General features: G+C 41.5%; 5 protein-coding genes across 21 annotated transcripts in view; 1 reads left to right on the top strand and 4 right to left on the bottom strand.

Moving 5' to 3' along the window:
* Positions 1 to 17,315: 17,315 nt before the first annotated feature.
* On the bottom strand, positions 17,316 to 30,661 carry LOC121856393 (eukaryotic initiation factor 4A-I-like). 12 transcript variants are annotated; one of them, XM_042351947.1, is made up of 13 exons: positions 30,576 to 30,628; positions 26,407 to 26,421; positions 22,785 to 22,799; positions 22,514 to 22,528; positions 22,251 to 22,265; positions 21,723 to 21,843; positions 21,127 to 21,384; positions 20,510 to 20,675; positions 19,884 to 20,102; positions 19,255 to 19,427; positions 18,785 to 18,954; positions 18,287 to 18,436; positions 17,316 to 17,376 (listed from the first exon to the last, which is right to left on the bottom strand). In XM_042351947.1, exons 1-12 carry the CDS (start codon positions 30,599 to 30,601, stop codon positions 18,292 to 18,294), a joined length of 1,338 nt encoding a protein of 445 aa, XP_042207881.1. In that variant the 5' UTR covers positions 30,602 to 30,628; the 3' UTR covers positions 17,316 to 17,376; positions 18,287 to 18,291. The 12 variants fall into 12 exon arrangements, with proteins under 12 accessions (XP_042207881.1, XP_042207880.1, XP_042207884.1 ...); XM_042351946.1 differs by having other exon boundaries at positions 17,316 to 18,436; XM_042351950.1 differs by lacking the exon at positions 26,407 to 26,421 and having other exon boundaries at positions 17,316 to 18,436; positions 30,576 to 30,661.
* A 7,537-nt stretch (positions 30,662 to 38,198) lies between these two features.
* Positions 38,199 to 49,841, bottom strand: LOC121856371. 2 transcript variants are annotated; one of them, XM_042351903.1, is made up of 4 exons: positions 49,498 to 49,841; positions 44,384 to 44,757; positions 42,580 to 42,807; positions 38,199 to 41,683 (listed from the first exon to the last, which is right to left on the bottom strand). In XM_042351903.1, the coding sequence occupies exons 2-4, from the start codon at positions 44,499 to 44,501 to the stop codon at positions 40,704 to 40,706; spliced, it is 1,326 nt and encodes a 441-aa protein (XP_042207837.1). In that variant the 5' UTR covers positions 44,502 to 44,757; positions 49,498 to 49,841; the 3' UTR covers positions 38,199 to 40,703. The 2 variants fall into 2 exon arrangements, with proteins under 2 accessions (XP_042207837.1, XP_042207838.1); XM_042351904.1 differs by lacking the exon at positions 49,498 to 49,841 and adding an exon at positions 45,935 to 45,969.
* A 6,397-nt stretch (positions 49,842 to 56,238) lies between these two features.
* On the bottom strand, positions 56,239 to 66,159 carry LOC121856333 (apoptosis-inducing factor 3-like). Of its 4 annotated transcripts, none has more exons than XM_042351815.1 (11): positions 66,141 to 66,159; positions 62,914 to 62,998; positions 61,719 to 61,891; positions 61,352 to 61,525; positions 60,940 to 61,106; positions 60,517 to 60,641; positions 59,940 to 60,070; positions 59,492 to 59,694; positions 59,108 to 59,239; positions 58,389 to 58,605; positions 56,239 to 58,025 (listed from the first exon to the last, which is right to left on the bottom strand). In XM_042351815.1, the coding sequence occupies exons 2-11, from the start codon at positions 62,988 to 62,990 to the stop codon at positions 57,811 to 57,813; spliced, it is 1,614 nt and encodes a 537-aa protein (XP_042207749.1). In that variant the 5' UTR covers positions 62,991 to 62,998; positions 66,141 to 66,159; the 3' UTR covers positions 56,239 to 57,810. The 4 variants fall into 4 exon arrangements, with proteins under 4 accessions (XP_042207749.1, XP_042207745.1, XP_042207746.1 ...); XM_042351811.1 differs by lacking the exon at positions 66,141 to 66,159 and adding an exon at positions 65,870 to 66,134; XM_042351812.1 differs by lacking the exon at positions 66,141 to 66,159 and adding an exon at positions 65,894 to 66,134.
* A 2,476-nt stretch (positions 66,160 to 68,635) lies between these two features.
* The window catches only part of LOC121856404, a 61,049-nt gene continuing 57,595 nt past the window's right edge, over positions 68,636 to 72,089 (top strand). For both annotated transcript variants that reach the window (XM_042351986.1, XM_042351984.1), the window contains exons 1-2: positions 68,636 to 68,774; positions 71,861 to 71,901. In XM_042351986.1, coding sequence (XP_042207920.1) covers positions 71,897 to 71,901 — 5 coding nt within the window. In that variant the 5' untranslated portion in view covers positions 68,636 to 68,774; positions 71,861 to 71,896. The remainder of the gene's footprint in view (positions 68,775 to 71,860; positions 71,902 to 72,089) is intronic.
* LOC121856407 lies at positions 69,159 to 70,585 on the bottom strand. The gene is made up of 2 exons (XM_042351988.1): positions 70,559 to 70,585; positions 69,159 to 70,070 (listed from the first exon to the last, which is right to left on the bottom strand). The coding sequence occupies exons 1-2, from the start codon at positions 70,568 to 70,570 to the stop codon at positions 69,600 to 69,602; spliced, it is 483 nt and encodes a 160-aa protein (XP_042207922.1). The 5' UTR covers positions 70,571 to 70,585; the 3' UTR covers positions 69,159 to 69,599.

The following is a 72,089-nucleotide window of genomic DNA, read 5'->3' as shown; positions in this document are numbered from 1 at the left end:
AGTGTGAGGCCAGACATACTGCCTCACCCGCCTGTACTCACGCAGTTGTGAATAAGTTACCCTTTATGTATTGTACTAAACAAATAATGTAATTGAAATACTGTGTAACATTCAGTGCCATAATATCCTGACAACGGGGGTTAATTATTATGACCCGTTTAAACTCTACTCTGTAATCCTTTTGCGTTACCGCTCACAGGATGAGTGTGGGGTGCACAATAAAGTAGCCGCTGTAAGCGGCAAAATCAAAATCAACCTTCCCACACACCCTCCCACACACCCCAACACACCCTCCCACACACCCTCCCACACCCCCCAACACACCCTCCCACACACCCCAACACACCCCCCAACACCCCTCCCCAACACAGGTATATGACCTCTCAGCTACAGGGCCAGGCATCTTAAAACACGAGGAAGAAACCATCCCTTGATACCCTTCTGGTGATAAACTTTACCAAGAGATTCACTACAGGAGACAGACCAAAGCAGCTCCAGTGTAAGGTAGTGAACACACACACACACACACACACATACACCTACTCCTCACACACACACACACACACACACACATACACACATACACACTACCTCCTCCCACACACACACACACACACACACATACACACATACACACTACCTCCTCCCACACACACACACACATACACACTACCTCCTCCCCACACACATACGAAGTGAAAGAGAGGGGTTTTATACACGAGGTAATATGACAGGAACAATGAACCTTCCTGCAGCTGTGGACGACCGAGGCTGAGAGTGGTCGAGGAGCAGGAAGAGGGGGAGGAAGGGGGAGGAGGGGGGGATAGGAGGAGGAGGGGGGAGGATAGGAGGAGGAGGGGGAGAAGAGGAGGCGGAGGGAGAAGAGGAGGTGGTGGTGGAGGAGGAGTAGGAGGAGAAAGAAATGGTCGAAGGAGGAGTAATCGGAGGAAGAAGGGGGAGGAAGAACAAAGAAGAAGAAGAAGAAGAAGAAGAAGAAGAAGGAGGAGGAAGAGGAAGCCATTGTCGACTACCTGTCCATCCCAGAGTGTACGAGCTGAGCGTATAATTATAAACCTTACACCCACCTCACCTCACCTAGCCTAACCTAACCTAACCTAACCTAACCTAACCTCACCTAGCCTAACCTAACCCTCAATTATGAGTAGTGAGATGGTCTTTAGTCGTCCATTAACCTAACCTTACCTTTAATTAGAACCCCCCTCCCCTCCTCTGCATTGGAGGGCAGTGAATGGAGGGTTGTGGAGGGAAGGATGGAGGGTAATATTCAGTGGCCCCTCACAAGACAGTGTAGGCAGACACCGGCCTCTGTCACCCACAAATATTTACTGGTTCCAAAGACCTCGCTTATGTATACATGGCGAGAGAGAGAGAGAGAGAGAGAGAGAGAGAGAGAGACTATCCCCTTGGTCCACCACAGCTCCCCCCCTTGGTCCACCACAGCTCCCCTTGGTCCACCACAGCTCCCCCTCCACAACCCTCTGGTCCACCATGTACCAGACTCATCCCGGGTTTAGTGGTAAATCCTCCCACACTGCTGCATCACACACACACACACCAGTATTAGATCTCCGTGTTTTTCTTCCCTTCTCTCATACATACATACATACATACATACATACATACATACATACATACATACAGAAAGCGTGGGTGGTTGGTAAGATGCTGATATATACACACACACACACAGTACATTGATTTACATATATTTCCTATTGTCCTGATATATAAAAAAAAATCATAAAAACAGTCATATAAATATAATCCCTATAACTAACACGTATATTATAGATCAGCTTTATATTGCTGTTATAGTAAGATACCTATAATATATATATACTCCGGGCGTCACAGAAAACGGGACTCTTTCTTTTATAGACGAAGGAGTAACTCAAGTATTTTGTGCTCTAACAGTAATTGATTCAGGTGATGTCTGAGGTTATTGTGGATTAGGTTAGGTTAGGTTGGGGAGGTGGGGTAATTGGGGAGGAAGAGGAAAGGGAAGAAGGAGGGGAGAAGGAGGTGGGGAGAAGGGGAAGAAAGGGGGGAGGAGGAGGAGGAAGAAAGGGGAAGATATGAAGGAAAATTAGGTGGGGAGGAGGAAGAAAGGGAAGAGAGGAGGGGAGAAGGAGGAGAGGTGGGGAGGAGGAGGAAGGAGAAGAGGAAGGCTAATTAATTGGACAAACTTTGGAGAAGCTTCGGCCATAAGTGTTAGACCCTGCTGACTCGAGCTGGATTAATCTGATAGAATAGAGAGGAAACCTTTATCCTAAGTGTGTGTGTGTGTGCGTGTGTGTGTGTGCGTGTGTGCGTGTGTGTGTGTGTGTGTGTGTGTGTGTGTGTGTGTGTGTGTGTGTGTGTGTTCGTCCAAATACGTTTACAAGTCCCCACAACCGCCCCAAGAACGTTTACAAGCCCTGACAAGCAGCCAAGAACGTTTACAAGTCCCCTTCAAGTCCCCCACAAGTCCCCAAGAACGTTTATAAGTCCCCTTCAAGTCCCCACAAGCCCCCAAGAACGTTTATAAGTCCCCTTCAGTCCTACAAGTCCCCACAAGAAGAACGTTTATAAGTCCCTTCAAGTCCCCCACAAGTCCCCAAGAACGTTTACAAGTCCCTTCAAGTACCGACAAGCAAGCAAGGAAGTTTCAATGCCGTTGTTCATAATAACTCATCTGAGACCGATTTACCTTTTGTTCCTCCCTCTCTCATTAAGGTGACGAGTTAAGGGGAGGAAGAAGTGAGGAGAGGGGTGAGGAGGTGGGGAGGTGAGGGGGGTGGGGAGGTGGGGAGGTGAGGGGTGGGGAGGTGAGGGGTGGGGAGAGGGGGTGGGAGGTGGAGGGGGGAGGTGGGGGGTGGGGGAGGTGAGGTGGGGAGGTGAGGGGGGAGGTGAGGGTGGGGGGTGGGGTGGGGGTGGGGGGGTGGGGGGAGGGAGGTGGGAGGGGTGAGGACAGTAACAATAAGTCTATCCCAATAAAGAGCTGTGGTGGGGTGGGAGGAGACAGAGGCGTGGGGGAGGTTAGAGACGTGGTATAAAGGCGTGGAAGGGGTATAGAGGTGCCCTCTCACCTCAGTACACCATTAAGAGCACCATGGGGTTGAAGTATTGTGGTACAGCGCCATTAACAAAGAGTTTTAATATAGTGCTTCCATGTTTTGCTCTCTCTCTCCTCTCTCTCTCTCTCTCCTCTCTCTCTCTCCTCTCAGTCCTTCCCTCTCTTCCTTCCTTCCCTCACTTCCTCCTTCCTCTCTTCTCTCTCTCTCACTTATTTCCCTCTCCCCTCCATCCTTCCCTCTCCCTACCTTCCTCCCCCTCTCTCCCCTCCTCCCCCTCTCTCCCCTCCTTCCTTCCTTATCCTTCCCTCATCCGCACTTCCTTACACCGCCCGATTACCTTCATCACATCAGGGTAAGTGGGATACAGTTGTAAATTCCGCCAACTTGTGTGTTCTTGTAGTGTAACCGACGTAAACAGGAATAGACCTCAGCCTCCCTCTCCACACACACACACACACACACACACACACACACACACACACACTTGTATACATCATTACTTATAAAGAATAACACCAAGTACAGACATTATGATAAGTGATTCTAAGTAATTCATCAATATTCTGGATAAATTATAAATATTTTAAGTAATCTACAAACATTCTGAGTAACTATCAACATTACTATCAGGTCCACTCGTCTCATTCCCAGTGGTAATCGCCTTAATTACATTTGCATTCGTAGTTCAACAGGAAAGTAAAAATTCCCATCTCAACTCTTGTTTCATTATCAAGAACTTTATCCTCTTTGTCTATCCTTATTTGTCTGTTTGTTTGTCTTGTTAACTTGTATGTGTGTTGGTGAGGGGGTGTGGCATAGTGAGGGTTTGTGTGTGTGTGTGTAAATGACGGTACCATTAGCACAATTAATAAAATGACATTCATAATTGACACTCATCATCACCACCATTACCATAATGACCACACACACACACACACACACACACACACACACACACACACACACACACACTCAGAAGTTAATAATAATAAAAAATAAAAACGAAAAATTCACATCAAAGACAAGAACTTCACAAAAATTTTCTTCATTACACATAAAAGAAACTTAGAGAATCTCCTTATACCATCCTACACGCTGCCTAGGAACCTAACCTAACCTAACCAAGCCTAACCAAGCCTAACCTAACCTAACCTAACCTAACCTAACCAAGCCTAACCAAGCCTAACCAAGCCTAACCTAACCTAACCAAGCCTAACCAAACATAACCAAACCTAACCTAACCTAACCTAACCTAACCTAACCAAACCCAACCAAAAGCTTAACCTAACCCAACCAAGCCTAAACCACAAGCCTAACCTAACCTAACCAAGCCTAACCAAACCCAACCAAACCCAACCAAAGCCACCCAAACCCAATCAACCCAACCAACCAAGCCCAACAAAACCCAACCAAGCCCAACCAAGCTCAACCAAAACCTAACCAAAAGCCACCAAACCTAACTAAAACCTTAACCAAGCCTAACCAAAATCCAACCAAGCTTCAACCAAGTTTAACCAAACCTAACCAAAACTCCAACTAAAGCTACCCAAACCCAACTCAATCCAACCAAGCCTAACAAAACCTAACCAAGCCTAACCAAGCCTAACCAAACCTAACCAAACCTAACCAAAGCTACCCAAACCTAACCAAGCCTAACCAAACCTAACCAAGCCTAACCAAGCCTAACCAAACCTAACCAAACCTAAAAAAATAAACGCCGACTCTACATAAAGATTACTTATGCCTCTCTGATCATCTTAATTGACCTTCATTAGCGGGTTCAAAGGACTTCTGAGAGGAATTGAGTCGGTAGTTCACACAATAATAGTTCTCCTACTACGACTTGATCTGGGAGAGGGGAGGAGGTGATGAAGGAGGGGAGAGGGAGAGAGAAGGAAGAAGATAAGGAGGAAGGAGGAAAGGATGGGGGGAGAGAGGGAGGAAGGAAGGAAGGAAAGGGTGGGGTAGGGAGAGAGGAGGGAGGAGGGAGGGAGGGAGGGGAGGAGGAGGGAGGGAGGAGGGAGGGAGGGAGGGAGGGAAGGGAAGGAAGGAAAGAGTGGAGTGGGGAGTGAGAGAGAGGGAGGAAGGAAGGAAGGAAGGAAGGAAAGGGAAGTATTTACATGAGGTATTGGGGAAGCTTGACTATAATCCAGGTGTCTTATTAGTGACTCAATTAACGTCAGGTATTCAATCATTTCTCTTAAGGAATATTTCCCTGCCTGTCTAAATGACGATAATTGTACACAAAAAATAAAGGAGTGTCTCATTAACCCGAGGGCCCATTAGGTTAGGTTAGACGTGCACAAGGGCCTGACTTTAACCTCACCTAACCCACAGTATTAAATGAGGTAAACACTGTACTCAACCACCTTCATTTCCTCAAGTGTAAAGGCAGGTGCTGTGCCCATTTAAACCCGGGGTGCCCAAGAAACGAACCAGTGAGCTTTAGAACATGAAGCGAATGTTATATCCACGCAGCCAAGAAGAAATAAACGTATGTGATGGAAATTCCAGAAAAAACGAAGGAATTGATGTGTAGGACCAAAAAAGTTATATACCTGTACTAATGAATGTATCCGCAGGTGTACAATACCTGGTGCTAATTAACCATCTAGTCATTAAGGTAAGGGTTCAGGTGTACGAGGGGGGGAGGAGACAAAAAATAGATAGATAGATAGATAGATAGATAGATAGATAGATAGATAGATAGATAGATAGCTAGATAGATAGATAGATAGATAGATAGATTACCTGCCAATTCTGTTAATGGTCATGAGTTTCCTGCGGTTACTCGACCTTGCCTCCTCCTCCTCCTCCTCCTCCTCCTCACCTCTTCTCCTCCTCCTCCTCCTCCTCCTCCTCCTCCTCACCTCTTCTTTTCCTCCTCTTCATCACCTCGTTTTTCTCCCCTCCTTCTTACGTCTCCTATTCCTCCTGACCTCTCCTTCACCCTCCTCCTGACCTCTCCTTCCTCCTTCTCCTGACCTCCTTCTTCCTCCCTGGACCTCTCCTTCCTCCTTCTCCTGACCTCTCCTTCACCCCCCTCCTCCTGACCTCTCCTCTTCCTCCTTCTCCTGACCCTCTCCTTCTTCCTCCTCCTGACCTCTCTCCTTCTTCCCTCCTGACCTCTCCTTCTTCCTCCTCCTGACCTCTCCTTCTTCCTCCTCCTGACCTCTCCTCCTCCTCCTGACCTCTCCTTTCTCCTCCTAACCTCCTCCTCCTCCCCACCACCTCCCCTTTCTACCCTCACCTCCTCCTCCCCCTTTCTAATTCTCACCCTCCCTCCCCCTTTCTTCTACTCACTCACCCCCTCCCCACACAGTAATCAACCCTCAAGTCACCACCCCCCGTTTTCTTTGCCTCTTAACACGGGGCGGGGGCGGGGGGGGGGACTCAACACTGCCAATAAAACAGTTAGGTGATAAATGACCCAACAAGCAGCACGGATTTGCAACATTGCACACGACACCCTGGCCGATGAAAGTCGTTTATATTGTGCAGTGTGATGAGTGAGCTCTTTAAGGTCTGGTATGTAGTTAACAGTTGTTTGGTTACATAGGTAAACTAATACCTACCTACCCTACCTACCCACCCTACCTACCCACCCTTGGCCTACTATCCTCCTCATTTCCACCCTCCCAACCTACTCATTTACATCCACTCCACTATCCTCCTCACTCCACTCCACTATCCTCCTCATTCACCCACTATCCCTCCCTACCCACCCACTATCCCTCCCTATCCACCCACTATCCCTCCCTACCCACCCACTATCCCTCCATACCTATCCATAACAGGCAGACTTGAAGGATATGTTCAACCCCTCAGGACAACTAACTGCTCTACCTTGAGTTGGGTTCAGTCCAGCTAACGTGTGTGTGTGTGTGTGTGTGTGTGTGCAGCTTATACAACTAACACGACCTTGAGTATTATAGTAAGGTAGTCTTTCCACCCCTCACCCCTCTCACTTCCTCACCCTCACACATTCTCACCATGGTTACGAACAACAGCACAAGAGAAACACAACACCGAGAACAGTACTATTGTATAAAACCTTGACCAATGTATACTGTAGCGAGTATACTGTAGTGGGTATACTGTAGTGGGTATACTGTAGTGGGTACAAAAAGGTGTCTAATTAGGTTTACCATAAAGGTGTTAAATCATCGTCAGGTCACTGCTGGCAACTGACCATTTTACACCCCAGATAAACTCAATTTTCTCCACCATCTCTCACTTGATAAACAATTAATTGGTTTGACAGCGTAATTGTTCATCTTTTACTGGTGATTAGTGAGTGGTAACTGTGTTAAGTGGTGGTTGGTGGTGATTAGTGAGTGGTGACTGTGTTAAGTGGTGGTTGGTGGTGATTAGTGAGTGGTGACTGTGTTAAGTGGTGGTTGGTGGTGATTAGTGAGTGGTGACTGTGTTAAGTGGTGGTTGGTGGTGATTAGTAGAAAGTGGTGACTGTGTTAAGTGGTGGTTGGTGGTGATTAGTGAGTGGTGACTGTGTTAAGTGGTGGCTGGTGGTGATTATTGAGTGGTGACTGTGTTAAGTGATGGTTGGTGGTGATTAGTGAGTGGTGACTGTGTTAAGTGGTGGTTGGTGGTGATTAGTGAGTGGTGACTGTGTTAAGTGGTGGTTGGTGGTGATTAGTGAGTGGTGACTGTGTTAAGTGATGGTTGGTGGTGATTAGTGAGTGGTGACTGTGTTAAGTGGTGACTGTGTTAAGTGGTGGCTGGTGGTGATTAGCGTGAGTGGTGACTGTGTTAAGTGGTGACTGTGTGGAGTGTAGTGGTTGAGATTCTACATAGAACATAAAGTATTGTATATCGAGAGAAAAGAGACGTGAGGTGGTGAGGGGGGGGGGGTGGAGGGGGTGAGGGAGGGGTGAGTGAGGGGTGAGGAGGGGGTGAGGGGGTGAGTGGGAGGGGGAGGGGTGGAGTGGAGGGGTGAGTGGAGGGGGTGGAGAGGGGTGGGGGAGGGGTGAGTGGGAGGGGTGAGTGGGAGGGGTGGGGAGGGGTGGGTGGGAGGGGTGGGAGGGAGGGGAGGGGTGAGGAGGGGGAGGGAGGGGTGAGTGAGGGGGGTGGGAGAGGGGTGAGTGAGGGGTGAGGGAGGGGTGAGTGGGGAGGGGTGAGGAGGGGGTGAGGGGTGAGTGAGGGGGTGAGTGGGAGGGGTGAGGGGGTGAGGAGGGGGGTGGTGGGGGTGAGTGAGGGTGTGAGGGGCTGGGGGAGAGATAAAGGTGGTGGGGAAGCTTACGACCATACAGGGGCTTTTATTAAGGTCTTGTGTATAGGTGTGGGGGAAGGAGGGGGGGAGGGGGGGGGAGAGAGGGAGTGAAAGATGTTGGGTAACCATAGCAACAAGTCTCGCTACCTTAGATGTGTGTGTGTGTGTGTGTCTGTGTGTGTCTGTGTGTGTGTGTGTGTCTGTGTCTGTATCATCACCACTACTAACACACTTTCCTACACTCACCATTACCGTCAATTTTACCGACAAAATGTAATTTTCTCATCAGGTAAAATTATGCGTATAATGTGTTTATGATAGTTTACCGCCTGTTGCTAATTAAGGGCGGCTGAGTGGATACACTACTCGCTTCCTGTACTGAGGGTGACAGGGTTCGATCCCAGGGGCTCTGTCGGTTCACCTTTGCAGCTGAGGATCCTAAATGGTGATATATTAACATGGATAGTTTTTTATGGACGACCCTACAGTTGATGATCAGTGTCTGGGTAATTAAAAACTTGCGAGATATTTTTATAACATAAATGAAAGAATTTTGGTTTAGGACGATGATGTGGACGGTAGGAGGGTCTGTTTGGTTTAACCCCTTGAGTATGATAATTTAACCCCTTGAGTATGATAATTTAACCCCTTGAGTATGATAATTTAACCCCTTGAGTATGATAATTTAACCCCTTGAGTATGATAATTTAACCCCTTGAGTATGATAATTTATCCCCTTGAGTATGATAATTTAACCTCTGTTGATTGAAGTCATTAAGTACCTGTTAATTAGGGTATTTATCAAGATACCGTTTAATTAAGGTAAGGTCTTCTCGCATACCTGGTAATTAGCGGGAGGACTTGGGTACCTGTCGATTCAGATAATGACTCAAATACCTGTTAATAATGATAATTACTGAGGCAGCTCTCCCGTTAATTACTGTCATGATAGGTGAGGGCATTCTCTCTCTTTCTCCTTCGTCTCTCTCTCTCTTTCTATCTCTCTCTCTTCCTTCGTCCTGTCTTTATCTCTTTCCTTCACCTCTCTCTCTCTCTCTCCCTCTCTCCCCTTGGTCATGGGTAAGTGGCGTCGCAATCCTATAGTAGACCCCAGTCCTAGCCCAGTCATAGACCCCAGCCAGGTCCTAAGACCCCAGTCCCACTAGCCCAGTCCCAGTAGACCCCAGTCCCAGTAGACCCCAGTCCTACAGACCCCAGTCCCACAGCCCCAGTCCACTAGACCCCAGTCCTATAGACCCCAGCCATAGACCCCAGTCCTAGTAGACCCCAGTCCTACTAGACCCCAGTCCTTAGACCCCAGTCCACTAGCCCCGTCCAATAGCCTCCAGTCCTACTAGCCCGTCCACTAGACCCCAGTCCCACACCCCCCCAGTCCGCCCAGTCCCACCCACCCCAGTCCACCCCAGTCCCAATAGCCCAGTCCCACAGACCCCAGTCCACCAGACCCCAGTCCTACTAGACCCCAGTCCTACTAGACCCCAGTCCTACTAGACCCCAGTCCCTAGACCCCAGTCCTAATAGACCCCAGTCCTACAGGCCCCCAGTCCCAATAGCCTCCAGTCCTAGTAGACCCCAGTCTACTAGACCCCAGTCCTAGTAGACCCCAGTCTAATAGACCGTCCTAGTAGACCCAGTCCTACTAGACCCCAGTCCTAGTAGACCCCAGTCCTACTAGACCCCAGTGTTATTGGGGTCAAACCAAAGCACATCATTATAGTTGTGGTTAAGAAGGGTTTGGGTATCCTCTTATAGCGGCCATGAGGAGTAAAGCTACCTGAGTAACAACACAAGACTGTACAACCAGGTAGACTGTAGGAGGGGTGGGAAGTGGGAGGAGTGTTAGGGTATGGGGTGTTGGGGGTGGGGGTGTTGGGGGTGTTGGGGGTGGGGGTGTTGGGGTGTTGGGGGTGTGGGGTGTTAGTGTGGGGGTGTTGGTGGGTGTTGGGTGGGTGTTGGTGGGTGTTGTGGTGGGGGTGTGGTGTTGGGGTGTGGGGGTGTTGGGTGTTGGTGGTGGGTGTGTTGGGGGTGGTGTTGGGGGTGGGGTGTTGGGGGTGTTGGGGGGGTGAGTGGGGGTGGGGTGTTGGGGGTGTTGGGGGGTGGGGGTGTTGGGGGTGTTGGGGGGATGGGGGTAGAGAAGGTAGGTACAGGACCGGGAGACACACACTGGGAATATTGATCACTGGACCGGACAGGTTACTCACCTTCCCTAAACCATCAAAAACGTTTTATTTAGCATTTATTTTTTAAGTCTCTTTCGGATATTAAATTACAATGGTGACGCCTTATATTCACCTATATTGTAGTGAAGATGACAGAACCCATCCACAAAACCTCTCTTATACGGTGAAAATAATAAAACCCATCAAAACTTTACTCCCGCGGTGAAAATAACATTAACGTGAAAGTGACATTCGTAAACAGATTATTTTACGGTGAATATGACAATGCTGAAACACCTTATTTTTATATCCAGTGAAGATGACATAAGAGGGTTCATTCCATGTACTCTACCGTTTGTGTAAATACATTCTAGCGTCTGTTGAATGATGGTGGAACAACTCTTGGGTGTACCAGTATCCTGTCAAGGTGGTGGAGTAATCTACTAGCTGCCTGTATGTCCGTGAGAAACATGTTGTCATCGGCTAAACAAATCACAAACTCACAAGCAACTCACAAGCAATTCACAAACTCGCAAAAAACTCACAAGCAATTCACAAACAACACACAAGCAATTCACAAACTCGCAAAAAACTCACAAGCAATTCACACTCACAAAAAAACTCACAAACAGCTTTTTTTTAATGCTTGGAAAAAATGCGGTAAAAAAAATCACAAAAATTCAATTACGCGGGAAAAAGGGTGAAATAAAACTTGATCATCTGGCAAACTGAACCAAAACTTCCATATAAAATGCAAATTAACTTACCCATTGTGTTCTAAAATTTGGGTTAAAAAATGCCCCCGCCCTCCCCCCCAAATTTTTTAATGCATATGAAAGAGACAGCGAGTGACCGACCACACATGACTATACCAGTGACTTCTCAAGGAAAATTAGGAATAACATTTTTGGAAGAATAAAATTATTTATGTTGATTTATCTTGATTAATTTTATTGTGATTATAGATTCGACGGACGTGAACGATTATAAATTCGACGGACATAAACGTTCAGATTCGACGGACGCAAACGATTGACATAAGTATTCGACTAATAAACCTCCTTGACGTGCCCGGCAGACCACCAATCCCAGCCATCAGGAAAACAACAGCCTCATCGCTCGGTATAAGGACAACTTCTCACGCCCTGGAGGACAAAATCAACACTAATTCCATCCCCAAAAGCCATAACAAAGGACAAAGCTTCCACCATTAAGAAGAGACCTATGCCAGTGACCGTGAAGCATTAGATAACCTTTTAGAATAATACCCATACTATGAATACCATCTTGACATAGACATACATACCCATGAATATGTATACCGTTGAGGGGTCAGTATTTATTATGAAACTCTCTTACCAGTCAGCCTATAAGCCCATATAGTGTAGAGGGCTTGGGGTGGGTGTGAGAGCGAGGTGTATTGGGGGGGCGCGCTAGTGACGGGTCTAGGGCCGCGGTATAACGTGGTCGCCACAGGGTTGAGACACACACTGGCGCCATCCTATAACCTGACGAGGCATTGGGTCGCGGCGCCAGTGGCTGCCAGAGGTCGCTCTCTCTCTCTCTATCTCTCTCTCTCCCTTCCTAGCCTGGTGCGCGCGCGGTCAAGCATACACCAAGGTCTATAGTTCTACACAATATCACATCTCATCCCAGGAATACATAACTACAGGTCCTGATTTACGTATAAAGCACAGATGCGGCAGGTGTATTATAGAGCATGGTGTTATGATGATGCCTTAACGTCAGAAAATACAGTAATACAAATTACAGGTACAGTTACATGTACTAAAACACAATTAGTGTTTAGCATCACATAAGACTATACAGTATAACAGTGACGCCTTAACCTACAAACTTTATCCAGAAATAAATACAGGTACAGATAAGCCTCACAGATTACAGGTAGCCTACTAACATAAATACAAAATACAAATACAGTAATCCCATGCAGTAGTAATATCATAAGCGGGATATGTAAATATATGCAAATTACTTTACATGGTCACGTATACCTGGTAATTACAGTCCTTAACCTGGACACAATTAGCAAAGTATTAAACTAATTAACCTTGTGGATTACCTGTTCCTCTTGTTAATATTAACACGTTTTTTGTGTAAACTAAAATTTACACACTTGTGAATAAAACTATAATTCACACACACCTGTTGCTCCTGTTAAGACTACGTCCACACACCTGTTGCTCCTGTTAAGACTACGTCCACACACCTGTTGCTCCTGTTAAGACTATATCCACACACCTGTTGCTCCTGTTAAGACTACGTCCACACACCTGTTGCTCCTATTAAGACTATATCCACACACCTGTTACTCTTGTTAAGACTACGTCCACACACCTGTTGCTCCTATTAAGACTATATCCACACACCTGTTACTCTTGTTAAGACTACGTCCACACACCTGTTGCTCCTATTAAGACTATATCCACACACCTGTTGCTCCTGTTAAGACTACGTCCACACACCTGTTGCTCCTATTAAGACTATATCCACACACCTGTTACTCTTGTTAAGACTACGTCCACACACCTGTTGCTCCTGTTAAGACTGTATCCACACACCTGTTGCTCCTATTAAGACTATATTCAGCCGTCCTCGCAGCCAATCAAGAAGGATAATTGGTGAGATAATCTAACCAACTGGTGTTCGGTCGTTAGGCTAAACATTCATGTACTCTTTTACTTACTTTCGTAAACCGTTGATTCAAATATAAACCAAAGTCTTGATAATATATAAGTACCTTATTATATCGTCTAAATATACTTACAAATTTATTACAAACTCGTATTATTTTAGCCCTACAATTAACTTACCTTACCATTACTAAATACATCCCGTGAACATAACCTACACCAACAATAAACTAAAAACAGTTAATATGGGATGAATATAACCAAAATATTATACATTTTATGGAAACAATTTTTTTTATTATTTATTGGGCTCTCCCCTACACCCTCGTGTAAGGTGAAGCTCAGAAGCTTTACAGCGCCCAACAGGGAAGCATGATAAGGTCATGCTTGCCTTATGTCTCATGAGTCAAGGGCCTGAAGCCTGAAGAGTCAGTGGTTTATGTCATCAAGTTATTGGAAGCTTCAACAACTCCCTGAATACGAATTCGCAACTTTCACCAGGTACCTACTGTACTGCTAGGTGAACAGGGACTAATGGGGGCTAGGAAGTATGTCCTAACACTTCCACCGGCCCGGGAATCGAACCCGTGACATTTCGCTTGCGATTGCAAGAGCGGTACCACTACCACCAGCACCTTCTATATTCTCAATGAAAAAAGTCAAGTAAATTTTCACTTACTTGAGAACGTGATGGCCGCCTCTTCAGCGGAGGCACTAAACTTATTATTTTTATCTTATGTTCTCTTATCTGTCGTTATTTCTGAGTTCATATCGTTGTAAGAGTTTGCATAGTTCGTATTTTGGAGTCGTTTAAGTAGCAAGAACACTTTGGCACTGTTTAAACACGATACATTGGAGATACGTCCTCCCCCTCTGATGGTCCGCTGGCAAAAAGTTGACAACACTTTAACTCATTTATACCAAGAGACTCCACTCAGAATAACAGCGCCATCTATTGGCTGCATCCAGGCGCCATCTATTGGCTGCATCCAGGCGCCATCTATTGGCTGCATCCAGGCGCCATCTATTGGCTGCATCCAGGCGCCATCTATTGGCTGCATCCAAAAGCTATTTGTGACGTCATGAGTGATGTTTTTTACGTATTCCATTTATTTTAGACATAAGTCTTCATTTATGTCTGCATACAGCATACTCCATTACCTCAAGATCTTAGAGGAGTTCAGAAATTAAGACAAAATCTTTTCTCTTGCACAATTACTGCAAGTGATGAATCACCTGTCATGCCGTTACATAAATGACCTTGTTTTCAGTAGAGTTCTTGGCTATTAAAAGACATTCTTATTGTTTATCTTTGAAATAAACAAACATTCAAGTTGTGTCTTGGTTACAATATTTCATCTAACTTGATACATGTAAATATTACCATTACCATCAACTGAGTCGGAGTGATGAAGCTGCTGCCTCACAACAGATTAAATACTTAAGTTGCCTATCTCTGTCCTTTGGAAATAGATGAAAATTAAAATATGGACGAGTATCCTTCCTCCTCTTAGTAATAACGCAGGGATGTTGAACTGTGCATCCATAATCTTCTAAATAGTATCCACCTTCTTCTTTAATAACATGACGAATTTCTTAGTATCTATGAAAGCAAAGTTAAACTGAAATATAATGGTGTCATCAATAATGTTACCGATTATAAAATGGCTATTGAAAACATGCAGACGACAACGTGACGTCACTTAGGTACAACTGCTGCGTCATCCTAATTCCGGACTACATATGATGACGTCACTGTGCACTTGAGGTTCCAGCTAGTATTATTACCGACTATCCTGTGTCTGCTTTATACTATGGTTGATTATTAACGACTATCCTGTCTTTGATTTATACTATGGTTGATTATTACCGACTATCCTGTCTCTGATTTATACTATGGTTGATTATTACCGACTATCCTGTCTCTGATTTATACTATGGTTGATTATTACCGACTATCCTGTCTCTGCTTTATACTATGGTTGATTATTACCGACTATCCTGTCTTTGATTTATACTATGGTTGATTATTACCGACTATCCTGTCTCTGAATTATACTATGGTTGTTTTGAATTTGGGCGACATAATTATCATGTTTAAAACTGACCACGAACAAAATTATTTTATTTTCATGTGATAACTAATTTTTTCTTATTAAAATTAACAATCGTTCTATTGGTTTAGTTTTGTTAAATTTAATTGTTGATTAAAAAAAAAAATTACCCTTTTATTTTTAGGTCTAAGGTTGGTGGTCTAATTTATCATTGCTTAGGGAAGCTCATAAGACGAAATATTTAAAACTGTACTTATTAGTTCAATTTATTTAAATAAGAATATATCTGAAACGCGTAATTGAATGTTAATAACGACTCATATTAGACTTATATTTTCGTAAATTTTAAATAAGAAAAGACCAACCGGACAAGTTACCTAAACCATCTATATATTGCATCTGGCTCTAAGTTTATTTATTACTTTTTTGCTATCGTTTTATTTGTTACATCACTTATTTAGGGGTTTCAAGTGACCCCATTTCTCCTTTTTCTTACTTTTGGCTCTATTTATTTTTAACCAGAGATCATATTTCATTGTTAGTTGCTCCGATTTTTTTTTCAAGTTAATTGAATCTTGCTACAGCTTACAACAGTATATGCCATCATGATTCCAATAGTCAACTTCTTCACCACTGATTTCAACATTTCCTGAGCTTCCAGTTACCTTTCTAGTCTTCATTCTCCATATATTTAATTCATGACCAAAGATGGACGTTTTCAAATTAATGTAACTACCTCAAGTCAATCGGCTACTTCACTTACGAGTTATCAAGGACAAATCACCATTTCCTTCACTAAATCAACATTGTAAAATTAAGTCTCCTTGTGTTATAATTAACCTCTATTGTCTCACTATTAAGTCCTGGCTGAAGGTGGGAGTCATTAATTAACCTGCATTTCTCAGCATACCTGTATTATCTATAGGCTGAATCAACGTAAACTTTTAAAGGTGACGTCTCATTAAGTGGTCACGTCTCATATGCTGTACCACTTGGGCCACTTAAATAGTGTGCCATCTTGTTTAAACTTTACCTAAACATATACAGCCATCAAACTGCCCAACTCTTGCCTATTGTCATGTATAAAGTGTAAAAACTAAAGCTTAATATTGTCCAAGCGTAAAAATAACAAAAGCTTAATATTGTCCAAGCGTAAAAATAACAAAAGCTTAACATTGTCCAAGCGTAAATTCTGCAAGAGCTTATAATCTGTAACAATACTTCATAAATCATTCACACAAACACACCAAATATTTCACCCAAACTAGAACTATTAATAGATTAACAAATGATAAAACTACTGGACGTAAAGACTTTATATAACTTGACTAAACACACAACAGCTGCTATTAATAAACCCCAATACAATACACTATCCAATTCCTCATCTTGCTCGGCCAACCCGTTAAGTGTACTCCCATTCCCTATAGTTGGTAGCTGATGAACAAGTTTATCATACGTAGTTAAAGATTGTACAAGTGTTATTAAAAATGTGGCGATTTGGTCAACATGTTGATTGGTATTCACATTGGTGTGATGGGTGTTGACGTGTTTGCACCATTATAGTTGTATTTTGCCGTTTTTATATTTCCTGTGCTTCTTTCCCAGCCATTTCCTGTCTTGAGGTAACATAGTTCATCTGTATGTTAACAGTAGAGATAAAATTTATTAGTTATTTTTCCAAATCATTTCAAATTACTGTAAAAACACTTAATTTTCATCTTAATTAAGTGTCAGGTGAACACTAAATTCCTCTTCAATGGTCAGGATGTTTAGCTTGTAACAAAGATGTCAAGTACAATACTTTTCATTCTTCAGATATTACAAATTAATCTTGGCAATATAATGTTAAAAATATTTGAAATCAGTGGAAATCCTCTAATTATTGCAGGTAGAGTCATGCCCAGTATCACAGCCGAGTCATGGAGGACAATCGGCGCCAGATATATTCATTTTTCTCACTATGACAGTTTTAAGTGGAGGGTAATATACCAGTCACCTACTTGAGCAGTCTTCTTCTCCCAGCACCTAAATAATTCCTCCATCTTTTCATGACTGCTACACATAAACATATCACTGCTCCAGACTGTGTTCAGTAGAGGGATAACTAAAAGGTAATAGATAATTACACAAGTATGGTGACTTGGTGTTTTATTGACCGTGCATCACAGCTCTCATGACCTGCAAATACAAAAAGCGAGTTAAGTCTACATCGTCACCAACCGTTCTCTTCCCAAACCAAGAATAACTATCCCCTGTGATGAACCAATGAAAGGATTTAGTTGTGGTGTTTACAAGTTTTATTAATAAATACACCAAGAGGTCTCGTACATTTTAACAGAGATTTCCGACGACGTCTCTTTTGGATATAATATCCGTGCCATACACCTAATACTATTTTCCTTAAACAAATGAAGGTTATTGGCGATACAGTCATAGTGTAATTGAAATACTCTACTTCAGCATCTCCTGTGCTAGTGCAACTAAAATTCTCTCTAGTCCTCATAACTGTCATTGGAACAAGCTGTAGGAATAAATAAAAGGTATAGATTATAATGAGTGACATCAACAAGTTATATGGGAGAGTGTAATGAAGGCAGGAGGCAAAGAATAGGGGAGAGAGAGGAGAGGGAAAGGCCGGCAGAGGGGTGGACAGGCTGCCGCCGCTTTCTACGGGCGGTTCTGTCTAAACCCTCGAGACTTCTTCTTTTCTTCACAATTATGTATACTAATATATCTTCCAAAAATTAAAAGAGAGGGCTAAAGCCCACTTATTTCTTACAACTAAAACTAACTACTGCTGGAAACCATGGAAAATACCTGGATATTCACAATATACAGGCAATAAAATGGTGTCCACCTGGAACCACAAGCTCAATGGCAGGTTGATTTCAGAACTCCAGGAGACACACACGGCTCAGACACTTCACGGCTCAGATCAGACGCGTCCGAGCTCTCAAGAGTAGACCACGATGCCGGCTCTCAGACGGGGCGGGCAGCGTGTACGGTACGTTCAATTGGCGAATAAGACAGCGAGCGCGGGTTGGTCAGAGCAACAACAACCGAGGCCTTATTGTCGCTATAGTCTCACCTAAATTAAATCAAATCAGCTACGTTCATGGGCATCTCTTCAATGGAGGTACGGTAGTGCTCTTCAATGTCCTGGAGGATTCTGGTGTCGTCAGCAGTCACAAAGTTAATGGCTACACCCTTTCGGCCGAAACGTCCACCTCGACCAATCCTGAGTAAAAAATAATAGTGTTAGTATGTACCAAGAAGAAGAAGTAGTAGAGGAAGAAGAGAAAGAAGGGGAAGAGGAATAGCTCATTCAGTTCTTTCCATCTTTTAACTTGCAATATACTACTGTACAAGTTTCACTATCTCCGTTACATATTTAAGTAATAATAATATTTCAAGCAAACATATTTGCAGTAATTGGAGGAAAACTCAATACAATATTTTTTTTAAACCAAGTTTTGTTACCCCCCAACCAAAACTAGAACACAAGGATCACTAATATTCCACTAATGATGGCTGCCATTTAAAGGTCAATCACCTCAAGAAACTACCTGTACTGTAGCCAACTCACCTATGGATGTAGTTCTCCCTGTTGGTGGGAAGATCATAATTGATAACTAGAGACACCTGCTGGACGTCAATACCTCGGGCCAACAAGTCAGTAGTGATAAGGACACGAGATGAACCTGAACGGAACTCACGCATGATCACGTCACGCTCCTTCTGGTCCATGTCACCATGCTGTGGGTGGGGACAGAGCAGTTAGTTATGTCACACCTTATACTATGACCTTATCCCTATCTTTCAAACTAGGGTTAATCACATCATGCTTTATAGCCTTATCAAACTAAGATAAACAGAGAAGGATTAAGAGCACCATCCCTTATCCCTATCAAATTATAATCAATTACTGTACATCACCCTTCCTAACTATCAAACGAAGTCATTCCCACCACCCCCGAAGAGATGGACAAACAAACAGAAAACCTCCACGTCCCCCCCAACAGTGTACGGAGGGCATAAAACTGCACCACAACTCACCATGGCAGACACTGTGAAATCCCTCTGGTGCATCTTGTCTGTGAGCCAGTCCACCTTCCTGCGGGTGTTGCAGAAGATGACAGCCTGAGTAATGGTTAGGGTCTCGTACAGATCACAGAGCGTCTCCAACTTCCAGTCTTCCTTCTCTACATTAACATAGAACTGTTTGATACCTGTGGGGAGGACACACCAGTTAACTTTACCCATTTAAAATAGCGACTCGGCTATTATATTTAAGACAGACGGACTTGCACATACAGAGATCGAGTTACTTGAAGGAATAGACCAGTTGGTTAACTTGAGTACTCACCAATAGATTGAGTTGCACTAACACACACACACATCAAGTTTGATCAATGGGCAAAAAGCCGGCTTTACACACATGAATTAAATTTAAACACTGTGAACCTAGAATGACTTTCAATAATCATTCACAGCCATAGTCTGTGTGCTCGCTCAAATAGTGAATCTTTATGGAGAGGTTCCAGTCAATTTCAAAATGAACACCGACTCCTGTTGTCTCGGTAGTGCAGTCAAAATCGTTCTGTTGTATATTGCTTAACAAAATCGTAGATACTTTTTTGGAGTGAGCGTACATTACCACAGAGCACCCAGCAGCTACAACTTACCTTCTAAAGTAAGTTCCTCCTTCTTGACCAAGATGGTAATTGGTTCACGCATGAACTTTGTTGTGACGTCCATGACATCAGCGGGCATGGTAGCCGAGAGGAGCACCACCTGGACATCGTTGGGGAGGAAGCGGAACACGTCATAGATCTGATCCTTGAAACCACGAGACAACATTTCATCAGCCTCATCTAAGACGAACATCTTAATGTTTTTGGGATCTGAAAAGTACAAAAAAAAAATTAAAACCCTGTCACTAACAACACTTGGGGAAAATTTATCATACAATCCTACACAAACTGTAATTTGAAATAATACATTTAAGTGTCTGCCTCAAGAAATGAATTAATAAGCATAGGATATGTTAAAAGTCCCCCCACACACCATATTCTTCACCCACATGAATACAACTGTACATATTTCAATATCATGCAGACTAATTATCAAACACCCCAAGCTACTCACAGTACCTTTTATCATGAAATTACCAAATCTATAACATAACCTTCTACTCTCCCCCCAACAAGACCTTGACATACACGAGAACACAGGTAAAAGGGACTAATCAGCCTGTCTATCTAATCTCCGTAAAAAATAAAAATAAACAGTACTTGTATCACACACTCACTTAGCACTCTACGGTTAATCATATCAAATACGCGGCCGGGGGTGCCCACAATGATCTGAACGCCCATCTCCAGGCGGCGCATATCTTCACGGAGATTGGTGCCTCCGATGCAAGCGTGACAAGTTACATTCATGTAGTCACCCAGGGCGAGAACCACCTTTTGGATCTGAAATGCAGGTACAAATCACCTCATTATACTGTACATATATATTTTAAAGTTATTTGAATATTTTATAAAAGTTAACCCTGTAAGTGGGACACAGACATACGGTACATGATTCAATTACTGGTGGTACAATACTGGAACAGTTAATGGTATGAAGAACAAAACCAACAAGTACAAACAGTTATAATGTCAGAAATAATGACTAAACCATTTATTTTATAGAAGACAGGAACCAAACAAATCTTTCTTATCAGAAATTACCACGTGACCAGTGGGTTAGATCTCTGTGTCTGATAAAAATTTTCATGGTAGTTCTCCAAAACTACTCAAAGCTGATGTACTGCCGCCAGTTAGGACCCACCTGTTACACCAACTGGTGTAAGGAAGGGCATGGTATGGTATGGAAGGGTTAGGTTCAGGTAATCATCACGCTGCCAACATTAAACCTCACCTGCTGCGCCAACTCTCGGGTGGGTGCCAAAATTAGGGCCTGTGTCTCATTGCTCTTGACATCAATCCTCTGGAGGATGGAGATGGAGAATGTGGCAGTCTTGCCAGTACCAGACTGAGCCTGGGCAATAGCGTCATGGCCCTTGATGCAAGGCAAGATGGCGCGCTGCTGGATAGCAGATGGCTTCTCAAAACCATAGGCATAGATTCCTCTCAACAGAGATTCTCCTAGATTCATATCATCAAAACTTGTGGCAACCTGTAAATATACACAACATTAATAACTGCTGTCTACCTACTACACCTTCAAACTAAACATTGACTCCAGGCAGTAAAACAAAACACCACCATTGCCTTGTTCCTTCTGGCAATGTATGACTTAACTCCGTAAGTATATCAATGGCCGAGAGGGAATTAATCTTGCATCTCTTGCTCTGCTCAGGTTAAACTAAAACTGAACAGTATTAGTAGATGCCCGAGACACGGGGGTCTACCGGGACCCCACTTTTAATATTCTATTTCACTAAGTCAGACAATTTTATTAAGGCCATCACTCCTTGGGTAAGACAGCCTTATAACATGGCCAGTAATACACACCTCAGTCCAGCTAGACTCGATGACGCCATCGACGTCCATGCCCGCTGGGCCGTCATAATCCTTGGGTTCACTGTTGCCTCCGCCACTGTTGCCACCTGAGCCCCAGTCCTCATCCCTATCCCTAGTGGAGAAAAAACTGCCGTTAGCTCGACGTTCCCACTCGGGGAGGACCTCCGCGACCAATTTTGGTAAGTTAAAACTGTGGCGACGTGACACACAAGATGCTAGGCCTTTAATGTCACCACCAACTCTTGTGAGTTAACAAGTTCCCCCATTAACCCCTGATAATAACTCCAGCCACTAAACATATACAATATTCTTCATGAGTCAAAAGCACCACAACTCTTAATAAAAACTCCCATAGCTTCTCACTCCAGGTAATATATGCATGTATATACATATATGTATGGATGTTTATACAGGTATATATATATATATAATTTCAACACAAGGTAAGCATTAGACATTTTCTCAAACACATAGTATTAGTAAAAGACAATTTATATATATATATATATCAATAGTTACCTTGTTTCCCCTTCTCTGCAAGAAAGATAAATAACTCTTTAGAAACAATTACATTACATTATACAGTATAGAGCAGCAGCAGCAGCAGCAACCTACTAACCTCGTTATACACTGTACAATATCAAGTTATTAACCACAAGAACTTGCACAGTTATCATCAGTCATAGCCTAACCTATGAGTACAGTGATGGACTCATTCATAATTGGTTAAGAATTAACTAAGAAACTTAAATCTGGGTTACTGGTATGGCTACGATGGTTACCTCGTGTCCCCTTCCCTGTGGGGCAAGAGAAAGTATTTTAAAATGATGTAGAGCACTTTACAGGTGAGGTCTACCAATTAACTACCATCTGCTCTCCAGTACAACACAGACTAAATATTTCACTATGATCATCAGTAAGTCAGATATTTGTCCCAGCAGGAAACCACTAATAAGAGCCTTATAATTAAGATCCTTTACTCCAGGGCCTTAACCACCATGGTGGTCCCCTCCTTAAGAAGGTTCCTCTCAGTTTATCCTACGCCAACATTACCTTGGTTCCCCATCCCTGTTGGGAAGAAAAAGTTCAGTTTAGAAAACGACAAGTCTTAATAGAATTACGTCCGCAATCTAACCAATACAGTACACAAGTTAACTATTTTAACATGCTTTAGCTGCCCCAAGGCCATCCTCTCAGCTCAAGCTTTGTTTTTAATACAACCTGAGTTCAACATCCAATTACAATGAGCTTAAAAAAATTAAATAATAAACGGTGTTCCATTATTGGTAATATTGTAATTATGTCAAAGCCACTATACAAGGCCATTCACATCACAGAAAGCATATTAGCATTTCTTTATGAAGCTTACGAGTGGTATATGCAAGACAAGATTCTGACCAATCTTAACAATACCACAAACAAGTCAAAATTGATCCAGGATTAACTTATACTAACTCTAAGTCTGGCAGCCAAACTAGGCGAGTAAGCCAAGTAGTCGGTGTAACATAATACACAACAAATTAGATCAAAACGTTGAGACGGCAAAGTAAGGTTAAGACAATTACTTATGAGGGTGATGGCACGATCTCCTCAAGACTAGAAACTCTCGCTTATTTCACCCGACGATTAAACGCTAAATGGAGGATTAGGTTAGGTTAAGCGCGTGTAATCGTCGGGTGATATAAGCGAGGACTCCTAACCTACGAGAGCCCCAATGGCATGAACACATCAAGGTTTCTCCCTGAATTGTATTGGTCAGGGAGATTAAACACTAAATATTAATGTTAACTCGACACAAAAAAGTAAAAACACACCACACAGGCTAATTAAACCCGGTGTTTAGTAACCGCTTAGTTACACTTATATTAAAATACAAAAAAAAAAAAAACAAGTAAAATATTTAGTTGAAAAAAACTTTGTATGAAATGAGGTCAAGTTTAATAATTATCGTAGCAACAGCAGCTCTGAAGGGGCAAAACGAGACTAGTATGGATGGGCTAAATATATAAATAACAAAAACAATAATAATAATAGTACTAACAATAATAGTAACAAGAGAAACAATAGTATTACAAACACAAGTTACAACAATCTAAGGTCAAATCAAGTGAAAATCTAGTTTAAAATGCCAAGTATATAAACTTAATTGATGGGCGGGGTCAAGAGTGCGCTACACAACACCAATGTACTACACACATTAATGGAGATTCATTGTTGACTAAAATTCTAATTAGGATTCACAATACAAACTTAAGATTAGTTTCTCCCTCAGTTCTCTTGCTACGTCCCTCACCAAGTTTCTTTATTAATCAGGCTAATGAATTCTCGGGTTACCTGAAGAAGATCCACCCCTGCTTATTTCACCTGAAGATTGACCACCCTAATGCAAACCTAACCTAAATTATCCTATCTTAACCTTACTATCCTATCCTTACCTAATTATCCTAAGCTTACCTAACTATCCTATCCTTACCTTACTATCCTATCCTTACCTTACTATCCTAACCCCATCCCCACAAACAGCATTAGGGTGGTTAATCTTTAGGTGAAATGAGCTGGGGTGCAGAGTCTTCATGTGATCCAAACACTCTCGAAAAACTGATCAGCGACGGACCTAATACTCGACCATAATTGACTGGTATCGTACGCCTGCCGTCGAGTTGTACCTCAAACCATAAAATAAAAGCTAAAACAAATCAACCTCCATAAACTTAACAATATGATCCACTTAATATGAAAGTTACTTGAAGGTAAATGTCACCTCACTGAAGCTCCAATGTCCGTTAAGTGTACATCCATAAATGGTTTCTGAAGATAAAAACTACAGTAATTCAGTGTTACAATATCAAGCTCTGCATTAACTTGATACTAATTTAATTGTATTTATCCTTGCAACTGTCGCAACTTGTAGCGTCCGACTGTTGTTGCTATGCAGAGGTCGACTGGTTGCTAAAGTTAACTGGTAACAGGACACACTTGGCAACCAGTTTCTAATACTGTACTACTGCTACATAATCTAGCATTGGCTAGTTGCCAAGTCACCTCAACACTACAGTATACTAGCTACATAAACTACAGTCGAGAAAAGTACAGTACACAGCAGTGCTGTCAGTGGACCAATTCAGACCCGCCCTCCGCCCCAACTTATTTCACCTGACGTTTGAACACTTGAATAAATAAGACAATGATGTTATATAATGTACATAATGCCTATAATTCTCTACTTCAATAAATAAATATGACAATTGATACCATACCTATAGTCAAAATAATCTTGTACTTTCATATTTACTATTATTATAATGAATGTCTATAATTCTGTACTTCAATATCATAAAAAAAGAGATAGTAATATGTCTAATACTGAGCCACAGTTCAAGTCAATAAATTTATAATAATACTCAACTAAGCTAATACTTATACGCGTATAATTGTGTTTCCTCTGTGGCTATGTTGTGAAGCTTGAGGTCCTGTTGTTGGGGCATCATGCAGCCTCAATCACTACCCAGTACAGTACACAGTGAAAACTCCACATAACGGACGTCTCCCTCCTTATTATCCAATAGTCTGTCTCGCCTCTAACGGACCCTCGATATAATGGACTTTCTTCTCCATAGTCCATTAAATAGAGGTTTCACTGCACAATACTCTATAAAACACATCATTCTGCTGCTACTATAGAGTGCGGTCGACGGGGATATCTTTTAATCTAACCTAACAATTAACCTAAAATACTAAATCATGAAAATTTTTATATTTTCTAAAATTATATATTGAAAAAATTGTAGACTGAAGCCTATATATATATATATATATATATATATATATATATATATATATATATATATATATATATATATATATATATATATATATATATATATATATATATATATATATATATATATATATATATATAATACGTTGTACACCGCACACTATGGTATATATATCTCTGTAGACCGCACACTATAGTAGCGCCTACGTTATGAAAAACCAGAATATGGAACAATATTTGTAAGGTAACAGCAGAACTAGCGTGAGTATCAGTGGCATGCCATATAGCAAGCCTCAGATCTAGGAAAAATTCTCAAACCAACACGAAATCTAAATTAATCAATAGAATAAAATTAAAATCTTGTATAAAATTCAAAAATTGATGAAATATTATAGAAAATGTAGCAGAATTAGTTAAATGTCATTAATAGCCATAAAAGAAGATTAAATCATGCAAGCAACACCTCTATATAAAACTTTGGTGTCTCGGTGAATGCAGCCGATCCGTCGACCAAGATCCGGCCCACACCTCATCCACCTTGGTAATCGTCACAACTTAGGATGCAGCAATTGATGGTTGGAAAGCATCACCTCACACTCAATTAATTCATCTCTGATCCATTTTATTTTAATGTTCAAGAAATATTTTCATCTAGAAATATTAAACATTGAATAGAAAGAAAAAAAGATCAGTAATGAATCCACTGAAAATTGCTGTGGGATACACAATCCATCAACTTGTATCAATCCTGACAATCGCCACCGGACAAGAGTGGGCGGAAACCAGTCGGCGGATCTATTAACAAAAATACTCAACGCACTAATATAAAAAGGTTAATTAGCAGATCACACAAAATAAAAAACTGCTGTTAAAGTAATGGTGATCAAAGTGCGTTACCTGAACTCTTCATCCCTGTGGACAAGGAAAAAATTAGAAAACATAAACCATCTTTATCACAACTTAAAATATTTCTGGTTCAAAAACTGAACCTGTAATGACACTAAGAGTATAGTATAGCAATAGGGTTAAATATATATACTTGACGTTCTTCCCCTTCAAAAGTTGTATCATGCAGAACAAAAATAATTGATTTACCTGTATGTACAACCTTTGTGAAAGTCATACATTACGAGTTATTATACATTAAATAGCCCCATTATGCGAGTTATTATACATTAAATAGCCTCATTATAGTTTCATTATTCACTATATACCCTCACTAAGGTTTTAACAAGACATTACCAACACAGTTAAGTAAATACCCATGTCGAGTTTAGTATAAGCTTTGCCAAGATACGACTTCATGTAAACCATTGTTAAGAGCCTCAACGACAATATTTACAGGAGAACAAGGTAGTTGACCAGCTGTTGAGAACAATACTGTTATTGGTGACACGACTTAACTCTCCAACCACTAACTGATCAATCTCTACAGCCTGTGAGAGGTGCTTATATAACAAGGCAGCATTCAATAATCCAACCAAATTGTTTCAACCTGAGTTGGCTAAACCGGCCACCATTCCTTACTGGCGATCACTGGCATACTTGTCTCCTGTCTGGGTGAATTATTTTTATTTACTGATGCACACAACTGTACTTGGACCACATCCATGCCAAATAATTCAGGAAGTCTGGTGCGTCCACTCTCTCACCAGTGTCACCAACTACACAGAATAAATTAATGCCACTTCCTATATGAAAACCTAACTGCTTCAAGCGCATCATACTGTAGTAATAATAAGTTTTAGCTAAAGATCTACCAAAAAAATATCAAGACCATAGAATTCTGCTTCAATAAAGTAAGTATATCATTCATTAACCTTGAAATCTACACCAGGCATTAAGAACCAAAATGACTTGGGTTATATGGTAGTAAAGGAAACAGAAGACTTTGTTCCTAATGTTGTCACCAAGGATAAATTAGTTCAGAGCTGATGTGAAGTAGTGAAGTTATTCTGGTATATTTAACCAAGCACTATTGAAAAAAAAAAAGACCTCACAGATACCTCATAAGTCTCACACATAAATGATACTCTGAACAGGAGATCCACAATGACTCTTCCACTTAGTAATGGGTTCAAAGGTTCACCCATAATAGAGAGCTAACTTCATAGGTAAATTCAGATCTACACCGACCAGTAAAAATAACTGAAAATCACAAATCAATTCAAACCATCAGTAAGTGTGCTGCCTCGCTGAGATAGTCACTTGGCGCCCCGACACAGTCCTGTATATACACGATCACAGATTTTCTAACGACTAACAGCAATTTGGGGACCTTTTCCCGGGTATTATGTATTCAGCAAACAACAACCTACGACCCCATAACTAAGGTGATTATACAGTACTGTCTTTGACGGGGATTATGGTGACACAGCAATAGTTACTTTTGGGGAAAATAAATGCCCAGGTTAGGTTAAGTTAGGTCCAATTCTTTTTGTTATGTTTTGATCGTTATGTCGGTGTCTACGGAATAAGTACCCCGTTTCGCTTCCAATTTAAAATACCAAAAACAAACTAGAGATCTGTAGTTTGTGGTGATAACATTAACAACACACTTATTCAGTCAGACATAACCTAAGAAATTCTCTCTCAATACCTCTGGGCTAAGTTAAGTTTGGTTCATCCAATTCAAAGTTTACATGTGCACTTATTAACTATATATCAAACTACAGCACTTAAATGTTTTGTAATAAGCTGGACAACAAAACCATCTGCGATTTTAATAAACGAACGAGTTTCAAAAATTACTTGAGACTTACCTTCAGGATGACAACGAACAGAAAATCGTTGATCTGTACTTTATTTAAGCAAGAACGAGCCACTTTACATTATCAACTTGCTTTTCTTACTATGGGGTTTGTTCCTATTACTGTGATATCATTTACAATTATATAGTTTGTATTTAAACTTGTGTATACTGAATCAAGCGGATACTTATACGACTTCACCAAATATACTGTACATCGATCTATCATTAACCAGAACCATAGTGAACCTCCACATAACGGAATCCTCTCTCCATATAATACATTAGTTGCGGGTTTAACGCACCCTCAATATAATGGAGTTTCATCTCTATATAGTTCATTATATATAGTTTTCACGTCTAACGCACCCTCAATATAATGAAGTTTCATCTCTATATAGTTCATTATATATAGTTTTCACGTCTAACGCACCCTCGATATAATGGAGTTTCATCTCTATATAGTTCATTATATATAGTTTTCACGTCTAACGCACCCTCAATATAATGGAATTTCCTCTCCATATAGTTCGTTAAATAGAGGTTTCACTCTACACAGCGTAGACAGTCGAACAGCGACTGATACTAAATTTATTTGTAACCTAACCTATACTATACCAAAATTAAAACTCGCAGATATTTCTTTTTGCAATCAATTTCTTCAGTCTTGGTACACTTTATATATACAAGTCGTAACAAATAATCGCAAGCACCTTAACTCGGAAATTTACCAATGCATTAAATCTGTCGCTAATGGTGCACCCAGAGCAGCACATGAAGATTAGGACCCCCCCCCCCTTTAGCTTACTTCACCTGGCGATTAAACCTAACCTATCCCGTATAAAGATAATATTAAGGTGTTTCAGGTGATATAATCCGGGTTACCTAATCTTCAGGTGATCCCCTTACAAAATCATTCTCAAACCTAGGGGAATTACTGCCTGATTAAATGAGAAAAACGCCATAGGGAAATATTCACTATTAAATATTTTCCCATTACACAGTTAACAGTTAAGGACAACCACCTCAGGAAATTGCCACTTAGAAAATATTGTCCAACTTCTCAAGACAAAGAAAACCCTAATTTACCCTTTAAAAAATGCCACTTTAGGACAATATTATTTCCCCCAAAGCAAAAATAAACTTCTCACTTTAAAGGAACAAAAGATCCCTTAAACCACCTGAATTATCTTCCAATTTAGGCCCAAATAATGTTCACACTGTCCCCTAAAGTAACAAAAGAACCTTAAAAACACCTAAAAAATTCCCCTGAAGAACATAACTCCCCTTAAACAAAAAATAAATTCACATTTGTACCTTAAAGTAACAAAAGAAAACCTTATACCTTAAAAATATCCCTGAAAGGACCACATAACTTCCCTTAAACCCCCCAAACACTCCTAAAACAGACCCAAATATCTTACTATAAAAGGACTAACCAATATTAAGGTTTACACAACATCTAAAAGTAAATTAAATAAATTAGGTACAAAAGTTGTATTTCAAGTAATGGTGTAACACATAATTTAAAACGAATTATACCCCTATACTAGCCTAAATTATATAGACCTTCACTATAACATCAATTATATAGCTAAATAATCACTTCTTTGGGTATAAATGACTTACAAATGAGCTTTAAAAAAAGAATTATAGATATGAGGATAATTATTCATCTCTTTTGGCAAAATTTGGTTAAAATTTTGGGTTTAATTATATTTATTAGAACGTTCTAGTAATTTAGGGATGAATAAGATATTGCATAACATTAGGGAAATAACCGGCGGCTTCACTTAGACATTTGTGAAGAAAATTTAATATACTGGACGGTGTTGAGAATTGACTTGAGAGTTATTTAAGGGTTTCAAAACACGAGGGTAATTAATTCTGGTACTAAGACCACCAAAAAGTGTCATAGGGAATAATATTTGGGAGTTTGCCAAAAAATAAGATTACTGTTCATACCACTGTCACTTTTATCCTTATTAATCATTTTCTCCTTAATATAAAGAGAGAATCACCCACCATGGAGATAATTGAGTTGTTAGGTACCATAGATAATTGAGTTGTTAGGTACCATAGAGGTGTATAGAGGTAGATGAGTTAGAGGATAGTTAACAATATGTAGCCAGCTGATCGCCTCATAGTGACCCGCTATCCGCCATTACCCCCACCACCACCTATCTCACCTTAACCTCCATCTACCTCAACAATAACCATCAATATAAGATGATAACCAAACTAAGGTAAAGAATCACTTGTTAAACTTAGCTATAAGAAGATAAAAGAGAGTGTGTGAAGCTCGGGAATGACTTACTTCTGGTGGTCGTATTTGTCGGACATCTTGACTATGACAGTGAGTCCCTTCAAAGGACCCCAGCATGTGTGGACCGCATGAGAGTATCACTACGCCTTCACTCCTCACGCACCTCATGCCTTCCTCTCACTCAACAACCATCATTATTATCACAAAATATAACTCATTTATTATTATATTGTTTAATTATGTATTTAGGGAGTAATTATTATTTTTCTAAGGGACTAGTTTATATAATGCAATCCCATCATGGCGGAAGATGTCGTCATTGCTGAGGTCTCACTGGCGGTAAATTTAAATGTACTTAATTTAATATTATATTATATTTCTATCATTACTCATCAATTTTATCATTATAGTCACGTATATTATATATAAGTGGCTATATTATCTTAGAAATAAGCCAATTAAGCGTAAATTCATCGCTATTTTGAGAAAATATTAAGTTTGGCAGAACATCAATAATGATTTTCCACTACAGATAAATTAAAAAAAAAAATAATTCATATTGACTATTGAGCCAAATATCTGTTGTATTAATTCCATCATAATGTTACAAATATAAAACAGACAAATATATAGTTTTTTACCCCCTTATCTGCCTATGTACTGTGCTATAGAGTTATTTAAAGATTCCTATTGTTACTATAGATACAAATAAGAGATACTACTTTATCTCTTAGTGAAAGGTGAGATAAGGAAGAGATAGGAGATTCTTCACATAATAAGAGATTCTCATTTATTTGGGGAAGAAACATGAACGTAAGGAGAATTAAAGCAAAATAGTAATAATTGGGGAAAGAGAGAGAAAAAGAGAAAACACACACGTCTGGGAGATAGAAAGGTAGAGAAAAGAAAGAGAAAATGAGAGTGAGAGGAGAAAGAGAGCAAACATTCACCAGGGCCCACACCCACACCCACACCCACCCACCTTCTCCTTCCCGCCCGGTAAACCCATCCACTTGAGTGACGTCATCATGTGGCTGGGTTGAGAGTTATTACGTCACTCAATCATCACCATCCGGTCTCTAGTGCTTCTGGGTAACATTCCAATGGCTCTCACCTCTCAATACTCCCACACCATAGTATTCTGAGAACCATTAGCACCATTGGACACCCCCTTCAAAGTCGTAGGATAGTAATATTGTACCATTGTTTTTCGCGGAACAAAATTGCTCCCAGCCTCAGTTACGTTACCACTGCACCATTGTATTTCATGGTAGAATCTTTAGTTCCAATGGTATTATAGATAGATAGATAGATAGATACTTAATCTGACCCGACAAAGCTCAACCTAACCTAACCAAGATTAACCTAACCTACCCTAACCTGGCCAAGATTAACCAAACCTTACATAAACCTAATCCAACCAAACCTATAATAAACTTAACCTAACCTAACCTAATCCCCCCAGGTAGTATTAGGGTAAAGGTTAACAGACAGACAGACAGACAGACAGACGGATACAGCCATACCTGTTAACTTGTCTGGACTTTTCCGATACCCTGAACATGATCTTGACTTCCACTTCGTTCATAGCTCCTGTTCTCCTGTTCAGTGTTCGTTTTGTTATGTCTGTGTGGCTGGATACCTGTGAAAATATCCATGAGTTATATATTAATGTCTAAAATATCTCTAAATAAGACATAACGAATTATAGGTGTCATGTATATACGATTTAACATTGAGAAAAACGGAAAAAAGTGGAGGATGCTCCATTCAAAAACAACCACGAACATTTAAATAATCTTTAAAGTAAACCCAATCACCCAAACCTAACTAAACCAGAACTACCTTTAGATAATTAGGTTTAAACACATTAGGTTAGGCTAGGTTTGGTTTACGCCATCTAGCTTAAATGGTATATTGGTTTAGGGATCATGTTCGTGGTTAGGTCTTTAACATTCACCGTCCAGCATCTACCCTTGACTTGGATCACATTCATGACGTCACAAACCACGCCTACATTATCAACAAGGACACGCCCTTTACTTATTAGTACACGCCTGTATCATCTATTAATACACCCCTATTATCTACGTATACCGATATTAGTGCAAATTTTGTCCCCTAATTTGTGTTAAGAGAAGGTATCTAATCAAGGTAGAGTCTGTTTTAAGAACATAAGAATGGAGGAAACTGCAGCGGGCCTATTGGCCCATACTGGGCAGTCCCGTTTACACCCATCCCCTATTGCTCATATAAGCATCCAACCTGTGTTTGAAGCTATTCAGCGTATTCGAGTTAATGATGATATTTGGTAACTTGTTCCATTCATCTACTACTCTGTTTCCAAACCAGTGTTTACCTATTTCACGCCTAAATCTAAATTTGTCTAATTTAAAACCATTGTTACGAGTTCGCTCCTGGTTGGATGGTTTGAGTACCTTTGTAATGTCCTTTGTTTTAGCCCTGCACCTTCCCACTTATCACACCTCTATCAGGTCGCCCTCGCTCTACATTCTCTCGAGGGCGTGCAAATTAGATGCTTTAACCTGTCTCTGTACTCCAAGGTTCTAATGCCCGGGATTAGTCTTGTGTCATTCTCCTCTGAATTCTTTCCAAGGATTCTATATCCGTCTGTAATACGGTGACCAGAACTGAACTGCGTAATCCGGGTGTGGTCTCACAAGAGCAAGACTACAGTTTTAGGATGACCTCGCTGGTCTTGTAACTAACACTCCTTTGTATGAACCCAAGTACTTTATTAGCCTTGTTACGGCAAAAACACATTGTTTACTTGGCTTAAGGTTCCTACTTATCATTACTCCTAAATCTCTCTCGCAGTCGGACTTCTCTATGGCATCGTTGTTCATCTGGTATCTGGTTTCCCTGTTTACATCTCCTATACTGAGTACTTTACATTTGTCCACGTTGAATTTCATCTGCCATTTTCAGACCATTCGAAATTTTTTTTAGATCTTCCTGTAGTTTTGTGGAGTCCTCGTCAGATTTAATAACACGTCCTATTTTAGTGTCATCAGCAAATTTGCTTATGTTGCTGTCTATGCCGATATCTATGTCGTTTATGTATATAATAAATAATAATGGTCCAAGTACTGAGCCTTGGGGAACTCCACTTGTGACGTTGCTCCAATGGGACTTAAAGCCATTAATGCTCACTCGCTGTTTCCTGTCCTGTAACCACGCCTAATCCATTTAAGGATATTACCTTTGATGCCATGTGCTTCTACCTTTCCTAATTAGTCTTTCGTGGGGACTCTGTCGAAGGCTTTGCTAAAGTCGAGATATACCACATCATAATAATTGCCCTCGTGTCCACCGATTCGAAAACTGATGAAAAGAATGTTCTTACGATACAGTTAGACATGGAACCAGCTTGTGAAGCCATGCTGGGAATCATTGATCCAATCGGTGCTTCTCAGGTGATTTCGAATAGAGTTTGAAATGATTGCTTCCAGTAATTTGCCTACTATTGATGTTGTTAGAATGATTGGGCAGTAGTTAGAGATAGTAGTCCTCCCATTCTTGAAAATCGGTATTACATTTACGCTATCCAGGATTCTGGTACTACACCTGTTTTTTAAGGACATGTTAAACAACTGCTAAGGGCATACTAAGCTCTTCCTTACATTCCTTTAATACTCTGGCAAATATCTCATCGGGACCAGGTGACTTATTAGGCTTTAGTTTGTCTATTTGCTTACTAACATCGTTACTAGTCACTACTATCTCGCTTAATTTGTTTTCTTCACTATCTCTGAATAGAGTCGGTGCCCCGGGTATCATGTTTAAATTTTCGGTGGTGAAAACTGTTGAAAAATATTTATTCAAATTGTAGCTCATTCCTCTGTCGTTAACAGTGAGCTCGCCGGTGTCTGACCGTATTGGTCCAATCTTTTCTCGTGTTTTAGTTTGATACCTAACAACTGCATTTTATCTTAATTCTCACAAACCCAGAACCAATATTCTTCGTATAGAACCTAAGAATTCGACCTTCTGACTTATTCAAAATGTTCCGAGATTTACCTAAATTTAGCGGATTGGTGAGTTCCTTGAAATGTTGGAATTTCCTATTTCTGGAGATGTTATCGTTCATATATGAGAACTACATTGGCTTCCAGCTTTCAGTGGCTTTTTTGGATGGCTCTTGGCTATCGTGGAATTACAGTTTGTATACCTGCAATGAAATACAATAGATTACCTTAATATGTACTCTGTCCACGACCATAATTAATAGTTAAATACATGATCATGAATACAATATACATGCATATCACAGGTTAATAAATCAGTAATGGTTTATATATTTAATGAGAGAGAGAGAGAGAGAGAATAAAAATGATCGCAGTCTTATTTTCGTCTGTCTGTTTTTATCTCTTTTCTTTCTTTCTCTATCTATTTATCTATCTATCTACTATGTGTATCTTTCTTCCTTCCTCTTACAGTCATGAGAGAGGGGGTGTTGAGGGCAGGGGAGGTGGGGGTGTGTCAGAGGGGGCGAGGGTAGGGGGTAGGGGTGTCAGAAGGGGGCAGGGGGAGGCAGGATGGGGGAGTGTCAGGGGAGAGAGGGGCAGGGGTGGGGGTGTCCAGAGGGGGCGAGGGGGTAGGGGCAGGGGTGTCAGAGGGGGCGAGGGGCAGGGGTGTCAGAGAGAGGGGGGCGAGGGGGCGGGGGTGGGGTCAGAGAGGGGGGTGAGGGGCAGGGGTGGGGGGGTGTCAGAGGGGTGAGGGCAAGTGCAGGGTGTCAGAGAGAGAGGGGAGTGAGGGGCAGGGGTGGGAGTGTCAGAGAGGGGGTGAGGGGGCAGGGGTGGGGTGTCAGAGAGGGGGCGAGGGGGTAGGGAGGCAGGGGTGTCTAAGAGAGAGGGGGCGAGGGGGTCAGGGGGTGTCAGCAGAGAGAGGGGGCAGGGGGCAGGGGTGGGGGTGTCAGAGAGAGGGGTGAGGGGGGGCAGAGGTGGGGTGTCAGAGGGGGTGAGGGGCAGGGGTGGGGGTGTCAGAGAGAGGGGGTGAGGGCAGGGGGTGGGGGTGTCAGAGAGGGGTTAGGGGGCAGGGGTAGGGGTGTCAGAGAGGGGTGAGGGGCAGGGGTGGGGGTGTCAGAGAGAGGGGTAGGGGGCAAGGGTGGGGTGTCAGAGGGGTGAGGGGGCAGAGGTGTCAGAGAGAGGGGGTGAGGGGGGGCAGGGGTGGGGGTGTCAGAGAGGGGGGCAGGGTGTCGGAGAGAGGGGGGGGCGAGGGGGTAGGGATGGGGGGTGTCAGGGAAATGGGGGTGAGGGGGTTTATCTAGGTCACTGTCTATGCCAACCATTACTGTCACTGTCACTCCACCCCCCTAACACTACTTTCTCTGTCACCTCCCCCCCCCTCTTCTCCAGACCGTGAGAGCAATACAAATCGTCTTTATATTTTTGGGGGTTGAGACTTTAAAGAATAATATAGTGTTTAAAATTACCGACAGACAGAGATACTCACACAGAAAAACCGATACATACACGCACATACACACACACACGGACAGGGAGGGGTAGGATCGGACGGGTGAAGCGAGGTGGTCCGTCGGTGGTTGACCCTAGCAGTCCGTCTGTCTGACTGGCTGTACCTCTTACCCTTACCTCTCCAGTAGTTCTCTGTCTCTCTCTCTCCTCCCTTACCTACTTTATCTCTCATTCCCTACTTTCTCTATCTCCCTCTCTTTCTCCTCACTCTCTTCATACCTTCTCTCTTTCTCCCCAACACACTAGAGCATCTTCCTGCTGTGGGAGACAGATCAAGTTCTCTCTCCGCTGTGTGTGAGGTCATAGTTTTGTAGGTCACATCAGATCACAGTGGGTTAGAGAGTCAGGTCAGGTCATATTTGGCCAGAACTTACTACCCGTTCACAAACACACATGTACACACCCTCACAGAAGCACGTACACACCCTCTCACACACACCATGTACACACACATACCTGTATATCTGCCCTGTGTAGCTTGAGGAGTCGACAATAATCATCTTATAAATCATATTAATTTTATTTTAACTCTATACACGGAAAAATTTGCATACATATATATACATAATAACGAAGACTAAGTTCACTACGTATATTAGTTATAGACATACACAAATATACATACAGACTAATTGTGAATACTATATTAGGTCAATACCACCAATCACATGTGAGGGGTGGGCAGGTGGGTAGGTTGAAGATGGTGGAGGTGGGTTGGATCAAGACACAAGGTGGGTTGGTTAAGGACAAGAGAGTGGGTGGGTTGAGGACAAGAGGGTGGGTGGGTTGAGGACAAGAGGGTGGGTAGGTTGAGGACAAGAGGGTGGATGGGTTGGGGACAAGAGGGTGGGTGGGTTGAGGACAGAGGGTGGGTGGGTTGAGGACAGGGTGGGTTGAGGGACAGGGGTGGAGTTGAGACAGGGTGGGTTGAAGACAGGGTGGGTTAAGGACAGGGTGGGTTGAGGACAGAGGGTGGGCAGGTTCAGGACAGAGGGTGGGCAGGTTCAGGACAGAGGGTGAGCAGGTTCAGGACAGAGGATGGGTGGGTTGAGGACAGAGGATGGGTGGGTTGAGGACAGAGGATGGGTGGGTTGAGGACAGAGGATGGGTTGGTTCAGTCATACTAAAAATACTACACAGGTTTCTACTATAGCCAAGGACAAAACACCATCTATGACATCACAAACAAACGCAAATTCATAACGAACAACAAAATAAAAACACTAAACAGGTACAAAATTCACAAAAAATACAGAATTTACAAAAAAAACTCAAAACTCAAAATACTGAACTCAATAAAAAACAAAATCTATTCTAAAAACAAAAGAGCATCACAGTTATATATTCCAACCATTTCAAAACAATAGATATACTAAATAGGAGTTATATCACTACTATCTTCTAACCTCTATTAAATTATATAATAATATGTCACTACAAAAATAGTACGGTATCAAAATATTTTCTATACATTTCGAAATATTACAGAAAATAAAAATTCAATTCTTGGTCAATTCAATACAAACCTTATCAATAGTGAGATTACTTGTCTGTTTATATATATTTAAATATTATGTACCTGTATATACGTCTAACACCTTTATATTAATTCTATTTAATTTTCATTCGTTTATTATTTTTATTATTACAAGAGTATTAAATAAGGTCCTTAAATGCGGAGTCGTTTCTCTCGACTAAATAGCCGCTTCCCTCACAGCCAATACAGGTCATTCTATTGTACAGTGGAACAAGCAACAGGTCATTCTATTGTACAGTGGACCAAGGAACAGGTCTGTAGTGGACGTCTCCTCTACAAACTGCGTAGCTGCACACCACCTGCTACCGTCTTCCCTAGCAACCAAGCGTATGGCATTCCAATGCCCGCCGTATCTTAGCAACGGAACTAGTCACCGGCTACTTCTCGGGTTTTCCCAACATGACTCATAGAGGACTGGCGGCTGCTGCTGGGTGTATATAAGCTCTGTCTCTCCATTGAGATTCATTCTGACCATTCTTCTTGAACAAGCAACACCACCTCCTCCTCCGCCGCTGCCTGGCAGCCCCTCGCTTCTCCTCGCCTGCCTGGCGGCCCTCGCTCCCGCCAGCGAGCATGGCGACCCACCAGCTGTCCTTCTGAGCTTCCTCACCAACCAACTCTCATTCTGCACCTCCAGCACCAGACTGTCTATCATATAACTTATATATTATACAAGAAAACCACATTAGAGTTTCCTTCCATCCTGAGTGCTAGACCACATTAATATCTCGATACCCCTACAGGTCATTCTATTGTACAGTGGACCAAGGAACAGGTCATTCTATTGTACAGTGGACCAAGGAACAGGTCATTCTATTGTACAGTGGACCAAGCAACAGGTCATTCTATTGTACAGTGGACCAAGGAACAGGTCATTCTATTGTACAGTGGACCAAAGAACAGGTCATTCTATTGTACAGTGGACCAAGGAACAGGTCATTCTATTGTACAGTGGACCAAGGAACAGGTCATTCTATTGTACAGTGGACCAAGGAACAGGTCATTCTATTGTACAGTGGACCAAGGAACAGGTCATTCCATCATACACTGGACCAAGAAATGCAAAATCATTAATATAGAGAAACATTGAGAATGTGCCACAGCTTAAGAGTCATCACCTCCCCTACAGCCAACACAGATCAACTTAACATTTTTCCATCATTTGTGTTGAAGGAAGACACAGTGGACCAAGGAACATAAACTATTAATACATTAAGATACTGAGAGCAATACAGAGGTCCTGGTACAACACAGACCCATACACCCACTGTTAATATTATCCACAAGAACAAATTCACAGAACACAGACCTTAACATCTATCAAGGCCTCAGAAAATTAATATGTAATTCCTATGTGAAGATATTGTGAGATTCTAAGGTCTCTTAACAATATTTCAAGAAATTTGGTTACTTAATACTGTACTTAGACGAATAATAAACAAACAGTTGACCTGAATTGTTTAAATACGATGGGAAAGATCACAGGACTATTTTATTCACCAGAGACGTCCCATAGACAAGGGATTTATAAACTATCTTCACTGACCCCATCACTATGGGACGACACTTTTAATGATCTATTTGGCGAACCTCAGACAATCTTATACAGGGAAGACACCCCCTCCCCCCCCCACGTACACAAGGGGGTTAACTGTAAAACCAAACATGGCACCAAATTTTTCACAATATCACAAATACAGTACTACTTCCTTCACAACACAATAACACAGCCACAACAACAGTGTTCTACTGAGACTGGCCACAACCCTCTTGGAATCACAACCAAATACGAGAAGCCCTAATACATCTCGACAATAAATTATGTACCGAATTCTTTGGAGATCAAACTGCAACTCCTCTAAGCATAGAATTTGGTTACAATCTATCATAAAAGTTAATAAATAATGATTATAGAACTAACATGAGAATTTGAGTAGACCTCATCGCTCATTTCACCTGAAGATTAGACACCAGCTTATTTCACCTGAAGATTAAGCAACCTATTGCTAACCTAACATATCCCCTTCCAGGTAGTATTGGGGAGTTTAATCATTAGGTGAATACACTAGGGTGTCTACTCCTCAGGTAAAGGGACCATAACAGCTCAAAGAAAGACACAGAAAATAGTTATTGCCAAATTACTTTATGACCAAACAAGACTGAATCCACAAACTGACTCATGAAAAAACAATAATTTATTATCTTAATCTCACATTTCCACTAATCTGCTTTAATTGGATTGGAAATACTAGGGTGGTATTTGTGGGGATTGGGAAAGAGAGGCAGGGATTGGTTTAGGTACAGTACTAATCATCTTAACTCATCGGCACCAAACAAACTCACTGCTAGACACATCAACACTAACATCTGTCGTGTCTATTACAAACATCAACATCGTCTGTGATTTCTACATCCCTCTCCTCAATACATAGTGAGGAGAGAAAAATCGCATCAGGCGAGGATTAGGCACCCTTGCTTACTTCACCGTAACCCCTTCAATACGGGGACGCCACCTTTAGTATTGAATATTTCAAATGCCAGAGGATTTTATTCAGCACAGATCCCATACATAAGGGGTTAAGAGTAATCACACTAATGTTAACCTAACTTAACAAAACCCACTAGTCAGCATTAGTCTGTTTACTCACAAGGTGAAATAAGCCAAATTTACGGGTTCTGAAACGTCACTAATACTGTACCGTACAAGTTTTTCTCTAAATAACAAACATTTACTAGATTGTAGAGAAACTAATGGTAGAATAAAACTGGCAAGAAATACAATTGAACTAAAACTCAACACAACCTGGGACAAGGATGACCTTCTCCCTAGAACATTACAATCTTACAAAATGTGGGAAATGAAAGGAATAGTAAAATTTTGTAATAAATTAAGAGTAATAATACGTAACTCAAGGGAACTTTATAAAAACAAATTTATCATAACGGCCAACACCCCATCTCTGAGGTAACGCCCAGACGACCGAAGTGTTGTTTATGAAGCTCCTATGTCCAGATCTCCGGGCCACTGTCAGAGCTACATGGCCAAGATACACTTTAGCTTCTATATGGTACAGTAAACCAGGATAAAGCTACAGGTGTGGGCTGGCACTCTACAGGGGCTAGTGGCTTGATATTCTACAGGAGCTACAATTTTGTATTATTTTCTTCATTGTTGTGGTAGCTCGGATTATCTGCCCCGTCGATACGGTCCAACTTGAGGCCGTTAGTCTGGAAGTGGCCGTTGGATTTATCGACTTTGATCTCCGTGTCCTGTTTTTTCTTAACGACGGTTGCCTCGTATTTTGCGTTCATGCGTTCCCCGAGTTTGTATATGACGGAGTACACGAAGAACATGCCAACCATGGCGGCCACGGAACCCCCGGCCAGAGCGGCCGTCTGGGGCACTATGACGAACGCGCTGATTAGAGACGCAGTGTTGAGGATGTAAACTAACGCGGCCAAAACCAGACGGTGGAAGTGCGAGCCGATGAGCGCCCCGAGCGGAGCCCCGATGGTAACGATGGGAATGAGAGCGAGTAAGTAATCCCAACTCTCCTGAGGCATCCCCACCGTCACAAACGCCCTCCACCACCACCCACCCATCGAGGTAGCGGCCATTAAAACCACCGACGTTGGAGTCGCCACCTTCTCCGACACCTTAAAGTACAGAGTGAGAAGACTGAACATGCAGATGTCCGCGCCGCTCCCAGAGAACGACGTGAATATTCCTCCGATAAAACCGAATATAAAAATCATCAGCTTCTTCCACCACGTTAGATCGGGAATATTATTGTAGGTCTTTCTCTTGGGGTTCCAATTTATTAAAAACAAAGTGAAAGCAAAGGCAAAGAAAATACTGACGAATCCCATTTTCTTCATAGAGGGAGTCAGCACGGGGTCGACCACCTCCAGGCCAAATATCACGCCAGCAAAAGCTCCCAGGAAACTATACAGTAAGGCGTTTCTCTCTGTGTGAACCTTCATGAACAGGATCGAGAAAGCAGCGGCGGTCATCCCGTTGGCCTGTATCGACATGGAGAGGTCGCGTGCCACCTCTGGGGTCTCTCTCATCACCAGCGTCATCACGGGAAATGCCACCGCACCTCCGCCCACGCTTGTCATCCCTGTAAATACAAGCTGGCCAAGTCATCGTGAAGAGCAGACGAGAGGAAAGTCAGGTCACAAGAAGATTAGCAGCCAGGGTTATTTGACCTCAAGATTAATCACCCTAAAGCTACCCTAACCTAATATAACCTATCCTAATCTAACCTGACATAGCCAAACCTAAAGAATGCAACCCAACCTAACGAACATAACCTAACCTAACCCCCTCAAGTAGCACAAGTGTGTTTAATCATCAGGTGAAATAATACAGGGAGGCTAATCTTCAGGTGATCCATACATTCCCCCTACACCAGAGAGAGAGAGCCGTGACGCACTATACCTAATGAACCTAGAGACAAGACCACTGCTAATATTTTATAAGTAACCTTGGACACAATTACCACATATACTAGATAGGAGACTCAAGTCCTAAGTATCCTACAGGACTCCTCTACCACTGTCCTCTGTTGGCTATCCTTGGTCCAGCTGCCTCTCTGTTGTTCATAGTTTGTATACCTGTACTGTATGAGTGCTTCAAACCTACATTGTCTATATGCATACTGAATCAATGTGAACTTTTATTAGGATTTTACTAGACAAATTCTATATCTACTGTATTTATCTATCTACCTACTGTAGTTCTAAGATACAATAACTGTATAAATTGTATACTGTATCATACTGTGCACCGAGGGACAACTACAGAGTAATCGTAATACAAATCACAAATACAATTATATACTGTATGTTTCACTGTTGTTTGTGAAGAGTATAACTAAAATACAATCACATGCAGTAATTTTGTTGTTAGTAAAAGTAGGTAAATATATAATAATAAATAATACTTGAACATTAAGGTAATAGAAAGCTGATCATAAGCTGTCACATAATGGAAACAGGAATGGCAAAGACTCACCGGAAATGACCGAGCCGAACACCATAGTGATGGCCATGGGATACGTGTCCGCAAACACATAGAAGAGGTTCTTATAGGCCATGATGGACCAGTACCAGAAGTGGAAGAACATGGCCGGGATCAACAACCCCAAGAGCTTCCGCTTTTTGGACGACATGCCACTGAACGGTCCGGAGGTTGTGTCGACATCCTCACAGTCCTTGTCTGTCGCCCCGTGCTTCAGCTGACCTGGAAGTAATGTATAATGAGGACTAGACACCACGATCATGACCTCGACCCCTTGACTACGAGGAGGCCATCTTCGACCCCTTGACTACGAGGAGGCCATCTTCAACCCCTTGACTGCGAGGAGGCCATCTTCAACCCCTTGACCACGAGGAGGCCATCTTTAACCTCTTCAGTACTGGGATGCCACTTAATATTTTCTTTGGCTAACATTAAACAATTTTATTCAGCTCACAGATCATACACACAGGTTGTCTCACAGGTTAAGAGGTACACTGTGCTCCAAGTGACCAGGAAACATACATATATTGAAGACTTTATCATATACTATCAACATCATGAGATTACAGGTATATACAGGTTATCCCATAGGTCCCCAATTTTGTTCCCTCTAATCTACACACCTGAACCATGATTAAGTAACCTATATTTAATTTTTTCAGCTGCAAATATTAGCATCATTATTATTAGTCGTACAGGGTAATGTTATTGTTATTATTATATCATATTACTATTATTATAAAGAAGATTGTACACAAAGAGTTATGAAGTCTGGTTAAGTAATGTACAACACAACCATTCCAACACTTAACACAACTATACTGTACTTGCACCAACACAACTATACTGTACTTGCACCAACACAACTATACTGTACTTGCACCAACACAACTATACTGCACTTGCACCAACACAACTATACTGCACTTGCACCAACACAACTATACTGCACTTGCACCAACACAACTATACAACCATACTGCAAGACACACCACAACCATACTGCACCAAGACACACCACAGCCATACTGCACCAAGACACAACACAACCATACTGCACCAAGACACACCACAACCATACTGCACCAAGACACACCACAACCATACTGCACCAAGACACACCACAACCATACTGCACCAAGACACACCACAACCATACTGCACCAAGACACACCACAACCATACTGCACCAAGACACACCACAACCATACTGCACCAAGACACACCACAACCATACTGCACCAAGACACCAACCATCTGCCAGACACCACAACCATACGCCCAAGACACACCACAACCATACTGCCCAAGACACACCACAACCATACTGCACCAAGACACACCACAACCATACCAAGACACCACAACCATCTGCCAAGACACACCACAACCATCCAGACACACCACAACCATACTGCCCAAGACACACCACAACCATACTGCACCAAGACACACCACAACCATACTGCACCAAGACACACCCACAACCATACTGCACCAAGACACAACACAACCATACTGCACCAAGACACACCACAACCATACTGCCAAGACACACCACAACCATACTGCGCAAGACACACCACAACCATACTGCACCAGACACACCACAACCATGCTGCACCAAGACACACCATATACTGCACCAAGACACACCACAACCATACTGCACCAAGACACACCACAACCATACTGCACCAAGACACACCACAACCATACTGCACCAAGACACACCACAACCATACTGCACCAAGACACACCACAACCATACTGCACCAAGACACACCACACCACTAACCTTCCCAAAAGTATTTCTTGCACCAAAATGAGAAGCCATGATTACACCATTTCCTCCAAAAACTCCATTGTTTCCTTGGTCTTTCCTCTGTCATGGCCTCCCCAACCTTCTTCTCCATCACTGATGATGATAATGACGGTGATAATGATGATGATGACGATAATGACAGGTGAGGTGGTACTTCCTTCCCAGTAGCTTTAAACGTGTGTAGAATTGTAGTTCAATTGCCCTTTTCTGCGTTTCTTGTGCCTTCAAACACGTGGATTCTTATTTCATTTCCCTTCTTTCACGTCTAGTTTCTTTCTCATCGTCCGATATGAAGGAAGTCGATCTACATTCAAGGTTCGAGGTATATTTGCTCTGGCGCTGGAGACCTGTTTAAAGAATAAGATTACAGTTTATGGTACACAGGAGAGATAAGACACCTGAGCTTATTTTACCTGACGATTAAATACCCTAATGAGAACCTAACCTAACCAAAACATACAACACAACACCACACACACAACACCACACACGACCCACACACAACACCACACACGACCCTCACACAACACCACACACTGCCCTCACACAACACCACACACTGCCCTCACACAACACCACACACTGCCCTCACACAACACCACACACTGCCCTCTAAAAGATTAAGTCATCATACTCAGCGGATTAAGTCACAATACTCAATGGATTAAGGCATAGTACTCCAGGGGTTGTCATCATACTAAAAGGTTTAATCATCATACTCAAGGACGTAAACCATCATACTTAATAGGTTACGTCATACTCAAGTATATGAATCATCGTACTACAGGTTAAGCCAGTACACTCGCGGGGTAAACATCTATTAAATAACACAATTTTTTTCCTTGTAAGAACCTGTTATAAACTCACAAGCGCCGCACGACAAGTATACTGAACTCTCTCTGTTTCTGGGTTATCAGTTGTGGTTTCTAAAGGTTGTGAATGTAAAATGTTGTAAATAAGTTATATATAGGGTTGTAAATTTAAGGTATTGTAAATGTAAGGTACAGTATTGTGAATGTAGCTTTGTAATTAATGAAAAGTGTTGTAAATGCAGGTGTTGTAAATATAAGAGGTTGTGAATGTGTCTGGCTACTAGGAACAATACTAGGCAATATCTACAGGTTGTTCAGTGAAGGTTATGTTACACCTACGTACTAGTTATATGCCTTCAGTCCTTGACAGAGGTGACCTGGCCTAAACCAGTTGTGTGTGTGTGTGTGTGTGCATGCTACTTTTTGTGCGAGTGTGTGTGTGTATAATAATAATAATAATAATAATTAACGGTTTATTGAAAGAGCTTGGCAGCCAGAAGGCTGAAAATATACAATTACATATTATGTGAGAGTGCGTGTGTGTGTGTATGTAATAATAATAATAATAATAATAATAATAATTAATAATTAACGGTTTATTGAAAAAGTTCTGCAGCCCGAAGGCTGAAAATATACATTGGGCATAAATGACTTATTACATACATTGGTGGTTTAACAAAAGCCTTCATTAGAGAAAGGTAAAGGAACATACAGTGAACATTCAGATTAATGTAGGTGTTGAACAGCAAACACGTAGTGTAGTAACTCTCTCCCAGGTGGTGTAGGATGGTGGACCTCACGTGGTGTGTAGTAGTTCCCTCACAGATGGTGTTATGAGGGGCCTCACGTGTAGTAATTCCCTCACAGATGGTGTTATGAGGGGCCCTCACGTGGTGTAGTAATTCCCTCACAGATGGTGTTATGAGGGGCCTCACGTGGTGTAGTAATTCCCTCACAGATGGTGTTATGAGGGGCCACGTGGTGTAGTAATTCCCTCACAGATGGTGTTATGAGGGACCTCACGTGGTGTAGTAATTCCCTCACAGATGGTGTTATGAGGGGCCCCTCACGTGGTGTAGTAATTCCCTCACAGATGGTGTATGAGGGCCACGTGGTGTAGTAATTCCCTCACATATGGTGTTATGAGGGGCCTCACGTGGTGTAGTGCTCCTTACATATGGTGTGTGAGGGGCCTCACATGGTGTAGTAATTCCCTCACAGATGGTGTTATGAGGGGCCTCTCGTGGTGTAGTAATTCCCTCACAGATGGTGTTATGAGGGGCCTCACGTGGTGTAGTAATTCCCTCACAGATGGTGGTATGAGGGGCCTCACGTGGTGTAGTAAGTCCTTCACATATGGTGTTATGAGGGGCCTCACGTGGTGTAGTAATTCCCTCACAGATGGTGTTATATGAGTGAGGTGTGGTTCCAGGCCTTCCTATCGTAGACGGATTAACACATCGCTGGTAGTTGGGTCTCACGGGCCGTTATCACTGGGTACCTGGGACCTCACTGTGTGAAAGGTCAACTTGGGTACCACTGTTACTGTTGAGTTGTTCTCACTGACTTAAGCACTGTTCACCACTGTTCACCTCTGTTTAACACTGGTTCCATTTCTTTCCTAAATGAAATAGTAACTTCTGGCGTGAACTTGTTGATATTCCGGTGGGGAGGAGGGTTCAGGGGAGGGAGTTGGTATGGGCCAACATAACAGTTGACCTGGCTGCTCCGAGAGGAGCGCCAGGTACGTCTTGACCCTTCGGTGGTCAAGGATGTGTGTGTGTGTGTGTGTGTAGTCTTATTACTTACCACCACCACTACCACCATCCACCTGACAACCAACCAACCACCAGTATCATGAGGAACAAACATTTCACAGAACTGTTTGATAAGATTGACTCAGGGCTTTCACCGCCTTGAGGCTATTGTGCATTGCTATCAACACACACGATACTTTCACTCACTGTCAACGCCCAGTATATATATCTCTCTCTCTATTTCCACAAACAATCACTTTCTCACCACCACACCCAAACGCTTCACTCACATGACAAAATATTAATTTCTCTTCACCTTCTAGAATATTATGGGCCAATAAAATATACACAGACCTCCATAATAGTCGACCTATGATAATTCAACCTTCTTACGCCCATATTAACTTACAGTACATATAAATAAATTGCCTGTTGATGAAATTTTTTGTGATGTGTAGCCGACTTGAGATACATGATTATACTGTATACCTGTAGTGTCTATGTATATTGTTTGTATACCTTCAATGTCTATGTACAGCATATTGTAAGTATGTATACCTGCACCGTGTATGTATACTGTGCACTGTATGTACACAGCCTGTATATCTGTACTGTCTACATCACAAAATCTCTCCTAAATAAAATAAAGTGAAATACCCTGTACAATGAAAGACTTAAACACACACTCGAGTATAATGTTTACATCACCTTCCCACGATCAGGTGTTGCGTCGACTAATGAGATCAAATATACCTGTGATTTAGCGATCTTTAACACCCCTCCCTCCCCCCCGTATAACATATTATGCTAGCTTTCCCACGATCAGGTTTTAATAATCATTTGTCTGTTTATTTACCTACGAGTTCCCCTCTCACTTTCTCCTTGTCTGTGTTCTTTCATCACTCTCACCACCTGTACCTCTCACTCTCACTTTCTCCTTCACTCTCTCTCCCTTGCACCATTCTTCCTCCACTTTCACTCATAATTTTTCCACCTTACCACTTTCACTCACACTCCCTCCCTCCCTAACCACCTCATTTTACACCTCATTATATCTTTAACCAGTTTTATCTGATATGTGTGTGTGAGTTTGTGATAGTGTGGGAACTGCAAGCATGTCGAACCCACAGAGAGAGAGAGAGAGAGAAAACCAACCTCAGGTGACCTTAACACAGGTAACGAAAGACCAACACCAGTTCATTGTTACCGATGACAAAAATTACGACAAAGGCAAGGGAGGCGAGGTGGGTGGGGTATGTGTGTAGGTGGGGGGTGGGGAGTGTGTGTGGGGTGGGGGTGAGGTGGGAGTGGGGGTGGGGGAGTGGGGGTGGGTGGAAGGTGGGGGGGTGGGTGAGTGAAGGGGGGAGGCGAGTGGTGAGGGGGAGGCAGGTGGTGGGGGAGGCGAGTGGTGAGGAGGCCGAGGTGGTGAGGGAGGCTGACTGAGTGAGGGCGAGTGAGTGAGGGAGGCACAGTGAGTGAGGGGAGGCGAGTGAGCAAGTAAGACAATGACAGAAAGAGGGGGGGGGGGTCCTCCAGCGGGATGTGATGGAATATAAAAACAAGAACTCCGTCAAAAGTTTGTTCTGAACAATACGGAACACCTGATACTACTGCTTGTGTGGGTAGGCGGGTGATGACATGTGGATATATGGGTGTTGTGTGGATGGGGTGTTTGAGCTAAGGAAAGGTAAGGTAAAGTTAGGTTAGGTAAGGCAACAAGACTGACATTGAATTCAGAAAAAATTACACTATATAAAAATAATTTGAAGATTTCTTTATGCACTACGCTGTAAAAAGTCGTGTCTTTTCTCGCTATTTTAAGTTTTAGTTTTACTTTACTACACCGTGACCCGAATCTAGGACACACACACTGACAGATAGATACACAGACAAATACATACACAGACACACACACAGATACAGACACCCAAGATACATACACACAGAAAATGCAGGTGTACAGTTCAGCATGTATACAGACACTGCAGGTGTACAGTTCAGCATGTATACAGTTCAGCATGTATACAGTTCAGCATGAATATAAACACAAGTACACAATACCAGCAAACAATAAGGTAATTTGACCAAAGATAACCCAAACAAAGCCAACAACTGCGTAATAAAAAGTAAACTTGAATTACACACAAAATCACAACACATGATATAAAAAATTTAGGTGTTATGGGGAGACACTTAACACTACCCCCTCCCCCTCACTTAACCCACCACACACACGCGAGGTTTTCACTACCTATAACACGATTCATAACACTTCAATTATAAAACTGATTATCATTAACAAAACACGTATATAAACACTCTCTTGGGGGGCCAAACACAAGGATATATCACTGCCTCTTACACCGACTTGGCATGTCCGTCACCAGTGGATGAGAAACATTAGTTGGGTTATTTCACTTATAAATATCTGACAAGTAGATATAAGTAACTGATAATATACTTTTAGGGTTTATGAAGGTATAGGGGGTATAATAGTATAGAAATATTTGATAGTTACAGGTCAGTAGTGAGTTAACGGGTGATGGTTGGGCAGCGATGAACACCGGTAAACTCCCGACGACGTCTGAGGTGAGTGTAAACAAATGACGGGAAGACGAGCAGCGATTTCACCTAGCTGGTAACTCTATCCATGTTGTATAGTTACCCCGAACGACACGGAGTACCTAAAGAAATTTTTTTAAGCTGAATACTCAAAATGACTTTACTTGTATATTATGATCTCAAAAATGTTGAAGTTGGGTTATAAGTTTATTTTGTCTGTATGGTAACCTGAGCTGTCTCCTGTGATTATATTAAAACTACCCCAAAAGAAACAGTTAAACTACCATTTTCTCTATTAAAGATAAGTCGCAGTATTTTACTTCTATTCTGATGATCAAAGGTTAGTTTAAGTTAGCTAATATATTTGATTCTTTTGTATTAGGTCAATTATAAAAGAACTTTGAGTACTATTGATAATCCAGTACTAATCTACTCTAATTTTGGCAGCCAAGTCCACAGTTGCACAATGTAAATTTTTCTCATAAAATTCAATCACTGTGTGTGTGTGTGTGTGTGCTCGCGCGTGCGTTTGTCGCCACATCCCGTTCCGGGTGTCTTTTTTTGTGAGTGACTGAGCGTACGTGATGTAGCAACGAGCTTAAAAACCCAGGCAGTTTATAGAATTATGAGACAACAATGAGACACAACACAAACACATATTAGAGAGATAATGACAGAGAGATAATGTGAAATACCACCAGATATTCTCTCAGTGATTAACAAGACCATGAAAAACCTTCCCAGAAACAAAACAACCATTAAAAGAGTCGACCCTCAGACCAAACTGTAAACACTGCTTGCTTCCTTGGCTGGCTCCCCGCTCACAACACTGCTCGCTTCCTCCCGCTCGCAACACTGCTCGCTTCCTCCCGCTCGCAACACTGCTCGCTACCTCCCGCTCGCAACACTGCTCGCTACCTCCCGCTCGCAACACTGCTCGCTTCCTCCCGCTCGCAACACTGCTCGCTACCTCCCGCTCGCAACACTGCTCGCTTCCTCCCGCTCGCAACACTGCTCGCTTCCTCCCGCTCACAATACTGCTCGCTACCTCCCGCTCACAATACTGCTCGCTTCCTCCCGCTCACAATACTGCTCGCTTCCTCCCGCTCACAATACTGCTCGCTACCTCCCGCTCACAATACTGCTCGCTTCCTCCCGCTCACAACACTGCTCGCTTCCTCCCTCTTAGCTACTGCTCCGCTACCTCCACTCATAACCTGCTCCTTACCTCCGCTCCACCAACACTGCTCCTTCCTCCGCTCACTTAACACTGCTCGCTACCTCCACTCTAACACTGCTCCTTCCTCCACTCCACAACCTGCTCCTTCCTCACTCCACAATACTGCTCCTTCTACCTCCTTTCTAATACTACTCCTTCCCAGCTCCTAATACACTACTCTAGCCTCCCACTCCTAATACTACTCCTTCCTCCCACTCACAATACTGCTCCTTCCTCCCGCTCACAACACTGCTCGCTTCCTCCACTCCACAACACTACTCCTTCCTCCCGCTCACAACACTGTCCCTTCCTCCCACTCTGTACTGCTCCTTCCTCCACTCCTGCTCCTTCCTCACTGTGCTCCTTCTATCCCTCCTGCTCCTTCTCCCACTCCCCAACACTGTCCCTTCCTCCCTCTCCTGCACACTCCGCTTCCTCCCGCTCACAACACTGCTCATGCACCTCCTGCTCACAACACTGCTAGCTTCCTCCCGCTCACAACACTGCTCGCTACCTCCCGCTCACAACACTACTCGCTTCCTCCCGCTCACAACACTGCTCGCTTCCTCCCACTCACAACACTACTCGCTACCTCCCGCTCACAACACTGCTCGCTTCCTCCCGCTCGCAACACCGCTCGCTACCTCCCGCTCACAACACTGCTCGCTACCTCCCACTCACAACACTACTCGCTACCTCCCGCTCACAACACTGCTCGCTTCCTCCCGCTCGCAACACCGCTCGCTTCCTCCCGCTCGCAATACCATCTTTCTATCTATTTTAACTTCATATTGTTAATGGATTTGTGGAATTACTAACCTATTGCAACTCCGAAATAAAACTACCTTAGTTATTGAAGCGCTATTTTAAATGATGTTTAAAGGACATATTATTATAAGGTAAATAACAAACATTCATAAAGTACAGTGAAACTCCTCTCTATAGCGGACTCCTCTCTCTCTCTCTTGAAACTTCTCTATAGCGGACTCCTCTCTCTCTCTCTTGAAACTTCTCTATAGCGGACTCCTCTCTCTCTCTCTTGAAACTTCTCTATAGCGGACTCCTCTCTCTCTCTCTTGAAACTTCTCTATAGCGGACTCCTCTCTCTCTCTCTCTCTCTCTCTCTCTCTCTCTCCATTTGTCTCTTAATTCGAGGTTTCACAGCAAGTTCTTAACAGCATCACTTTTTACCAGGAAATCGGCAAAGTTAAGGCACGCCCAATCTTCCCAGAACTAATGCACGATAAATAAACACTGACAATAACAAGTTTTATGTTGTTTGTGATGAAAATATAATGACAGAGAAGGAGGGAGATGATTCACTGCCTCTTGATGGTATTGAGAGAAAGAGGCAAATATGGTTAAAACAAGAGGTACAGGTAGACAAAGAGTAAACAAAGAAATACAGAGAGAGAGAGAGAGAGGAGGGGGGCCCATACAACCTTGAGAATAAATTGCATAAACGTGACAAGGAGTGATCCAAGCAAACATGCAACTTCCCGTGGCTGGATTCAAAGCTACGAGTGAGTGAATGAGGTGAAATGAACCTTGATCACATAAATATTATTGATTAAATTTGAACCCTAATGCTAATCTAACATCACCTAATGCTAAACTAACCTAACACCACCTAATGCTAAACTAACCTAACATCAACTAATGCTAAACTAACCTAACATCAACTAACGCTAAACTAACCTAACATCAATTACTGCTAAACTAACCTAACATCAATTAACGCTAAACTAACCTAACATCAACTAATGCTAAACTAACCTAACATCAACTAACGCTAAACTAACCTAACACCACCTAATACTAAACTAACCTAACATCAACTAACGCTAAACTAACCTAACACCACCTAATACTAAACTAACCTAACATCAACTAACGCTAAACTAACCTAACATCAACTAACGCTAAACTAACCTAACACCACCTAATACTAAACTAACCTAACATCAACTAACGCTAAACTAACCTATTCTAATGCTAAACTAATCTAATCTAACCTAACCTAGCTCCCCAAGATAGAGTTATACAGTACAGGAACTAATATCAAACACGACCCCACCACCGTGTACAGGCGCACAATGTTGTTATGTAACCCCGACCAACCTTAACATTCCTCTCCCTTCTCTCTCTATTTTTTCTTCTTCTGTTCTCATTCCCTCATTCGCCTTACATTTTTTCTCTCCACACAGCTTTTATCAAATATTTAAATTGTCCTATTGTCTAGGTATATTGTTTGTATACCTGTACTGTCTAGGTATATTGTTTGTATACAGTAGATAGATAGTAATACAAAATGATGAATAGATAATATAGATAGATTGACAGATAGATAGCTCGACAGACAGATAGACAGAGATAGATAAATAGACAGATAGACAGATCATTGTTACAGCACAATATCTGTCTTCACTCTGTTACCCAAAGGAAATCCTCAACCTCCCTTATCTGATACATTGATGGAGGAGGAGGAGGGAAATATGAATGATTTTTAGCTGCATGTACACGGTTCTCTCACGTGCATGTGTGTGTGTGTGTGTGTTCCTCAGGGTCAACCGCTACGTCTTGAGAAGTATCATTACCTCAGGTGGAATTAGAGTATTCATAGACAGTACAGATAGAGTATACATAGACAGTACAGATATACATACAGTAAAAGTATACATACACAGCACCGGTCCATATTGCCTTAAATATAGTGTCTGTGTCTAGAGGAATAAACCCAACCTGAACACCTAACTTAACCTAACCCAGCCTAACTTAACCTAACCCAGCCTAACTTAACTTAACCCAGCCTAACTTAACCTAACCTAACTTAACTTAACCTAACCCAGCCTAACTTAACCTAACCCAGCCTAACTTAACCTAACCCAGCCTGGTTCTAACCTAACCTCCAGCCTAATCTCATCTCTAACCCAGCCTAACTTCAATCCAATCCAGCCTAATCCTAATCCCAACCCAGCCTATCCTAATCCCAACCCAGCCTCCAATTCTATTCTTAATTCCAGCTTCAATTTTAACCCAGCCTAGCCTAACTTAACCTAACCCAGCCTAACTTAACTTAACCCAGCCTTAAAATCTAACTTAATTCAATATAATATTCTGAAAGGTTCATATAATACCTAATAAAAACTGATCATTGCACATCATCAACATCTTTCTCATAACTCTTGTGTTTAACTGCTTCCTGGTACAGTGTTCGTCATAAAGTTTAGACCAATTTATTTATTTTTTAATTGTCCAAATGTCGTATTTAATTTGGTCCTGGGGCAATATTTTCCTGTTGCCGTATACTTATGGAGAGAGAGAGAGAGAGAGAGAGAGAGAGAGAGAGAGAGAGATGCAATTACTGTACAGGTAAATAGAAAAATAAAAATAAAGGCAAATAAAGAGTAAGAGCCAAATATGGATAAAGAGAGAGAGATAGACACAATGCAAATACACTATACAATTTAACAACATACAACGTACCACACATTACAGTACAGTTAAATAAACCCCAATACAACATAATACAACACAATACAGTAATCTTGTCCCCAATGACCCCAGTACCTGATGATTTTTCTTTTACCATTACCTGTGGCTGAGTACTATATTTATCACTCTCTCTCTCTCTCTCTTTGTTTAATTATATTTCCTCTCTCTCTCTCTCTACATTCACACAACCCCCTCTCTCTCTCTCTACCTACAGCCAACACAACCCCCCCACTCCAGGTACAACAGCAATCACAACCCCACCCCACTCGACACAACCCCACTCCACAACCACCATCACAACACCCATTACCATATTAGACCTTAACGAGCTACAATACCCAGCAAGGCATCCCGGAACCTTACCTCACCTCACCCATCCCAAGGTTAAATCGGCTTGGCTTACCCCTTCCCTTCTCTCCCTAGGCTAACGTGTCTGTGGGTCGTGGTGACCTTGTCAACATCCCACCCTCCACCACCACCACTCAATGCCTCTTTCATGCAGTTTTAATCATGGTACTGTCTTGGCACTGTAATAAATTGTCTTGGCACTGTCATAAATTGTCCTGGTACTGTCATAAACTGTCCTAAATTGTCCTGGTACTGTCCTAAATTGTCCTGGTACTGTCCTAAATTGTCCTGGTACTGTCTTAAACTGTCCTGACACTGTCTTCAATTGTCCTGGTGCTGTCTCGATACACTAGTTAAATCATTTCCGCCCACCTTCCTTTGTGCCATCACAACCTTACCCGTTCTTCATAACCTTTCACAATTAATAACCCTACCTATTCTTCACAACCTTTAACAAATAACAACCAGTTTTCTCTGGTATTATTTCATATTTATAAAATATAACTTTCTAAATTTGCAAAATATTTCCAAATTCATCAACCTTTTTTAAACCATTCAGTAAATAGTAATAATCTCTAGAAACTATAATAATTACTACCTCTTGTAATAGCAGGTAGACTCAGGTGTTGTAATAGCAGGTAGACTCAGGTGATGTAATTACTGTACCTGAGGCTATTACAGTCCCCATCACCTTTAAGGTATCAATAATAAATAGCTATGTAATTAAGGGCAGGTATGTCCTTCCTACTCCTACCTGACCACAAACACACTGGGGTCAACACACACGCAACTATCATCATTTTACAGTAGTTACATAATTAAGGACAGGTACTCAGGTAAGTTCCACTCCCATCACAAGACACCTGGATAACTACAGCAACATTGTATAATTATTTAGCTCCTGTGGTACAAAGCTATGACGAGTTATGTATGGTGTTTGCTACTCCTATTTATGCTAGGTTTGCTATTATTTATGCTAGGTTTGCTATTCCTATTTATGCTGCTCCTATTTTAGTCAAGGATAGACTAAGGGTGCAAATACCTCCAAATAAAAGGTGTAGAAAATAGTATGAAGGCGAGTTATCAAGGGCTATGTGTTGGGTAGCAGGATAGTGTAGTGCAGGATAGTTGTGTCAGGATAGTAGTGTAGTGGCAGGAGAGTTGAGACAGTATAGTAACAATAGTTTTAAGACAGGATAGTTTTGTGTCAGGATAGTATAGTGACAGGATAGTCTAGTAATAGGTATATACTGTAGTAAGAACAGGATATAGTCAAGGCTAAAAGTAGAAACACCTAGAGGTACTTTAAGTCAGCCTATACTTAAAGCTTTGTCTTCTAACCTTTTTTAAGCTTACTCTGGAGTATCGTTTCTCTTCTAACTTTCTTACTCTGGTGACTCTTTTCTTTCTTCTAACTTATCAACTTTAAGCTTAATCTGGAGTCTTTTCTAACTTTATCAAATTAAGCTTAATGTGTAGTCTCTTAATAATTCTTATGGCAGAACACTTGCCCATATCCCTGGTTCACATACACCTGTAAGAAATGTTTAATAATAATAATAATAATAATAATAATAATAATAATAATAATAATAGTAATAGTAATGATAGTAATAATAGTAATAAAATACCTTGTATGGAAATATTTTTTAATAGCCAAGTTTACAAATCACAGTGACAAAATAATATATATAGTCAGTAAGGCACATACAATAAAATATATCTTTTCTACAGAACTACTACAGAATGTGACCAATTTGCTAACAAACCTACAGTACAGACGCTCCAACGATCCCGTTAATGTACTACAGTATTCCAAACCATCGCTAATACAGTCATTCTTGTACAAAAATTTAACTACGTACTGTATTAGAAAGTATTACAAAATTCTAACTAACTAAAATAATAATTTGGTGTCCAGTGAAAAATGTTAAACCCAGGACACTATTTTCCGTTAATAACAATAATAATATAGTACTGAAATATTAACAAAAATAACAGTAGCAGTTGGGTGGGTCATACAAAGCTACTAGTATCAAGAGGTAGAAAAGACGCCTTCAAATAATGTCCACACACACCACAACTGCCCTTTAAAACACAACCCTTTTAATACAATCCTTTAGTTATGTTGTTGTGTTATGTTGTTATACTGTGTTATGTTGTGAGGTTACATTGTGTTGTTACGCTGTGTTGTGTGATGTTACATTATCTATACATTAAAGTGGAATGATTTAAGTATTTGTGATATATTTTAATCTATTCATTACCTCACAAAATAACCATCATCCATCGACCACACCTATTATAAGCATCAAGTCTCCGAGATCCACCCTAAACGAGTCTCCGAAATCCACCCTAAACGAGTCTCCAAGATCCACTAATAATTGTCGTGTTCCTATTTAAATAACTACCTGTACTGGACCAAGAGTCATGGCAATTATCACCAAGTTCTATTCACTGTACTGTATCCATTACCGAGTGGTCTGTTATACGAGTGGTCTGTTATAGACGGTTTACTCTAACTCCGATGCTGCCTTAATATATCTCTACCTATAATTTCTTATCCATTTTTCAGTTATATACATCCAGTCATTCATCTATACCGTGTCCGAATCTCAGAGTAAAAAAAAATGTGCCGTTTCCTTATATTTAAGCTTTGGTTTTAGTATTAATAGCTATGGCAGGGTTGGGGCCCATTAAAACTGAGGTCTATGAAGTTGGGGACCTATTAGAACTAAGGTCTTTTAAGATAGGGGCCTATTAGAACTAAGGTCTATTAAGTTAGGGGTCTATTAGATCACTTCTCAAATATAATCCAGGCACACTACATCAAGCACCAGGGCTCCCAACACACCAGGAGTTAAGGGTTACAAGGCAGGTACGATAAGCTCAAGGTAAAGGCGTGTTTAACTCCATCTATACTGCATACATAAATACTCCTCATGTTTGCTCTTATATCCAGTTGTTACCTTAGGCCTTTAGTGAGGACATACATACATACAGTCAATAACACCTGCAACATACTATCACATATTCAACATCACAGCAGCTGCTACAACACCAAGGCTCTGACACAAGATCACAGCCATTTCAATGTGATCGAACAACATCGTCACATAATCAACATCTGCAACCATTTGATCAACATGTACAAAATCATCACATAATACCTGCAACAATAAGCAACACCAACAAACGGCAACACGATCAACATGTCATCTTCAGAGCAATATTGCCATCGTTGACGACTTGTTCCTTGGTGAGAAATGTCCCCTGTTGGAGCATCTCTGCGTACTTGGCGGCAGCGGGGTCTTTACCAAGACTGGCCAGAGCCACCACTCGGTCGCCCCGGCAATAGTACGCTATGAAGGACAGGTTCTCCAGGTCTCCCCCGATGATGACGTCGTCGTACTCCCCGTGACCTGGAGGCAAGGAAGGTGGAGTACTCGAGTTAAAACAGTTTACGAGCATCTACAGATTAGCCTCGGCTCCCATGCTACAGTATTTCACCTAAAGATTAATAACTGTAATATTAACCAAACATAACTTAATCTATCATAAGCTAAGATAACCTAACATAATGCAACTTAAGCTAACATAACCTAACAAACTAAGGTAATATAACATAACCTAAGCTAACATTACCTCACAAACTAAGATAACCTACCATAAGCTAACATAACATAACATAACCTAACCCCCCCCCCAGGTACGATCAAGAGACAATAAAGGTAGATAAAACAATTAAAAACATCAATAACTAAAAAAAAAAAAAAAATCAGTACCTGTATAGCGGAGACTCTTGCCGAACAGCACCGTCCAGAAGAAAGGAACTGACTTAACTTCCGATTCCCGGTCGAGCATGTTGAGGGCAGCAGTGCGACCGTGGCCGAGCGCTACCTGCCAGTGTCCTATGGCCACGCTCGCCCCGTCCACGATAAACAGAGGGAAGGCAGCGATGTCTCCTCCGCAAAACACGTCGGGTACGCTGGTCTCGAGGAACTGAAATGTGAGGGAGTTGTTCAATATACAAGGAAGGGGTTTAATATACAAGGAAGGGGTTTAATATACAAGGAAGGGGTTTAATATACAAGGAAGGGGTTTAATATACAAGGAAGGGGTTTAATATACAAGGAAGGGGTTTAATATACAAGGAAGGGGTTTAATATACAAGTAAGGGGTTTAATATACAAGGAAGGGGTTTAATATACAAGGAAGGGGTTTAATATACAAGGAAGGGGTTTAATATACAAGGAAGGGGTTTAATTAATGAATAACCAGGAAAGGTATTAGCTAGGGTGTTTAATCTTCAGGTGAAACAAACTGGGGTGACTAAGCTACAGGCAATCCTATAATAATTCCAACCAAAAACATTACACATCCAAGAAACATTACATTACACATTCAAGAAAACATTACACATCCAAGAAACATTACACATCCAAGAAACATTACATTACACATCCAAGAAAACATTACATTACACATTCAAGTAAACATTTACCTCATTAACGGTCACATAGGCTGCCCCATTCAGAGATATGTCCGACGACTTCAAGAACTCCGTGTTAGGTACGACTCCCACACCTGTGACCACAACGTCGGCAGGTATGGTCTCTCCTGTATCGAGCACCACCTGTCGGGAACACACACACACACGTTAGCTACGACTCCCACACCTGTTACCCCTGAATCAGGTATCATTGAACACCTGTGGGTAATTAACACACCTGTGGACAATTAGATAGATATAGATATATTGTACATAGACAGAAAGATAAATACAGATAGACAGATGTGCATAAATAGGAAGGTTGACAGACAGACAGACAGTTAAATAGACAGATATACATAATAGGAAGGTAGACAGAGCACCACCATGACCCACCCCAGTCAGCCTCCCCTCCTCGCTGGTAAACTCCGTCACTTTGGCTCCGTTGATGAACTTCACTCCCTGCTCCTCGAACAGCGCCTGGATCCTCCCCCCAACTTCGAGGCCGAGACTTCTCTGAAACGGCACCGACGTGTACCCGATTATGGTGACCGATGCCGCACGCTCGTTGGTCGCTAAATATGCCGCTGCCTCCATGCCTGTGTGCCGAAACCATGAGATATATCGGTATTAAAGCGTAATTGACCCGACCTGACCTCATCTGACCTAACTTAACCCCCACAGGTAGCATTAGGGTGTTTAATCGTCGGATGAAATTAGTCGGGGTAGTTATTGGCTCGGGTAATTATATATATATCCTCTTTAATTACAAGGTAGTGTCATTAATGCCTCATAATTAAATATAACCCAGCTGCCTACTTTATATCACCTGTGTCGTACTTACCGATAAAAGATGTTCCGACGATGACTGCGTGTTTGCCAGACGCTGCGGCCGAGATAGCATTGGAGTCTTCAGGTGTACGGATGACATACACTTCAGGTAGATCATCTCCTGAAATGCCTAACCTGCGTGGCCTGAAAGCGAATAGATAGATAGATAGATAGATAAATAAATATATATATATAGATAGACAAACATAAATATTCATTATAATCTGACCAAACCACATTGAACATTACTTAACCTAACCTAACCAAACCATACCTAACTTAACCTAACCATGACACCACATTAAAAGACCATAACAGAAAATGGGTGAGCTCCAACATACACTTCCATAATGTGAATGTAATGTACAGTCCATCAAAGATTCAGACTAGTGAACCCGAATCATCTGGTGTCTATTGCTTTGGGTTCACGAGTCCGAATCCCTGGGTTCGTGAAACATCAAGAGAGGCGACAGGATTTTTAAACACGACTGTATCGTACAATCAAATACTGTAACCCAACGACACAAAATCCTGTAACGTCAAGCGAGTTATTTTTTTTCTACTAGCACAAACGTTCATCCTCAACTCACTTTCCTCCCGTGGCGATGAAGATCTTATCGTAGGGCAGCTCCTCCCCACTGCTGAGATGGACCATCTTCCCCTCAGTGTCTACTCTCTCAGCTGATATTCCCTGCAGTATCTCGATGTCGCAGCTCTGGAAAGTAACAGGAGGTTAAAGGTTGTTTACGAGACGCTCGAGTGTCTCCTAAGTCCCATATACGATAGATAATTTTGTCTAGCCTAACCTAATCTAACCTAACTAAACATAACATAGCCAATCCTTTACCTAACCTACTATAACATAAAAAACCCTAACCTATCCTAATTCAAACCAACCTTTCCCTCCCTCTACCCCAACATAAACAGCCATACTTACACACCCACCCACCACACACAAACTACAACACACACACACCACAACTCACTTGCCCATCACACACACACACACCCACCTCATAAAACTCGCTCGACCTGAGGGAGATTTTGTCAGGGGTCAGATCCATGGCCTTGGAGAGTTTGGGTCGGTCGTAGGGGAGGTGGTACTCTGGGGTGATCATGACCAGACGGCCGCTGTACCCCTCCTGCCTCAGCGTCTCAACGCATGATGCCCCTGCAGCTCCTACATAGAGATAGATATAGACAAGATAGATAGATAATTTATACAGTACTAAGATAAGATATTTACTAAACAATCAAACATGTTATTGCTATGGTTAAACTGTTCCTTACATAACAAAAGCTACAAATTTAACACATTCATGTCTTAAAAAAAATAACACTATTAAAATATAAATAAAAAATACTAATAATAGTCATAATAATAATGGCTGACATAAGACACCGACGACCTAACACAAAACGAACCTCCACCAATAACGACAAAGTTCGACGGGTTATCAGGGTCTCGTCTGGCGAGTGTCTTGACCCTCTTGTCGGCAGCCAGGAGAGTCTTGCTGGCCGTAATCTTGACCTCTCCGTCCACGACCTCAATCCCGTACTTTGGTATGCTGTCCAGGCCGGGGAAATCCTCTATGTCACCTGTAGGTTTGGGGGAAGTTCAGTTAAATTGATCAGTTTATTTTACCTGATGATTAGATACCCCAGTTTATTTTACCTGATGATTAAATACCCCAGTTTATTTTACCTGATGATTATTTAACAATACTAAAGCTGAAAAACATATTACAACATATTAAAGACTGTACTCAAAACCTCAAGGCATCAAGTGTACCTGTAGCCAAGCTGAAGCAAGCACCATGCCAGGGACACCTCACTCTGCCATTACACAGAACTCCCGTCTCCAGTGGGGCCCCGTAGTGCGAACACTTGCTACCCAGAGCTGACAGCTGCCCCTTGTGATGAACCACCAACACCTTCCCTCCTTCCACCTCAAATGTCTTCATCCTGTAACAATATTTTGATAATTACGAAAAGGATAATATTTCAGTCTGCAATTATAGGCCGTAAACATGAGTTATTATACATGATCCTGGTGGTATTATCTTACAGTCTACATAATCTATACATCCAAGTATGATTAAGGATTAATAGTATAACAGTACCAAGCTAAATATAAACCTATAAGGAACTATACGTGCAGTTGGGTAGGGCAGGGGGTGATGGGCAAGACCTGACAGAAATGTTACCAAACAAATCCTTTTTAAGTTTTTTATAATAGTTGTGTGTGTACAGTATATGTGTGTGTGTGTGTGTGTGTAGCTTGATGTGTTTCCTCATGCATATGTTGGCTGTAGTATCTGATAGTGTTGGTTTTGTCTACAGTAATTATATTTATATTTATCTGTGGGTCCAAGTGTAAATGTTGGAGTGTACAATGTTAATAGTAAATACTGTATCTGTTTATTTACAGTAATAGTACAGTACATATCTGTTTATTTGCCAAGAGTCACCCTTACCAATCCTGTAACGAGGTCACTGATCAAACTGGTGACAATTAGTACACAATAGCTGTTGACTTAGCTAAATCAGTCACTGCCCCTAAACCATCACCACCATGTACAGTATAAAGCCGTTCCCCTCACATTATTTCATTACTTTGATTAGGAGTTAAATTTGATAACTAACCTTAATTATGTTAACTTTTATGGTTAGGAGAATAATAATGACAATATATGAAGTACTGTATTAATAAACTTTCAAAATAATGACTTTAAACGATGTGAAATTGGTAGAGTCTTAACCCCTGGATAATCATGATATAGAATCCCTGCACACCACCACTATAGACATAACAGATGGTTGCAGTGTACATTATTAAATTAATCAGACTACTTCTTTACTATGCTTCTTGGGGTGAGTGTGCACAGACAGACATACAAAGGCACAGCACACAAGAACCAATAATACATCAGGTACAGGAATAATACAGCAGCTACAGGAATAATACATCAGGTACAGGATCTCACCCATCTTGAGGCAGGTCTTCCTCCTTGCAGATGACAGCCTCCATCATGTCACCTCCCACACTGCTCTTACGGCTCATCCTGCGCTCTGGTGGTGAGAACACTCACATTAGTCACTACTGTATACACACTACACTGTTGATAAACACGGTCAATAGTATTAAATATTAAGGTAGTACTGTACTGTTTATATTTTGGGCCGCCTGAAGATTTGATACCCCGGGTTATTTCACTCCTAGATTAAAATAACCTAATCTAACTTATATTAACCCATTTTTACTAATCCAAGTTATATTAACCTAGTTTTTCCTAAGTTAACCTAACCAATTTCTTAACCTAACCTAACCAAATTTTTCCTAACCTAACCTCCATATATAGTATTGGGGCGATTAATCATCAGGTGAAATAAGCTCAGATTGTGGGGGACTCATCTTCACGTGGTCCATACAGTCACTAACCTACAACAAATAAACAATACTTGCTGTAATGTATGAATCTAACACTAGAAATACAAAACATGTCCTGTATTTTCATCTATTTGCTGTACTTCATGTATCATCTACTTCTTGGCTGTATATTTCTTTTTAATACAATATTTTTCTCCCAAACCAGCTGGACAATAACTGCTCATCACACCAATATATAATACACAATTTATTTATAATTTTCAGTATAATAATAATAATGATTCTCTTTTGACTACTCTTGAGTAATTGCCAATAGCTGTGACATCAAGACCAATGCGTAGGTCTGGGGAAACCAGCTGCTGGGAACAAACTCCGGCCAATAGCCCCAGAAAACACGCCGATAAAGCCAACTGAAAATTATAATAATTTCCAGTACAAGTGCCTGTTTGATACTGCCTTAACCTATCCTAACCAAAACTTGCCTAACCAAACCTAACATTACCACACCTAATATAACCAAACCTAACAACCTAACCTTCCCTTCACTTTAAATTATTCTAAAACATTGGTTCTTTGGTTATAATATTGCAGCTGCCTCGTCAAAAAGTTACAAGACCATGATATTGCATTCTCAGAGGGGAGAATCATCATCATTCAGCATTTTGCATTACAATGGCAAGTTATTCGGTGAGAGAACCTAACCTAACCTGCCCTAACCTGACCTGTCCTAACCTAACCACCACAATACAGAAAGCAGTAAAGTACTGTAGTTTTATTTTCCATTCAAGGAGCTAAATTCCCAATGGCCACACATCAACGGTGAACCACTAAACTCTGTGGCCACAATATTACATCCTCGGAGACTGAGTTAGGTATGGTGGCCACAGTATTACAGCCTCGGAGACCGAGTTAGGCATGGTGGCCACAATATCACAGCCTCGGAGACTGAGTTAGGTATGGTGGCCACAATATTACAGCCTCGGAGACTGAGTTAGGTATGGTGGCCACAATATTACAGCCTCGGAGACTAAGTTAGGTAAGGTAGCCACAATATTACGGCCGGACAAGGCATGTCCAACAGCCTCGGCCACACACCCGAGACTGAGTTAGGTATGGTGGCCACAATATTACAGCCTCGAGACTGAGTAGGTATGGGGCCTATTACAGCCTCGAGACTGAGTTAGTATGGTGGCCACAATATTACAGCCTCGAGACGAGTTACCCAGCCTGAACGGGGGTTTCACCTCGAGCCAGAGTGGCCAGCCTCGAGACGCCACCAACAACACCAACCACCCACACCACCAACCCACCCAACAACACACACCCAACACCAACACCCGAGACGAGGCATGGTACAATACAGCCCGAGACTGAGGAGGACAATACAGCCTCGAACCAAGCCGAGACCGAGTTAGGCATGGTGGCCACAATATCACAGCCTCGGAGACTGAGTTAGGCATGGCGGCCACAACATTACAGCCTCGGAGACTAAGTTAGGTAAGGTAGCCACAATATTACGGCCACACAATCTCCACTTCTAAACACGAGACACAATGAGACAAAGAATTAGAAAACTATCAACTAAAAATAAATTAAAAACCAAAAAATAATACGAGGTTTAGAATTACCAGTCGACATAACCTGTACAGTATTACAATCTACTCTTAGCCGAGATACTCGATCATGCACACTGAATAAACTACACACTAACGTACTAATCCCTTGAGTATGGGGTCTCCTCTGTGATAAATAAAATCGTCTCGTTACCCAATAAAATATTAAGTGTCGTCCCCAAAGTGAAGGGGTTAGTGGAGGTAGTACATTAACCCCTTGTGTATGGGGTCCTCTCTCAGTAAGTTTTGGTCATAACTGTATTTAGATATGCAAACTAATGTAACCTAACCAAAATAACCAACCTAACCTACACAACCTAATTAACTTAACCTAACCAGCCTAGCCTAGCCTAGCCTAACCTAACCTAACCTAACCTAACCTAACCTAACCTATTCCTCGGATGACCAAAACTAAAATAAAATCCTCCATCTGAGCTGAATAAAATCGTCTAGCTTAACCCAAATAAAATAAGAAGTGTCGTCCCAGAAGCAAAAGAATTAACATAATGAAACAGCTAACATAACCCAATTAGTCTTTCTCTACACATATATAAAGCTAATAGAATAATAATTAATAAAACCCAGAAATACGATTAACCTGAAAAAGACTATTTGGTTTAATATTAAATTACATCTTATAATACTAAAATAAAGACCAGAATTAGTTTTAACGTATATAACACCATAGAAAATAATGAATAAACACGAAAAATGAAGACCAGGGGTAAAATTCCTTCACAAAAACGTAATAAAACAGAAGAATAACATCAAATAAGACTGAAATAAGCCTAAAATATGGCCAAAACACGAGGAAATTACAAACTAATCACCCGAGACAAAATTCCTTCCCAATAAACAGAAAAAAACCCGTAAAATAAAGACAATTTCCTATGATAAGACACAACAGATGGACTCTAGGAAGGTTTATAGAGGACATACTGTAGAATATAACCTGTTGCTGACCTTGCTGACCTTGCTGAACCTCTCCACCGTGATCAGAGTCTCCAGCACCACCACCGTTCCTACATGAAGCTGTCACTCCCATCCTCTCTGGCCAAAGACACTTGCTACTAACACCAAATGATAGTCTTCTTATTAGTATTCTCTGACTACTGATGTTATTCCACCGGTTGATAGTCCTTCCCTGAGCTGCTGCTGACACGCCCAACACCCTCAATGCCCGGGTGAAGAATGCCACAGCCATAATTACCTATGCATGGTGAAAGTTTCGATTTCTTTTTTTTTTTTACGGGCCATTGCGTCGTCTGGTGCTCCTGGTGATACAGTTCTCACACTAATATGAAAGGATTGTTAATTCTTCTGTGGGTAATTATTGAGCCAAATTATTCTACTCGTGTTATATATCATAGAACAGTTTATATTAATAATCTTTGCTTACATCCTGTTTTTCTTGGAGCTCTTCACTGTGTCATATGAAACAATAGTAACTATATATTCAGTTGTTTTTAATCACATTAAAATAAATCTGTCTGTTGACATTTGAGTTTACTGTAATTGAATGTAGTTAATTAAAACATGTTGTACACATTAATTAGTAGAATATCTACAGTATGTGCTAAGAAATAGAGTCTGTTCAGATTAATGTAATTCGGGTTAGTTTCCCGGGCCGGTGGAGGTTGTCTGGACACTCTCCCTAGCCCCCATTAGTCCCTGTTCACCCAGCAGTACAGTAGGTACCTGGTGTAAGTCGAAAGTTGCGAATTCGTATTCAGGGAGTTGTTGGAGCTTCCAATAACTTGATGACATAAACCACTGACTCTTCAGGCTTCAGGCCCTTAACTCATGAGACATAAAGGCAAGCATGACCTTATCATGCTTCCCTGTTGGGCACTAAAGCTTCTGAGCTTCACCTTACACGAGGATGTAGGGGAGAGCCCAATAAATAATAAACAAAAGTAATTAATGTAAATAATTAAAGTATTTCTACACCTTCAGCTGTGACAACGGTACAAGTGGCAGGTAGCACATGTTAAACGCCACACACTATATATGGCAGCACGTTATTTTTTTCTTATCCTCTTCACCACTGATCGACTCGTTAGCCGCTTGGGTGATCGGTCACGTCTCTGTTACGCACTGTTGGCAAGTACTGGGAATGCACCGGCTCCTGAATGTACCTGAACCTGCTCCATCAAGTCTTGTCTTGAAAGAGCTCACACTCGGTGCCGTCACAACACTCTCTGGTAGATTGTTCCAAGAGTTCACAACTCTCACTCCGAAAAAGTTTGCCCTCACAGTTTTCTGGACTTGCGGCTTCTTCAACCTTGAGCTGTGACCCCTTGTGGGGCGAGCGTCCGCCAGCTCCAAGTAAGGACACTCAACTGAGTAGTGCCCCCTGAGATGCTTATACACCTCAACTAGGTCCCCCCTTGCCCGTCTGTAGTATAAGCTAGGCAAGTTCAGGCGCTCCAATCATTCAGGGTAGTTGAGGTGCCGAAGGGCAGGCACCAGTCTGGTGGCAAATAAATTATTAGGTCTTATAAGAAGGTCGTTCAGATATCTAAACGGTCCGTCCCTCGTAACGATCTTCAAGAGTGAAGTGCTTCCCCTGGAGTAGTCCCCGAGAATACGCGATATACTCGGGACTGTCACTTGGTATGGTTTACTCTAAACTTAATACGTATAAATAAAAATTCTAATTCCCATCAAACTCTTCATCAACCCAATATTAATATTTAAGTATAAAATTATAAAAAATGATATATCATTGAGAACTGTTAAAACGCCTATTTTTTTTTTACTGGGAATACATCCTATTATTTAATTACCCAAATGTAGCCGCAATGAAGTCAAATAATGGTCCTACATGAATAAATCGGACTGCCAATCACTTCTCGACGAGTATTTGGTGTCACGAAGTCACAAAAAATTGGAAAACGTAATTTAATCTGAGTTAATAGATCGAGTGCATGTACCTAACCTAACCTAAAACAACTCAGATTAAATTAAGTTTACCAATTTTTTGTGACTTTATGACACCAAATAATAATTGAGAAGTGATTCACAGCCCGAATTACGCTTGTAAGACCATTATTTGACTTCATTGCGGCTACATTTGGCTACATTAGTCTGACCGCTATCCTAAATAGTTTAAAATAGAGAAACTGTTGGATAAAATACTTTCACATTGGGTCGGTTACACTACGAACCACAAAGAAAACTTTGGAATAATAATAATGATGATGGTGGTGATAATAAAGATTATTATGGTAATAATGAAAAATTTAAGCTTATTTTATTTTCATTTTTAATGATTTTGAAATATTACAATATAATTTTATTTTATATACAAACTTTTACATATAGTGAATAAAATCATTCTGGTATTACCATTGCATCCACTCACTTCACTATTGGCGAAACTTGAGATTAGTTTTTCATGTTTATGTTAACTATTGTAATTTTAAAATATACCTGAACTGTCTGTCTGTCTGTACATTGTTTGATAATCTTCACAACTCCTGGCGGGAAACAGAATACTTTATATAATGTTAAATTAATTCACGAACATTACATAGATTAAACGTTAACTTTATAACTAATAAACAAAAGTAACTATAAAACTAGTATATTATTTTAAAGTTTATTTTAACTGATAAGTTTTGGAATATTTGATTTATAAAGGAAATAGATTGCGATTCTGTTGGTGGTTAAAATTAAACATTAGCCAGCTTGTTGCAGGTGAAGTCAATGAGGCGTCAAACGTTTTCTATTATTAATTTGAGTGTTTTTCAGTGAGTTATAAAGACTATGACAACATCTTCAAGGGGAAAATGTCAACAATAATCAGTTCATAATATACTGAACATTTGCAACATGCCAGGTACGTAATAATATGAGAATTTAGTAAAATATAAGATGAAACAAAACTTATATTATTTACATCAATAAATTTTGTTGAGTCTTGCATCTCACAGTTATTGTTATGTCGAGGCGTAATGTATTATAATTTGGTAAACTAGGTAATTTAATTGTTTTCACCTTATTTTGGTTAATTTAGTGAGATTTTCGTGTATATGTATTGAATCATTTGTGTTATATACGAGGCTTTTGCTTCTCGAACCTTCTAGAATAACCTGAGACCCCTGATGACACTCAACCAAGAAGACATATATTTACTTGGAGAATATATAGTTAAAATACCCTGGGGTGTCTAATCTTCTGGTGATCCAAATTAGATTTACAAGGCAGGTTAATCAAATACAAATTATCTTTAAGCATTTTTATATCACAGTATATGGGTAAGTCATTCATCTTAGTTTATAGAAAGGTAGATATTTAGTAGTTCTGATCTGTAGTAGTCTGTCTGTCTGTCTCATTTACACGATATCTCAGAATTGAAAATAAATGTGTGTGAATATTTAAGTAGATCCAGACTCACATAAACACCAAAAAAATGACGAGTAATTAGCATCAGAGAAGTAATTAAAAATGTTGAGATGTCATTTGCACAAGTAAACAGATATCAACTTCCGGATAACAGATCCTTAACGGAATCACGATATAACGTACTTTCTTCTCTCATTAGTCCGTTTAATAGAGGTTTCAGTTATTAGTACGAGAACCCATTAAAATTATTGCCTCATTAAGGATCCATTAAAGCCCATTAGCAAGAAGACTTCTCCCCCACCTGATGTGTGTTGGCGTGTTAAGCTGGTGGGGCGTCGCCAAACCAGGTACTGAAGGAGTAATGCCCATCATCACCGAACTGAGGGAAGTCCCCAGCGAGGAAAGGCATAGAGAAAGTAGATGGCAGTTCCTGGAAAACCCCATCAAGTCTTGGTGTATCGTTCAAGTCTTCTTCAGGCACTGTCGTAAGTTCCTCTGCGACAACTGGGGTAGGTGACGACTCGGATTTCACAACAGGAAGAGATGTCACAACAGGGGCAACAGAATCAACGGTAGAAAGAGGCTCCACGGTCACCTCAGCAACGGGAGCTTCAGACGCTGTACTAGGTGTTAAGTTAATCCCAGGAGGAGGTATGTGGGCCACTGATGGATTACTGGAGATAGTGAAGCTGTAATCTGGACCAGTACGCTGCCTAGTGTGGGTACTGGGCGAGGCTGGTAGACACGATGCCAACAGCCCGCCATAACACAACACTGCCGCTACCGTAACCTGTAAACACACGTAATGATGTATTTTGGTTAGGTTAAGTTAGCGTTTTTCGTTAAATTAGCGTTAATTTCGATCAAGTTAGATTAGATTAGGTTAGCTTTAAGTTAAATTAGCGTTTTGGTTAGATTAGCGTTATGTTAGATTAAGTTAAATTAGCGTTATTTTAGATTAATTTAGATTAGGTTAGGTTTGCGTTAAGTTAGCGTTATATTAGGTTAGGTTAGTTTAACGGTGATTAGTTTTAAGGTAAAATAAACTGGGGTGGCTAATCGTCAGGTGATCCGTTAACACAAACGTACACATTACACAAAGAAACAATAAAGTTACTTAATACTTTTCTTCACTTAAATCTGCCTTGAGTTCTAAGAGATACAAAAGCACTTAGATAATACTTGAAAATGCTTAGGTAATACTTAGATAATAGCTAAAAAAATACTTAGAAAATACTTTAAATACTTAGATAATACTTATAAATTACGTGTACTAACCAGAGCTCTCATGGTGGTGATGGTGGAAGTGTGTGGTGATGGTAGATGCTACGCTTGTCTTATATATACCTTCCCTCCGCCCACCCCCTCCACCCTCCACCCACCATCCTCCCTCTCCACCCTCAGGGCCATTTAGCTCACCACGCCCAGCTACACCCCCCCCCCCCACTACTACTACCCTCCACCCATTAACTATAGCTCAATTCCTCCTCCACCCACCTCTCCACCAGTCCTACACCCATCTTCCCACCTCTGCTACCCCTCTTCCACCCATCACTCCAGCTCCTCTCCCCATTGACCATGATGTAATATCCCTTCCACCCTCATCCACCCTACCACACCCTAACACACTCTACCACACCCTACCACACCCTACCACACTCTACCACACCCTACCACACCCTACCACACCTTTACCCCACCCTACCCCACCTTTACCTCACCCTACCACACCCTACCACACCTTTACCCCACTCTACCACACCTTTACCACACCCTACCCCACCCTACCACACCCTACTAGACGTCGCCAATTTCCACCCCAAAACACTTACGTCAGCCCCAAGGTAAACCCCATTAAGGTTACGTAAAAGGATCAGATCTCATATTGAAGTTACCTGAGATAATGTATTCCCTTACCTGTCGAGAATAAACACGAGGCTTATCAACCACCAGGTAAACTACGGCTTCAAACTGGTTGGTTGATAGTGAGGATGTTGTGTAGAGTGCACTAGTGTTGTCTGTGTGGGTGTTTGTATACCTGTGTTGTCTGCATACCTGTGTTGTCTGCATACCTGTGTTGTCTGCGTGGGTGTTGTCTGTGTATATTGCTTGTATACCTGTGTTGTCTGCGTACCTGTGTTGTCTGCATACCTGTGTTGTCTGCATACCTGTGTTGTCTGCGTGGGTGTTTGTATACCTGTGTTGTCTGCATACATTAACCTGTACTGTCTATATATATATATTTTGTACCTACACTATCTATATACATTTTATACCCATACTGTTTATATACCTAATTACTACAGTGTTGATATAAGAATTATTGGACTGCTGTGGATGTTCTTGACCATGGGTAGGAGGGCGTGTGGGGGGTGAGGGAGCTGGTTTGACGCTAAAACAAGTGACCATCACGAGACGTCTTTGTGATTCTCTCTTTCTCTCTCTCTTTATTTCCATCTGTCTGTCTTTACCTAAAATAAACAAATGGTTGAGTGCTTCTGTCAGATAGATAGATAGATAGATAGATATTCAGTAAAATTCTTCATACCAGGATACTGATTTTAATGCCCTGATTTACAGACTTGACGGGAAGGAGGAAGCGTGAGTCAGACAGAGATGAGGTAAGTGAATCACAGGCGTGTTAGAGGAATCAGTGACAGACGGAACAGTAGGTGTAAAGTGGTGCAAGGTGCTGTTAAGTGGTACAAGGTGCTGTAAAGTGGTACAAGGTGGCTGTAAAGTGGTGCAAGGTGCTGTTAAGTGGTGAAAGGTGCTGTTAAGTGGTACAAGGTGCTGTTAAGTGGTACAA

Source organism: Homarus americanus, unplaced genomic scaffold (genome assembly GCF_018991925.1).
Source record: "Homarus americanus isolate GMGI-L3 unplaced genomic scaffold, GMGI_Hamer_2.0 scaffold48220, whole genome shotgun sequence".
Taxonomy (NCBI): domain Eukaryota; kingdom Metazoa; phylum Arthropoda; class Malacostraca; order Decapoda; family Nephropidae; genus Homarus; species Homarus americanus.
This window is presented reverse-complemented; position numbering and strand designations above follow the sequence as displayed.

Coding starts and splice junctions, on each gene's coding strand:
- LOC121856333 (XM_042351811.1), bottom strand. CDS start 66,134: ATGGCTGTGGCATTCTTCACCCGGGCATTGAGGGTGTTGGGCGTGTCA. Junction 59,240..59,491: donor AGGAGGGGAGGCTGACTGGG/GTGGGTCATGGT, acceptor TGTTCCCGACAG/GTGGTGCTCGATACAGGAGA. Junction 58,606..59,107: donor CCTATGTGACCGTTAATGAG/GTAAATGTTTAC, acceptor CTCACATTTCAG/TTCCTCGAGACCAGCGTACC.
- LOC121856371 (XM_042351903.1), bottom strand. CDS start 44,501: ATGGAGAAGAAGGTTGGGGAGGCCATGACAGAGGAAAGACCAAGGAAA. Junction 42,808..44,383: donor CAAGAAATACTTTTGGGAAG/GTTAGTGGTGTG, acceptor CATTACTTCCAG/GTCAGCTGAAGCACGGGGCG. Junction 41,684..42,579: donor GTTCGGCTCGGTCATTTCCG/GTGAGTCTTTGC, acceptor TTGTATTTACAG/GGATGACAAGCGTGGGCGGA.
- LOC121856393 (XM_042351946.1), bottom strand. CDS start 30,601: ATGTCCGACAAATACGACCACCAGAA. Junction 20,103..20,509: donor GATTAACCGTAGAGTGCTAA/GTGAGTGTGTGA, acceptor TGTACTTTTCAG/ATCCCAAAAACATTAAGATG. Junction 18,437..18,784: donor AGGGAGAACTACATCCATAG/GTGAGTTGGCTA, acceptor TTTTTTACTCAG/GATTGGTCGAGGTGGACGTT.